This window comes from Triticum aestivum, chromosome 6B, assembly GCF_018294505.1.
Source record: "Triticum aestivum cultivar Chinese Spring chromosome 6B, IWGSC CS RefSeq v2.1, whole genome shotgun sequence".
Classification (NCBI taxonomy): domain Eukaryota; kingdom Viridiplantae; phylum Streptophyta; class Magnoliopsida; order Poales; family Poaceae; genus Triticum; species Triticum aestivum.
The window spans coordinates 696,073,805-696,145,893 of record NC_057810.1 but is presented as its reverse complement, the minus strand read 5'-3'; the positions used below and the strand labels follow the sequence as shown (position 1 = coordinate 696,145,893).

The 72,089-nt window shown below is 47.2% G+C and overlaps 1 protein-coding gene and 1 pseudogene across 4 annotated transcripts; one reads left to right on the top strand and one right to left on the bottom strand.

The window, feature by feature from the left end:
- Window positions 1-18,016: 18,016 nt before the first annotated feature.
- LOC123134935 (uncharacterized protein At1g10890-like) lies at window positions 18,017-24,068 on the bottom strand (annotated as a pseudogene).
- A 21,343-nt stretch (window positions 24,069-45,411) lies between these two features.
- LOC123139433 (S-(+)-linalool synthase, chloroplastic) lies at window positions 45,412-56,211 on the top strand. Of its 4 annotated transcripts, none has more exons than XM_044559238.1 (7): window positions 45,412-45,669; window positions 52,987-53,212; window positions 53,675-54,047; window positions 54,336-54,443; window positions 55,118-55,256; window positions 55,406-55,645; window positions 55,827-56,211. In XM_044559238.1, exons 1-7 carry the CDS (start codon window positions 45,505-45,507, stop codon window positions 56,100-56,102), a joined length of 1,527 nt encoding a protein of 508 aa, XP_044415173.1. In that variant the 5' UTR covers window positions 45,412-45,504; the 3' UTR covers window positions 56,103-56,211. The 4 variants fall into 4 exon arrangements, with proteins under 4 accessions (XP_044415173.1, XP_044415172.1, XP_044415175.1 ...); XM_044559237.1 differs by having other exon boundaries at window positions 54,336-54,554; XM_044559240.1 differs by having other exon boundaries at window positions 54,336-54,554; window positions 55,406-55,674.
- The last annotated feature ends 15,878 nt before the right edge of the window (window positions 56,212-72,089 follow it).

Sequence of the window (72,089 nt, the reverse complement as noted above, 5' to 3'; positions counted from 1 at the left end):
TTTTAACCTCAACCTATTTAACCGGATCATTTGATCAGAATTAAGCCATCTCCTAAAGGATAAATTCCATCCATTATCAGCCATCTACCTCACATTTTTTGTCTCTTCATTGCAAATTATGAACATACAAGCAAACTGATTCTTTAAGAGGAATATTACCAATCCAGGTATCATTCCAAAATCGGCATGCTTGCCACTCTTCACCACCATACTTCTATGCTTTGTATATACTCCCTCCGTTACTAAATATTTGTCTTTCTAGACATTCAAATGGACTACAACATACAGATGTATGTAGACATATTTTAGAATGTAGATTCACTCATTTTATTTCGTACATAGTCACTTGTTGAAATCTCTAGAAAGACAAATATTTAGGAACGGAGGGAGTAGTACTTAATCTTTTAGCAGGTCAGACCAACACGGGGAATCCCTGGCAATATGTTTAATATGATGTACACCATTTGATATTTGTAACCATGTATTTTTTTCTTGACTATTTCCCACAATTTATATAATAAGCTCACATTCAATCTTTCCAGGTGTTTGATAGCTAGTCATCCTTTCTTTTTAGGATTTCATATCAAAGGTCATCTGACCATGTGATATTTTTTTCCTTCACACTGCTTCCCCACCAAAGAATTTCCTGATGGCCTTCTCCAATCTCCCCAGATTTGTTTTTGGGAACCTGTACATGGAGAAGCAGTAAATTCACATTTTCGTTAAACATGCATTGATCCTTGTTACCCTAACACCCAGGGATAGGGTCCTAGCTTCCCAATCATCCAAGCCTCTATACATGCATTCTTCAGTTGGCATCTCCACATGCAATCTACTCCCATTGATCGTGACTCCTAGATATTTGATAGGTCAGACTCCAATTTGATAATTCAACATCTCAACATTTCTCTAACTTTTCTCATCATCATGTAGTACATAATTACCTCACTTTCCTGAAAATAATCTTCAGGCCATACATTTGTTCAAAAATATATAGCAATAGTTTCATATTCCTAACCATTTCGACGTCATCTTGCATAAACAAGATGGTATCATTAGGATAATGTAAAATAGTCACCCCTTTATCAATAAGATGGTGTATCAGACCCGCACCTGGTTCAAATCCTCACGGAATGAGCCTAGCTCAACTGGTTAGGGGAGTAGATGTACAAACTCAACACCTGGGTTCAAATCCACGCGGAGGCGAATTTAGGTTCCTATTTATTCTTTGAGGACCAGGTTAAAAATCCTAGTACTCATACTTAAAAGGTTGTATGCATCCCTAGTTGGTACAGAGGCCGGGGAAGTGAATTTCTCCCCCAATTTTTAAGGTTGTATATGGCGGAGGGGCTCAGAACAGGGCACAAGATCCCAAACCGGGACCCGCTAGCGTCGCCTCAAGGAAGTCGCCCCCCTTAGACTGGGTTCGGGTAATGATGGGGCTCCCCAAGGCTCTCATTTCTTCTAAGGTGCGGACTCCATATGCTAATATCATGGAGTTCGCATTTATTTTACTTTCGTGAGCAAGTTGCATTACATAGTTGTCATAGCCGAGCCTACATAATTTTATTATATATGGGAACCATATGTCAGTAACCACATACTTATTCTCCAATTGGAATAAAATTGCATGTTCGATTAACCAATAACGGTGGACCAATGGCCGGACGCATCAGAGTAATGCCGCGGCGACGAGGTCGAGGCCATTGGTCACAAACACTATGTGGAAGAGAAAGACCACGAGCACGCCGACAAAGGCGAGGTCGGTTTTGAAGATGATATTAAGACATCGGGATACCGATTCCGGCGGTGGAGATGATCAAAATTATATTAAGAATTAAGCTATACATCCACTGAAAATGCCTAGTATAATTTGGAGCAATGTGGACTATCCCGCTCCTGCCGCCTCTCATCCTTTTGTGCGACGGGGAGGAAAGTGGTGGTTGTGGGTGACGGTGAGGGAAGTTGAGGTGGTGTTGATGGGGATATGAGCTAGGCAAGACGTGGCGACCTTTTTATATATACGGCGGTGGGCAGCGGGAAAACAGTGCTGGTGGAGAGAATGGCCGCGGCTAGTTGGCACGCGATCAACCGCCATTAGTTGGCAAGCTTCCCGCTGCCGTAGGCATCTGGTCGTCTGTGCCATTGACGAGTAGATGGGGTGAGTCTCACTGGGAGGACGTCGAAGGAGGTGAAACTTCACTCACTCACGGGCGTTTGACCGATACAACGCCCTCCAAACCAATGCCTTACAGATCGCATGCTCGATTTGAAGCGTCCTCCATAACTTATGACAATCAAGGGCTGAATGGCGACCCTGCTAACAGTGGCGTTTTTATGTGTTGGCTGTGGGACAGCTGACCCCACAAGTATTGACAAAAACAGCCTAAAAGATACATTGCAAAGTCTTTTTTTTAAATAGCAAGACCCCCCGGATTTTTTAGGCTGGCTTCGCCACTGGCTACTGCTAGAGCAGTCTTTTTGATTAATAAAAGGGAAAAGTTTGGGGCCGGGGCGCCGGTCGAACCACTCGGCCGGTCGCGCGCGACCCGTGCGATCCCCTCCCATCGTATGGCCAGCCTTTCCGCGTGGATGGGACACGAGGCTGACGAGGCCCACCAATCGCTCGCTATTAAACGACCCACGCGGCTGCGCTGCTTCCTCTCTCTCTTTCATCTTACCGGTCCCTACCTCAGTTGGTCGTCCTCGTCACCGTTCGCCGTCCCCGCCGGCCGTCCTCATCGCCGGTGGCCACCCGCACCGGCCGTCCTCGTCGCCGTTCACCGTCCTCGCTCGCCGGCCTCGGCGAAAGCTGGAACCGCGTCGTTTCCTGCTGCAACCGGTGCCCAGGAGAGTTGCAATCATGGATGGCGAGCATGGTGACGGCGAGCTGCGAGGACGGCGGCGCTGTTCCAAGCAACACCGCAGACGTCGTGTTTTGTGCTACGTGCTACAACCAGTGTCACATTTTGCTACAACCGGCATCCCACTCAGCTACAATCGGCGTCGCGTTTTGCTACCACCGATGAAAAAAAAAGCTTCAACCAGCGATGGCTGGAGGTGGAAGAAGATGACAAAACGCTGCAGTTTTGCTACATGCTTCAACCGGCATAGATTTTGCTACAACCGGCATAGCATTTTGCTACGGCCGGCGTCACGTTTTGCTACAACACATAACTTTTCTCTTGTTGCAGTGTCAGGTTGGAGCTTTCTTTCTTAACGATTGAAACTTTTTCATACACGGTTGAAGCTTTTATGTAAACGATTGAAACTTTTTTGTTTTGAGCAGGCCTTGGTTAAAGCTCTCTCTATCATTTGGTTGAAACTTCTATCATCTAAGATTGAAGCATTTTGCGTCAGCGGTTGTATCTCCTCGTGAATCGCAGTGCCAGTTGAAGCTTTTCCATCTAGGGCTTGAAGCTTTTCCATCCAGGGGTTGAAGCTTTTTTAACAACGTTTGCAACACAGAGGGTGTGCGACGGTTCAAGACCTTGCCTCGGTTCAGATGTGAGCTCGTCTTCGAGGGCGCGCGTCCGATGATCTTCGCCGCCGCAGCTCCGACCGTCGCAGCAGAGTTGTGACCATCGCCGGGGGGCTGCAAACGGCGCACATGCTGCTGCATGCGCCGAGCCAGCATGAAACACAAGTGGCCATCGGCGGCGAGGGCGGCGACCGGTGGCGAGGGTGGTGACCGGCCCCGGGGGGTGGCCAAGCCCGGTGGTGCTTCGAGTCTGGGTGCCTTGCTCATCCATGACGGCTAGATGTGTACACCAGTGGAGGAAAGAGATAAGCTGCGTTGACTTGGTGAGGATTAGATCTGACGGTTAATACAGAGCTAAAAGGCTGCTGCGGTGCGACCGGCTGAAACTTTCGACCGGCGCACCGGCGCAGATTACTGGCCTTAATAAAATTGTCATAACAACGATTATTTTGCTGATAGGGCCGTTATTCCCATTTTTGCTAGAGCTCTCACCACTCCACTAGTTCTACCTCGCCAGAATTCGGTTAGGTGAGTGGGCATTTGATGCCCTTGCTCTCGTGACCCTCAGTCACTGTTTCTAATCCATGGTAGTAGTGCTAACCAACAGTGGTGGTGAGAGAAACATCCAGCATCCAAAAATAATGCCGCCATAACCAACCGTACCTCTAATAAAATTATTGGCGTGGGGCTGAAGACTCATAAATGGGTTGGCCCAAGGTCATTCTCCCATGCACCTTCCATGCGCATGCGGTCCATGGGTTTTGGCTCGCGCGGCGACCGCCGTTTTCACGAGGGGAAAGCTCGCCGTGACCGCAAATCTGGGCGATCGCCACTAGCAAAACTGCTAGACAAATGGCATGACAACATATTAACAACCAATCTGCTTGCGCCCCGCCTACTCCACCACGACGTGCAGAGTGCTCCAGTCCGTGGCATGCCGATCGTGGTGAACCGAACACACGGCAATGTGATGAACTACTACTATCCAGGAGCAATGCTGTGGCGAACCAAACACCAGCCAGCGGATAATGATGATTAGTGGATGTGGATCCACCGTTAACGCGTGAAAGAAGGCCACGGCACTTGTATGACCCTGACGCTGACACGCGAGCGAGCGAGCAAAAATCACGACGATGCCATGGGCCACAGGCGCGCCAAGGGAGACAAGGAGGAGGACGAGGCGGCGGCGCTGGTGCTGGTGCCGGCCGGGTCACGGGCCCGCGTCGGTGGTGCAAGGCGGCGTCGTCGTCTTCCGGGGGCGGCGGTCCACGCGGTTCCACTGGCTTCCCGGGTGGGCGGCGGCACGGCAGGCACTGCACGGACGGAATCACCACCGACACCCCTTGCATTTACGTACTCCAACTGACAGCAGGAGCAGAGGGGACTAGTCGGCGCTACCGTATGTATTTACGACCTGTAGAGGCTTGGCGTTTCTCATGTGCCGCTCTTGGTATAGCCGTATAGGACCGGCCATCCGTGATTCAGTGCCCGCTGTTCCTGTTACGACATGTGCAGGAGATGTGTCCCTGTTCTTCGGAAAAGCGAGTGGTTTCCAGGAAAATGCACTGGAGCTCCTGGGTGCTTCACCCTCTGTATGAAGTACAAAAATGCAAAAAAAAAAAACTGACATCTTGGGATATCAAACCTGGGTGCCTAATCTACTCTTGTTTGAAGTTTTGTGAGAAAATACCAAGCAACATATCCGTGAAGTAGAAAATACAGTTGTTCACACAAACAATTTTTTTACACATAGGAACTTTTTGTCCTTTTTACTGAGAGCACCACAAAATCTTTTCTTCGTGGAACTTCGCACGGGGATAGATTGGGCACACAGGTTTGATATGCCGAAATCCTAGTTTTTATAAAATTTAATGTTTATAGGGGGATGTGGCACCTAGGAGCCAAAAATCTGCGTCCGGGGTTTCCATACGTGATGGATGCTCATATATTCGTATAGCATGATGCAACAAGATCTCGAACGGATTATGGGAATGCGCATGAAACAGCTGATGGCTGAGACGACTCGCTATTCTCTCCTAAGGTGTAACTGGTTGGTCTTACCACCAAAGACATGTTTCCCGTCAGAGATGAAACATGTTCTCTTCAAATTTGTTTCAAGGGTAGTACAATTTGTTTCTTCATGAGCTGAAACTTTTCTTTTACGCGAACTGAAAATTGTTGTTTGCCTTTGACATCACACTTGAGCACACACTATTTATGTAGTAGTAGTATATAATTCACATGGATATTACACAAGACTTAGATAGTACATAATTCTCATGGATATTTGAATTATGACCATCCAAGAGTGCATTCACCTTTCTTGTTGTATTTGTTCTTGTCACGGGGTTCAAATAGATGGCGTGGCGGGTTGGACGGTCCGGGGGTGTCCTCGTCGTCATCGCTGTCGAGGATCACGACGCCATGCTCGTCCTCGCGCCCACGTTTGCGGGCTTCTATCTCCTCCAGGGCCCGACGCTGCCGGACCATCTCGTCGCGGAGGTAGTTGTCCCGCGCCCACTATAGGGCGTCCTCGTCGGAGAAGCCGCGCCGGGCTATCTCCTCGTACTCCGTGGGGAGGCCGGGCTCCGGCTTGGGCTCGACGAGGACGAAGCGGCCAGAGGGGGGGTGGAGTCGTCGATGCGGATGCCGGAGCTGCGGGTGCGCCCGCTGACAGGCGTGTCCTGGGGTTCCGGCTTGACAGGGCGGAGGCAGGGAGAGCCGGATGAGCGGCCGGATGCCCCGGGCCGCTCCATGCGCCTCGGCGTCCACGAGCTCCCACGTCGGCGAGAGAAGGACGGGGGAGCGTGGTACTCGAGGCGCGGCGTGTTGCCACCCTTGATGTACTCGAGGACGGCCTCCAGCGTGCGGCCGGGCACGCCCCACCACCGGCGCCGCCCCTCGGAGTTGAGCCTGTCGGAGGGCATGACGCCGTTCATCGCCTCGAGCTGTTCGGCGTGGCGGCGGTGGAAGTAGGGCTCCCAGAGTGGGCTGTAGGTGGTGTACCGCGGGCCTTCCCTTGCCGCCCGCGGTAGGGACGCGCGGATACATGCGATCTCCGCACGCCGCGCCGCCCCGGTGGGTGGTGGTGGCACCGGCACGCCGCCAGTGCTGATCCTCCATGCCCCGGGCACCCGCATGTCCGGCGGTACCGGGTACTCAGCCTTGAAAAGGAGGCGAGCCTCGTCCTCATAAAGATGGCGGCGGCCGAAGCCGTTCGCCGCCGCGCCATCGCCTGGGAAGCGCTCGGCTATTCTTTTGAACTGGAGACGGCGAGAGGAGGGGAGGGAAGAAGGGGAAGAAATGGCGCGTCGGTGGTTGAGGCTCTATGCGTGTCTCCGGCGCGCTGGGGTCGGCTTATATAGGCGGAGGCGTCGCGTAGTACGCGTGGACGCCGCGTTACGTGTGGCGAGCGAGGTGACGCGTGTCGCCCGGCCTTCACTGCGCCGCCCGCGAGGCATCAATGGAGGCTGACCGGCATGGCAGCACGCGCAGCTTTGGCATTGATTCGCCGCGGGAAACGAGGCGATGAGGACGACGAAGCGGTGAGAAGAGAGGCGATTCGCTGGCAAGGAGGGCCCATGGCTCTTTCGCGCCAAAAACAATTCGCCCGGCGCCCCCGAGCGCCCTCCAGCGCGCCGGGTTTGGGTTGGGTCTGACGGCACCAATTTCGGCCCGAGCCGGCGAAAACTAGGCGGGGCACGACTCGGCCGATTTTTTGGCGTCAGCGGCCAAAAAATTGTCTGGGGGGCCTTGTTGGAGGCGCGGCTGGAGATGCTCTTAGTGCCCTCCGAGTACGTTCATCGTACATGCTTGTTGGGTCTCCACACACTACTACAGCGATAGTTCATGCCCACAGGCCAGCCTCCTCTGCTCTACCCAACATTTTCATATTTAGACAGGATTTTTTTCACTACAACCAATCAACCACTTGCGTCGGAGCGGCAACATAACACAGCGCGAAAACAGGGCAGTTGGAAAATAGCATCGATCTTACAATAGCAGATGATAAAAACAACTTTTAACACAACACGGATGTTAGGGACGAGCTAGGGTAGGGATTGATCTAGTATTTCTCTCTGTGGCAATATAGTCAGGATACAATGTCGAGTACAAGAATGGATCGAACAAGGAAGAACTAGGGTTCGTGCCGCCGCCGTTCGTGATCCACTGGATGCGGAAGAGAGCAGGAAGCGATGCCTTAAGTAGTCGGGGCCACTGGGTCGGGCTGGTTGTGCCATTCTAGGCCAAAGTAGCATGGGTTGCCGTGTCGAGCACAGCTGGGCCGGGCCCGGGTCTTGTCAGCTGGTGGGGACGCGTTGTCAGGGGCGCTAACACCCCTCTTCCTTGACACGGGGCTTGTGCCCAAGCCTACGCATGAGGAATCCGAGCTTGGAGAGCTTGCCTGTTCTCCCAGGTGGTGTCGATCGCCGCACCCTCTGACCATTGAACTTGGACTTGCTCGATCATGGTCCCGTTCTTCTTGCGCCATCTTGACTGGAGGATCTTGATTGGTATCGCTGTGTCGCTTGTGTCTGCTGGTAGGGTTGGAGATGCCGTTGTGCCAGGGAGCAGCGCTTGATGCAGCTGTGACACATGGAAGACAGGATGCACCGTAGCTTGGGGAGGGAGTTGCAGCTTGTAGGAGACGTCGTTGATCTTGGCAATGATCTTGAACGGACCGTAGTACTTGTAGCTGAGCTTGTGATTCACACGGGGGGCCACCGACGATTGGATGTAAGGCTGCAGCTTGAGGTAGACTTGATCGTTAACCTGAAACTGCTGAAAGGAGCGCTTCTTGTTCACTTGGTCTTGCATGATCTGGCGCGCGTGATGGAGTTGCTATTGGATGAGGTCCTGCATGACTGCTCGTTCCTCTAGCCAGGTTTTTAGTGCCGACACTGAAGATGAAGAAGAAGCAGTGATCCCCCAGTGTCTTGGTTCCCTCCTGAACATGGCCTTGAAGGGTGTCATTCCGATGGCCGAGTGGTGCGATGAATTGTACCAGAATTGCGCCAGGGGGACCCAAAAGCTCCAGCGTTTCGGGCATGCCTGAACAAAGCAGCGTAGGTAAGTCTCAATGCACTGGTTCACCCTCTCTGTTTGGCCGTCAGTTTGTGGGTGGTTCTCCGTGCTCATTCTCAGCTCTGTGCCTGCATATTTGAACAGTTCTTGCTAAAAATGGCTGGTGAAAACAGGATCGCGGTCAGATACAATTGCCCCTGGGAATCCGTGGAGCTTGTACAGTTGTTGCATGTATAGGAGAGCCACTTTAGCTGCAGTATAGGGGTGAGCCAGGGGCAGGAAATGGGCAAACCGTGTTCTTTTGTCGACCACAACGAGCAGGCAGTTGTATTGTCCCGACTGTGGCAGTCCATCCATAAAGTCCATTGTGATCAGATCCCATGACTCTTTGGGTATTGGCAACGGCATCAACAGCCCCGGGGAAGCTGTGCGATCTAGTTTGGCCTGTTGACAGACCTAGAAGCACCGCACGTACTGCTGAACATGCGCCTTCATCTTGGGCCAAGCGAACAGCTTGCGAATGCGGTGATACGTCACCGGAAAGCCTGAGTGACCACCCATCGGGTTGTCGTGGAAGGCTGCGATGATGTGTTGTTGCATAGCTGTGCTTCCTCCCAGCCATATGCGGCCATGGAAATGAAGCAGTCCGTTCTGAAGCTGGAATCTACCTTTTGGATCCTCTCGCACAACCAGCTGCTCGAGGAGTTTTTGCGCTTGAGGGTTAGTGTTGTAGGTGATGACAATATCTTCGAGCCAAGCTGGTTGGCACACGCTGATGGTGTGCATCACCTCAGATGTTTTTGCTCTGGACAGGGCATCCGCGGCTGTGTTCTCTGCTCCCTTTTTGTACCTGATGATGTAGCGGAGCCCCAGAAGTTTAGTGAAAGCTTGTTGCTGCCATGGTGTGGAAAGCCTCTGTTCTGTCAGGTCTGTCAAGCTGCGTTGATCAGTGAGGATGGTGAATTCAGCATGTTGGAGGTAGGGGCGCCACTGGTCCACAGCTACAATAACTGCCAAGTATTACTTCTCGTAGGTCGAGAGGCCCTGGTACCGGGGGCTCAGGGCCTTGCACATATATGCAATCGGGTGGCCATCCTATTGCAGTATCGCCCCAATCCCTTTGTCACAAGCGTCAGTCTCAATTACAAATGGCTTGGATAAGTTTGAAAGTGCCAGGACCAGGGCTTCGATCAGATGTTGCTTGAGCAGTTGGAAGGCTGTTTCTGTAGCCGGTGTCCACACGAATGGCACCCCTTTCTTCAGCAGGTTAAATAGAGGGAGAGCGATGATCCCAAAGTTCTTGACGAATCGTCGGTAGTATCCGGCTAGCCCCAAGAAGCTGCGCACTGCCTTGACGTCGGCTGGTGTCGTCAAGTTGGATATGGCTCGTATCTTGGTTGGTTCTGTAGATACTCCCTGGTTGCTGATGACATGTCCCAGGTACGAGAGGCTGTGCTGGACGAACTCACACTAGGACATCTTCACGCGCCATTGATCTTGGCACAAAAGTTGTAACACTTGTCACAGATGATCGATGTGGTCACGCAGCGTCTTACTGAATACAAGTATGTCATCGAAGAAGAGGAGCACACACTTGCGGTTGATTGGTTTGAGAGTTGTCGTCAGTGCTCCGTTGAACGTGGCTGGTCCACCAGCTAGCCCGAAAGACACCACCAAGAATTCATAGTGGCCTGAGTGCATCTAGAACGTTGTCTTATGCTCTTCACCTTCTGCCAAGCGGATTTGGTGATAGCCTAAGCGAAGATCCAACTTGGAGAACCAGGCCGTGCCGTGCAACTCGTCCAGCAACTCTTTGATGATAGGCACAGGGTACTTACCGATGTAGGTGATGGCGTTGAGGTGTCTATAGTCGATGCAGAGTCTCCTTGTCTCGTCCTTCTTCTTGACATGGATGGCTGGGGAGCAAAAAGAGCTGCTGATTTTCTATATGATCCCTTTGCGAAGGAATTCTTCGACTTGAGCATCAATCTCCCTCTTGTGCTCTGGTTTGTGACGGTAGGGCCTGATGTTCACAGGTTGGGCTCCTGGGATGAGAGGGATCTTGTGGTCGCAGTCACGACGAGGCGGTAACCCCTCTGGCTCCTTGAACATGTCAGCAAATTCCTCCAGAACTGCTTGAATCTCTGGCGAGTTGGTGGTGGTGTTGCTGTCTTCGCTAGCAGTCACGTAGATCAGTGCCATGTGGGTGATGGCGTCGGTGTTGCACATGTGTTGGATCTGGAGGGCGTTGATGACCGTGCACGTCGAAGAAGTAGCTTCGTGCCCGCGGAGGTGAATCGGGCCCGCGGCCGACGGAATCTCGATGAGCTTCGCCCGCCAGTCCACAGTCATGGGACTGTGCTCCTCGAGTCAGTCCATGCCCAAGATTGCGTCGTACGTTCCGAGCGCCAGCACCTTCATATTCATCATGAATTGGTGCCCTTGAGTGCACCATTGGCACTGTGGCACACTTGAAGAGCAATCGAGTGCTCCCCCATCAGCCACTCACACTTGATACGCGCGTGGAAGAGGTTGAACGCCTTGGATGGCTGCTGCGAGCCGCTCGTTGATGAATGTAGTGGTGCTGCCGGAGTCGACGAGCATCAACACTTCGCGCCCTTGGATCCATGTGCGCGGCTGGAATGCCTTGTTCGACACACACCCCGTCAGGGCAGGCTTGGATATGGCCATGGCCACTTCATCTGGTGCAGCTTCGGACGGCATTGTCGCCGTTGTCGTGTCGATGCCGAAGAGCTCCAGCAGTTCTTCGACTACGTGGAGTTGGACCGACATAGGGCAGGCGTGGTCGGGTCCCCAGCGCTCGCCGCACTTGAAGCATAGCCCACGCGCACGCCGGTAGTCGCGTAGGGCCTTGAGCTTGGAGGAGTCGGCTCGTGCGGCGTCCGTGCCGCGGCGGTCCATGGCTGGTGCTGGTGGAGGTGCGCGCGCTGGCGGGGCTGGTAACGGCATCGGAATGCTGAGCCGCAATGACGCGTCGGGATGGCGCGTTGGAGTGGGGCGCTGCACCTCCGCGCGAGCATTGTCAGCCACCTCCTCTTGGAGCAGCGCTAACGCACATGCCGTGTCCAGATCGGGCGGTCATTGCACCATGACCACCGCTCGGATATCCGGTCGCAATCCTTCCACAAAACGGGTGAGAAAATAAAATGGATGAATCGAATCGGAATAAGAGCTCAAATGATTAATGACTAATTCAAAGTGCTCGATGAAATCAGCTATAGTGGATGTTTGCTTAATGGTGTAAAATTGCCGAATGAGCAGTTGGTGGCGATCGCGACCGAAACGTGTAGTTAACAGGGCAGAGAAGGATTCCCAATCGAAGCTATTGAGCTTCTTTTGGACTGATTGCAGCCAAATGGCAGCGGACCCTGAGAAATTAAGTGCGGCCATGGGAACCCAAAATGTTTTGTGAATACCAAACATGGAAAAGTATTGTTCACACATCGTTTTCCACATGTTCGGATTTTCGCCCCAAAATTGAGGAAACGAAATGGAGGGATGGGCTTGCCCCAATCCCGCCAGCATCTGACTAGCATGAGCAAAAGGGGAAGATGAGATCTCGATCTGACCGTTGGCCAGGAGTGGCGTCGGCGTTTGGAATAACACCCCCCCTCGCTGTATGTAGAAATCGTCGTGGTCCTTAGACCCTTGAGGGGCGTCCTCATCGCCTTCCGCCAGGCCCGATTTGTCGGTGGGCAGCGCGGGCGGAGGTGCCACAGAACATAGCGGCGGTGCGGCCCCGTTGTTGTGGGAGGTTGGGTTTGCCTGCGCCTGCTGCAGAGCGGTGATCGCGTTGCCCAGATCGGTGATGCGGCGCTCTAGATCCGGTCGCCATGCGACGAGATCATCGAGATGGGAGGTGACCGCGGTGAGGGCCGCGGTCTTGGCCTCCATCTCGCCGTGAGCTTGTCGAGGTAAGCCTTCGCCGCTGGATCCATGGCTTCGATGGTGTTGTGGTCATGGCGAATCCCTCTTGTCTCGATGAGGTGAGCCAAATCGGGCGGAGGGAAGTGTGGATTGCTGGCGACAAATACCAGATGTTAGGGACGAGCTAGGGTAGGGATCAATCTAGTATTTCTCTCAGTGGCAATACAGTCAGGATACAATGTCGAGTACAAGAATGGATCGAACAAGGAAGAACTAGGGTTCGTGCCGCCGCCGTTCATGATCCACTGAATGCGGAAGAGAGCAGGAAGCGATGCCTTAAGTAGTCGGGGCCACTGGGTCGGGCTGGTTGTGCCATTCTAGGCCAAAGTAGCATGGGTTGCCGTGTCAGGCACGGCTGGGCCGGGCCCGGGTCTTGTCAGCTGGTGGGGACGCGTTGTCAGGGGCGCTAACACCCCTCTTCCTTGACACGGGGCTTGTCCCCAAGCCTACGCATGAGGAATCCGAGCTTGGAGAGCTTGCCTGTTCTCCCAGGTGGTGTCGATCGCCGCACCCTCTGACCATTCAACTTGGACTTGCTCGATCATGGTCCCGTTCTTCTTGCGCCATCTTGACTGGAGGATCTTGATTGGTATCGCTGTGTCGCCTGTGTCTGCTGGTAGGGTTGGAGATGCCGTTGTGCCAGGGAGCAGCGCTTGATGCAGCTGTGACACATGGAAGACAGGATGCACCGTAGCTTGGGGAGGGAGTTGCAGCTTGTAGGAGACGTCGTTGATCTTGGCAATGATCTTGAACGGACCGTAGTACTTGTAGCTGAGCTTGTGATTCACACGGGGGGCCACCGACGATTGGATGTAAGGCTGCAGCTTGAGGTAGACTTGATCGTTAACCTAAAACTGCTGAAAGGAGCGCTTCTTGTTCACTTGGTCTTGCATGATCTGGCGCGCGTGATGGAGTTGCTGTTGGATGAGGTCCTGCATGACTGCTCGTTCCTCTAGCCAGGTTTTTAGTGCCGACACTGAAGATGAAGAAGAAGCAGTGATCCCCCAGTGTCTTGGTTCCCTCCCGAACATGGCCTTGAAGGGTGTCATTCCGATGGCCGAGTGGTGCGATGAATTGTACCAGAATTGCGCCAGGGGGACCCAAAAGCTCCAGCGTTTCGGGCATGCCTGAACAAAGCAACGTAGGTAAGTCTCAATGCACTGGTTCACCCTCTCTGTTTGGCCGTCAGTTTGTGGGTGGTTCTCCGTGCTCATTCTCAGCTCTGTGCCTGCATATTTGAACAGTTCTTGCTAAAAATGGCTGGTGAAAACAGGGTCGCGGTCAGATACAATTGCCCCTGGGAATCCGTGGAGCTTGTACAATTGCTGCATGTATAGGATAGCCACTTTAGCTGCAGTATAGGGATGAGCCAGGGGCAGGAAATGGGCAAACCGTGTTCTTTTGTCGACCACAACGAGCAGGCAGTTGTATTGTCCCGACTGTGGCAGTCCGTCCATAAAGTCCATTGTGATCAGATCCCATGACTCTTTGGGTATTGGCAACAGCATCAACAGCCCCGGGGAAGCTGTGCGATCTAGTTTGGCCTGTTGACAGACCTAGAAGCACCGCACGTACTGCTGAACATGCGCCTTCATCTTGGGCCAAGCGAACAGCTTGCGAATGCGGCGATACGTCACCGGAAAGCCTGAGTGACCACCCATCGGGTTGTCGTGGAAGGCTGCGATGATGTGTTGTTGCATAGCTGTGCTTCCTCCCAGCCATATGCGGCCATGGAAACGAAGCAGTCCGTTCTGAAGCTGGAATCTTCCTTTTGGATCCTCTCGCACAACCAGCTGCTCGAGGAGTTTTTGCGCTTGAGGGTTAGTGTTGTAGCTGATGACAATATCTTCGAGCCAAGCTGGTTGGCACACGCTGATGGTGTGCATCACCTCAGATGTTTTTGCTCTGGACAGGGCATCCACGGCTGTGTTCTCTGCTCCCTTTTTGTACCTGATGATGTAGCGGAGCCCCAGAAGTTTAGTGAAAGCTTGTTGCTGCCATGGTGTCGAAAGCCTCTGTTCTGTCAGGTGTGTCAAGCTGCGTTGATCAGTGAGGATGGTGAATTCAGCATGTTGGAGGTAGGGGCGCCACTGGTCCACAGCTACAATAACTGCCAAGTATTACTTCTCGTAGGTCGAGAGGCCCTGGTACCAGGGGCTCAGGGCCTTGCACATATATGCAATCGGGTGGCCATCCTATTGCAGTATCGCCCCAATCACTTTGTCACAAGCGCCAGTCTCAATTACAAATGGCTTGGAGAAGTTTGAAAGTGCCAGGACCAGGGCTTCGATCAGATGTTGCTTGAGCAGTTGGAAGGCTGTTTCTGTAGCCGGTGTCCACACGAATGGCACCCCTTTCTTCAGCAGGTTAAATAGAGGGAGAGCGATGATCCCAAAGTTCTTGACGAATCGTCGGTAGTATCCGGATAGCCCCAAGAAGCTGCGCACTGCCTTGACGTCGGCTGGTGTCGTCAAGTTGGATATGGCTCGTATCTTGGTTGGTTCTGTAGATACTCCCTGGTTGCTGATGACATGTCCCAGGTACGAGAGGCTGTGCTGGACGAACTCACACTAGGACATCTTCACGCGCCATTGATCGTGGCACAAAAGTTGTAACACTTGTCACAGATGATCGATGTGGTCGCGCAGCGTCTTACTGAATACAAGTATGTCATCGAAGAAGAGGAGCACACACTTGCGGTTGATTGGTTTGAGAGTTGTCGTCAGTGCTCCGTTGAACGTGGCTGGTCCACCAGCTAGCCCGAAAGACACCACCAAGAATTCATAGTGGCCTGAGTGCATCTAGAACATTGTCTTATGCTCTTCACCTTCTGCCAAGCGGATTTGGTGATAGCCTAAGCGAAGATCCAACTTGGAGAACCAGGCCGTGCCGTGCAACTCGTCCAGCAACTCTTTGATGATAGGCACAGGGTACTTACCGATGTAGGTGATGGCGTTGAGGTGTCTATAGTCGATGCAGAGTCTCCTTGTCTCGTCCTTCTTCTTGACAAGGATGGCTGGGGAGCAAGAAGAGCTGCTGATTTTCTGTATGATCCCTTTGCGAAGGAATTCTTCGACTTGAGCATCAATCTCCCTCTTGTGCTCTGGTTTGTGACGGTAGGGCCTGATGTTCACAGGTTGGGCTCCTGGGATGAGAGGGATCTTGTGGTCGCAGTCACGACGAGGCGGTAACCCCTCTGGCTCCTTGAACATGTCAGCAAATTCCTCTAGAACTGCTTGGATCTCTGGCGAGTTGGTGGTGGTGTTGCTGTCTTCGCTAGCAGTCACGTAGATCAGTGCCATGTGGGTGATGGCGTCGGTGTTGCACATGTGTTGGATCTGGAGGGCGTTGATGACCGTGCACGTCGAAGAAGTAGCTTCGTGCCCGCGGAGGTGAATCGGGCCCGCAGCCGACGGAATCTCGATGAGCTTCGCCCGCCAGTCCACAGTCATGGGACTGTGCTCCTCGAGTCAGTCCATGCCCAAGATTGCGTCGTACGTTCCGAGCGCCAGCACCTTCATATTCATCATGAATTGGTGCCCTTGAGTGCACCATTGGCACTGTGGCACACTTGAAGAGCAATCGAGTGCTCCCCCATCAGCCACTCACACTTGATACGCGCGTGGAAGAGGTTGAACGCCTTGGATGGCTGCTGCGAGCCGCTCGTTGATGAATGTAGTGGTGCTGCCAGAGTCGACGAGCATCAACACTTCGCGCCCTTGGATCCATGCGCGCGGCTGGAATGCCTTGTTCGACACACACCCCGTCAGGGCAGGCTTGGATATGGCCATGGCCACTTCATCTGGTGCAGCTTCGGACGACATTGTCGCCGTTGTCGTGTCGATGCCGAAGAGCTCCAGCAATTCTTCGACTACGTGGAGTTGGACCGACATAGGGCAGGCGTGGTCGGGTCCCCAGCGCTCGCCGCACTTGAAGCATAGCCCGCGCGCACGCCGGTAGTCGCGTAGGGACTTGAGCTTGGAGGAGTCGGCTCGTGCGGCGTCCGTGCCGCGGCGGTCCGCGGCTGGTGCTGGTGGAGGTGCGCGCGCTGGCGGGGCTGGTAACGGCATCGGAATGCTGAGCCGCAATGACGCGTCGGGATGGCGCGTTGGAGTGGGGCGCTGCACCTCCGCGCGAGCATTGTCAGCCACCTCCTCTTGGAGCAGCGCTAACGCGCATGCCGTGTCCAGATCGGGCGGTCATTGCACCATGACCACCGCTCGGATATCCGGTCGCAATCCTTCCACAAAACGGGTGAGAGAATAAAATGGATGAATCGGATCGGAATAAGAGCTCAAATGATTAATGACTAATTCAAAGTGCTCGATGAAATCAGCTATAGTGGATGTTTGCTTAATGGTGTAAAATTGCCGAATGAGCAGTTGGTGGCGATCGCGACCGAAACGTGTAGTTAACAGGGCAGAGAAGGATTCCCAATCGAAGCTATTGAGCTTCTTTTGGACTGATTGCAGCCAAATGGCAGCGAACCCTGAGAAATTAAGTGCGGCCATGGGAACCCAAAATGTTTTGTGAATACCAAACATGGAAAAGTATTGTTCACACATCGTTTTCCACATGTTCGGATTTTCGCCCCAAAATTGAGGAAACGAAATGGAGGGATGGGCTTGTCCCAATCCCGCCAGCATCTGACTAGCATGAGCAAAAGGGGAAGATGAGATCTCGATCTGACCGTTGGCCGGGAGTGGCGTCGGCGTTTGGAATAACACCCCCCCCCGCTGTATGTAGAAATCGTCGTGGTCCTTAGACCCTTGAGGGGCGTCCTCATCGCCTTCCGCCAGGCCCGATTTGTCGGTGGGCAGCGCGGGCGGAGGTGCCACAGAACACAGCGGCGGTGCGGCCCCGTTGTTGTCGGAGGTTGGGTTTGCCTGCGCCTGCTGCAGAGCGGTGATCGCGTTGCCCAGATCGGTGACGCGGCGCTCCAGATCCGGTCGCCATGCGACGAGATCATCGAGATGGGAGGTGACCGCGGTGAGGGCCGCGGTCTTGGCCTCCATCTCGCCGTGAGCTTGTCGAGGTAAGCCTTCGCCGCTGGATCCATGGCTTCGATGGTGTTGTGGTCATGGCGAATCCCTCTTGTCTCGATGAGGTGAGCCAAATCGGGCGGAGGGAAGTGTGGATTGCTGGCGACAAATACCAGATGTTAGGGACGAGCTAGGGTAGGGATCGATCTAGTATTTCTCTCGGTGGAAATACAGTCAGGATACAATGTCGAGTACAAGAATGGATCGAACAAGGAAGAACTAGGGTTCGTGCCGCCGCCGTTCGTGATCCACTGAATGCGGAAGAGAGAAGGAAGCGATGCCTTAAGTAGTCGGGGCCACTGGGCCGGGCTGGTTGTGCCATTCTGGGCCAAAGTAGCATGGGTTGCCGCGTCAGGCGCGGCTGGGCCCGGGCCCTGGTCTTGTCAACTAGTGGGGACGCGTTGTCAGGGGCGCTAACAACGAATCGTTTGCATGACTGACTTACCAGCAATCATCGGTTTCAGACAAATTGTTACAAATGCAAACTACGGCGCTAATTGCCCTTAGCCAATCGACTGATCTACTTCATCCCAAGAGAGAACGACAGCTTTGGTCGTGACTTGTTCTTTCCCAGCAGCTTGATCTGGTTCTGGTTCTGCTGCTGCTCCTCCATTTGCTTCTACTTCATGGCTTCCTCCCTCTCCTTCTGAAGCCTCTCCAGCTCCTGGTACCGCTCCAGCTCTTTCCGCTGCTGCTCCATGGCTACCTTCATCTGAGCCTTCTCTGCTTTCTTTCGCTCCTCTTCGAGCTTCTTCTCTAGCTCGTCTCGCTCTTTCTTCTCACGTTCCTGCGACAATGGCAAGCATAAGCTTTAGAATAAGCTTTCATGAGTTATGACAAACAGTACTACAACAAGAACCAAACAATCATGCCAAGGTGCACAATAAGAGCCAGCAGAAAACATAACAGCCGCAAAAGAGCTTAGGGCTTCTCCAATGTGGAAATAAGCCCGGCCATAAGGCCCTTGAGGTTGACCTTAGTGTATTAGGCATTGTGAGAGTAGACCTGAGGGAGTCCCGGATTAGGGGGTGTCCGGATAGCCGGACTATGACCTTTGGCCGGACTCCCGGATTATGAAGATACAAGATTGAAGACTTCCTCCCATGTCCGGGTAGGACTTTCCTTGGTGTGGAAGGCAAGCTTGGCGATACGATATGTAGATCTCCTCCAATTGTAACCGACTCTATGTAACCCTAGCCCTCTCCGGTGTCTATATAAACCGGAGAGTTTTAGTCCATAGGACGAACAACAATCATACCATAGGCTAGCTTCTAGGGTTTAGCCTCTCTGATCTCGTGGTAGATCCACTCTTGTACTACCCATATCATCAATATTAATCAAGCAGGAGTAGGGTTTTACCTCCATCGAGAGGGCCCGAACCTGGGTAAAAATATCGTGTCCCTTGTCTCCTGTTACCATCCGCCTAGACGCACAGTTCGGGACCCCCTACCCGAGATCCGCCGGTTTTGACACCGACATTGGTGCTTTCATTGAGAGTTCCTCTGTGTTGTCACCGTCAGGAAGAATGCCGCACCCCGTCTTTAAAGACGACGCAGTTGCTAAAGGAGCTTTGGCTATCGGCCAAACTCTCCGGCTAGGCAGGTTTTTGACGACCGCCTGTTCGGCCGCCGTGCCGACGATGACCTCTCGGGTCATCGCCACATCAGCTTGGAACTTGCCGAGCAGTTAGATCCGATGGAGCTCTCTTCCCTAAACGAGCTCTTGGATCACATCGCCGCCCTGGGACTCGCTACAGATTACAGCCAGATTGGGCTTAAACCCGATCAGAGAGAGATTGACTCTCCCCAGGTCACCCACCACGTCGAAGTGGCGGAGGAACAATGCGGCGAATCTTCGCCCATCCTAAGGACCAGATGTGTCCGGATTCCTGATCCCTCCAAGCTGGACATCCACGGAAGGGAGGACGTCACCCAAGCCCTGAACCTAAAGTTAGGCAGCAGGCCTGATTCATTGAATAACGTCCAAGAAAACAAGCTTCCGAGTTCGGAAATTTTTTGGCCCCTGAGTCCTAAGTCGGGCGAGGTTCCGGATTTAATTCCACCCGCCCACCCAAATATAAGGGATCTATCCCTAATTCGGCAAGAGCCCAGGAAATCAGTGCATCACTACTGGGCCAGATTCCTCCTGGTTATGAACAGGATACAGGACTGCCACGAGGGGGATGCAATTTCATTCTTCTGCAACAACTGCACGGACATCGAAATCCTTAACGCCATAAGTCGCCGCGAAATTACACGCTTCGCCGACTTGACATCCATAGTACGAAAGTACTGTGCGACAGAAAGCGTCCGGAAAACCGAAACAAAATTCTGGGACAAACCGACCCTGAATACAATACCAGTCCGAAACAAAAGGGCGCATTATCACCAGGCACCTAGGCCAAATAGCAAAAAACAAAAACCCTCTATAGGGTATGGAACCGTACTGGAGGGATGGCTCAATGGACCCTGTAAAATTCATAATACAGAGGGCATCACACCAACTCATAGCCTTAGAGCATGTTGGATACTCGGACAGGTGGCCAGAAGTGGCGAGGTGCTTCTAACTCCAGAATCCGCAGAGCACCACCCCACAAACGCCAGTACGGTGTCGACAGTCTTCAAGACTTTTGCATCAAACAATGCGAGGAAGCGAACGCTCCGCAGCCTTACCGAAGTCTACCAAGTAGCAACAATAAACCCATGGAGTGACATGGCTATCACCTTTAATGCCAGTGACGAACCTAAATTCCGGACAGCCCGAGTGCCAGCCGCACTGGTCCTCAGTCCGATAGTGGACGGCTTCTGGCTTACAAAGGTACTCATGGACGATGGCAGCGGACTAAACCTCATCTATGAGGAAACCCTGCGCAAAATGGAAATAGACTGGAGCCGCATTGAGCGAAGCAACACAACCTTCAGAGGAATAATCCCCAGTCATGAAGCGTGCTGTTCAGGAAAAATCACACTGGATGTGGTGTTCGGCACGCCGGATAATTACAGTTCCGAGGAGGTCACATTTCAAGTGGCCCCATTCAGCAGCGGATACCACGGTCTGTTAGGGCGAGAAGCATTCACAATTTTTTAAGCTATACCCCATTACGGGTACATGAAGCTCAAAATGCCCGGACCCAATGGAATAATCACTCTTGCCAGTGATCCGGACACAGCGCTCCGCGCCGAAAATAAGACAGCCGCACTAGCCCTCGAGGCATTATCCGAAGCCCTAGCGGCCGAGGAACTAACTATGTTGCGCTCCACGGTGGACAGGGATGACGTGATACTCGACAAAAGATCCAAATCCACCTCCTTCAAGCCGGCAGACGAAATAGTCAAGTTCCAAGTCCATCCAACGGACACTACAAAAACGGCCTCCATCGGGGCACAACTAAGCCCTGACGTAGACGCCGCACTAAGAGAATTCCTACGCGAAAATTGGGACATTTTTGCCTGGCACCCTTCAGACATGCCAGGAATCCCACGCAGGCTGGCCGAGCACAGCCTGAACATCTTAAAAGGGTTCAAACCCGTTAAGTAGACTCTTCGGCGTTTCTCCAAACCTAAGAGACAAGCCATGGGAGAGGAGCTAGCCAAACTACTAGAAGCCGAATTCATCAGAGATATAAAACATCCGGACTGGCTGGCAAACCTGGTAATGGTACCAAAGAAGGACAAATCCTGGCGCCTATGCGTCGATTTCAAAGACCTAAATAAGGCCTGCCCAAAGGATCCCTTCCCCCTCCCCCGCATTAATCAAATCATCGACGCCACTGCAGGACACGATTCATTGTGTTTCCTCGATGCATACTCTGGCTACCACCAAATCAAGATGGCAGAGTCAGACCAAGCCGCAACGGTATTCATCACCCCATACGGCTCATTCTGCTTCAACACAATGCCCTTCGGGCTCAAAAACACCGGCGCAACATATCAGCGCATGATTCAGACATGTCTGGCCAACCAGATCGGCAAAACAGTTGAAGCGTACGTGGATGACGTGGTCGTCAAAACCAAACACGTCGAAACTCTAATAGACGACTTGAGGCTCACGTTCGATAACCTCCGAACATATGACATTAGGCTTAACCCGGAAAAATGCGTTTTCGGTGTACCAGCCGGAAAGCTCCTGGGCTTCATTGTATCCGGTAGAGGAATTGAAGCAAACCCAGCCAAGATCCAAACTCTGTCACAATGGGATATTCCAAAAGATCTCAAGCAAATACAAAAATCGACTGGATGTGTGGCGGCTCTAAGCCGCTTCATCTCCTGCTTGGGGGAAAAGGCATTACCCCTTTACCGCCTCCTCCGGTGCATCAAACACTTCCAGTGGATGGATGCCGCCACAAACGGACTTGAAGAAATAAAAGCCATACTGGCAACAAACCCTGTCCTGGCCGCGCCGAACATCGGCGAACCTATGTTGTTATACATCACGGCAACTCACCAAGTTGTAAGCGCAGTCCTCATTATCGAACGAGAAACGGACGGACACAAATTCCCTGTCCAGAAACCAGTGTACTACGTGTCCACTGTCCTCACTCCATGCAAGTCCCGGTACCCGCATTACCAAAAAATAGCATACGCAGTGTTCATGGCGTCCCGGAAGCTACAACACTACTTTCAAGAGTGTTCGATAACAGTAGCCTCCGAAGTACCTCTTAACGATATCATAAACAACCGCGACGCAATGGGCCGGATTGCCAAATGGGCCATTGAGCTCCTTCCGTTCGACATAACATATAAGCTACAACGAGCCATCAAGTCGCAAGCCTTGGCCAACTTCGTCGCTGAATGGACTGAAGCCGAACTCCCTAAAGAGTACCGCACATATTCCAACTGGACCATGCACTTTGATGGCTCCAAAATGCTGCGGGTCTGGGGGCTGGCGTCGTCCTGACGTCCCCAACAGGAGATACAGTCCAATATGTACTCCAGATAATGTATACGGACTCCAACAATGCAGCCGAATACAAGGCCCTTCTACATGGCCTCCGGATGGCAGTCTCCATGGGCATTCAACGCCTAGAGGTGCGTGGGGATTCGAACCTCGCGATATCCCAAATAAACAAAGACTTTGACGCCAAAGATCCAAAAATGGCAGCCTATCGCAACGCCGTCCTAAATATGTCAGCCCGGTTCGAAGGGCTGGAATTCCACCATATAGCCCGGGAAAATAATCAGGCAGCAGACGTCCTGGCACGCATCGGCGCAAAGCGCGACGCAGTCCCCCCCAACATTTTCCTGGAAAGGCTATTCAAGCCATCCGTACAGTGGGAAGGGGAATCCGGAATTAATAATCCGGACCAGGCCGCATCACCTGACCCCGAACACCATGACACAACGGAAGACTCCGTCAATGAAGTCACACCCTCAGCCCACGTAATAATGGCAGTAATTGCCCCGTGGACAGAACCATTCTTAGCCTACTTAACTAGGCAGGAACTCCCCGAGGACCAAAATGAGGCACGCTGCATAGTGCGACGATCTAAAGCCTATAAAGTCCACGAAGGAGAGCTTTATAGGAAAAGCACCACCGGAGTCCTTCAAAGGTGTATCTCCGAAGAGGAAGGGCGGAACCTTCTGGCGGAAATTCACGCCGGACTCGGCGGGCACCAAGCTGCAGCCCGAGCCCTTGTGAGCAAGGCCTTCCGTACCGGATTTTATTGGCCGACGGCCCAGGCAGACGCTCAGGACTTAGTCCAGCGATGTGTCGGTTGCCAATTATTCGCTAATCAAAGCCACATGCCGCCTACCGCCCTACAAACCATACCCATCACCTGGCCTTTTGCGGTCTGGGGGCTTGACATGGTGGGACCCCTTAAAGGAGGAACCCACAAGCAAAAATATCTGCTGGTCATGGTGGATAAATTCACCAAATGGATAGAGGCCAAGCCAGTTCAGACGGCTGAATCCGGACCGGTGATAGACTTCATATCCGGGGTTGTACACCGTTACGGCGTCCCCCACAGCATCATTACTGACAACGGTACAAACTTTACATCTGATGAAGTTAAACTCTGGTGCAAAAACATGGGCATTAAGCTTGATTAAGCTTCAGTCTATCACCCACAAACTAACGGTCAAGTCGAGCGAGCCAACGGTCTAATCATGAGCGGCATCGAACCCAGATTAGTGCGATCCCTTAAGGAATCCAACACGCACTGGGTAGAGGAGCTTGACTCCGTACTCTGGGGCTGTGGACCACGCCGAATTGCACTACCGGATTCACACGATTTTTTATGGTATACGGCGCAGAGGCAGTCCTGTCCTGCAACATAATTCATGACTCACCTCGCGTGCACATGTACAAAGAAAGAGAAGCCGAGCTCGATCGGCAGGACAACTTGGACGCATTGGAAGAGGAGCGACGTGGCAAATGCCCGTTCCGCATTCTATCAACAGCAGGCTCGAAGATATCAAAGCAGAGAAGTACGGGCCAAAACTTACAATGTTGGCGAACTAGTTCTACGCCTGCCGGACAAGAAAAAGGACAAACTCAAGCCCAAATGGGAGGGTCCCTTCATAATCGACCAAGTCCTGACTGGTGGAGCGTACCGTCTGCGAAATGCATCGGACAACCGACTCAAGCCGAACCCATGGAACGCAGCACGCCTACGAAGATTCTACGCCTAGCGCCGGACTTTGTGTTCGTCTCCTTCCTCTATAACCTTCCTTTTTTCTTTTTTATTTTTTTAATTTAGCTGCCTAGTATTTTTCTCCTCCTTCCTCCCTTCTTTCTCCCCAGCCTTTAGGGGCTTGCTTGCGCGATTGTTCGCACATAATTGACGCGCCACCCGCGCTCATTATACCTGGGGGCTTCTTTATCAGAAGCTTATATACACGGGCTTCATGCCCAAAACATGTGTGACAATTCCGCATGAACCTTTTATGCACCATTATATGCATCGATATGACTTAAGTTTTGGCCAAGCTAGGTTGCCTGGCTCCTGTGCTTAACCCTATGTTCCCGTTGTTCGGCTAGGTGGTAAAGGGAGCACCTCTGCGATTGTTACTGCCGGGTCAGCCGGATGTGTACCTCAGACTGGGTGAAGCCGAAAGCTAGCGTTCTTAAGGGAATATTCGGTCGGTGAAATAAAAGATGACTTTTCACTTATTTATTTATCTGCCCCTAGATGCTTTTCTGCTTTTTTCGCAGTCCAGACATGCACTTTAGGGCATGCCTCCCAGGGAAAGGAACCCTTAACGGAACTATTCTCCCTGGAAGATGTTTCTTACTAACCATGTAATATAACATAACTAGTTGGGCACTTGTCTGCTAAAGCACTTATGACCCCTACGCCTGGTCTCCATGCATGCCCCGGTTCTTACATAACCGAGAGGGTATTCGGACACACTCCGGGCTATCGGGTCCAGAGGTCGAAGCGAAAAGGTCCGCAATGACAAACGATCTACAATCCGGCTAGAAGGCATTTTACATGTCATTTTAAATTACATAGTCAATTTGACTGGATATATTCTTCTTCAATACCATCCAACAGGTTGTCTAATTTACAGTCCTGTTGAGAATACTTGGCGGCTAGCTCTACCTGGCTGTACACTAAACTGACATGGATCTCTTTCCCGTCGGGCCCCACAGGGCCGACCTCGGCCATGTGGTTTTGGTCAGCCTTCGTGTACCGCGTCTTCACCATGGCCCAGGCCTCCCTGGCGCCTGACGACAGGCCGATATCTTCCATAATCGGAAGCGCTGCCGCACTCCCTTCAGCTTCTCAGCAAGCTCTCCAAGGCCTTCGGGCATGGAGAGGGATGGCCACAAAGCTTGTACGATGCCCTGCATCGCCTGCCGAACTTGTTCGTGCAGCTGCAATAGCTCGGGAAGAAGGTCCCCCGCAGAACCGGGCATTTCCTCACTCGGCCGACCTGTCAGCATACCTGCGGACATAGCCCTGTCAGTCGACTTCCTCGGCGAACTCTTTTTTGAAGATTCGTTTAAGCACTTACTAAAAATGTTGCAAGGAAGTCGCTGATTCTCCTTTACAAAATCAGACAGCTGAGCACGAACATCCTTTAGTTCCTCGCCCAGCTGGGTGTTGGCATCTTGAAGCTTGTTCTTCTCCTGCCTCACCCTCGTCAGCACGCTCTCGCCGGCCTTCAACTGGCGCAGGAGTTGTTGCTTGTCCGGATTCACTCCGGCCCTATCTGCACCGTTATTGTCAGAATTGCACACATGCCGCACGTCTCCGCAGAATTATCTTTCGAAGCATATATTACCTGAGGGCGTCCCCTTGGTACTCTCTGAAGCGGCCAGTGCGGCCTCAAGTTGGGCCTTGCACTCTTCCAGCTCCTGGGACAGTTACGTATTCTTTTTTTTGTAAGATCCTGCATTTCATATGATCCTTAAATCAGTTATCTTAACTGCTTCAAGTCTCGGGGGCTACTGGCATATATAACCATCAGATTTACTCACCCGTATGTCTTTCACATACTGCTCTGTGGCTCTGGCTAGACCATTTTGAGCGGCACGGAGGTACGCATCTCCCGTATTAAAGGCGTCCAACGCCTCTTGGGAAAAACATGCGTCACGAAGAACAGTCCGGCGACGCCTGTGGTTCATGGCACTCTCCACCTCAGAATTGGTGACAGATAGCCCGTTCGCATCCTTTGTCGGAGGAACATCCGGTGCGCGCCCCATGTTCGCCTCCGCTTCCGGATCCGGCCTTGAAGCCTGGCCGGTAGATATAGTCCGGCAGGCGCTCTTTTTCCTGAGGAGAGCATGAGCATTAGCGTGACTTGAGGGCATAAACCCTAGACGTTAAAATTGCGCGCCGTACCATTGCGTCGGAGTCTCGATCCGGTCCGCACTTCTTTTTATCCCGCCTGGCTTCGACGGCCCTTGTTGGCTACCCACCGCGGGCTCGGCCCTCCGCCGCAAGGATTTCCCCTGCAAAATGAAACACTATTGGTTTATGACAATCAAAATGAGCATGGATGGATCCTTTGAAGAGTACTGGGACTTCGATCTCGGTCACCTTTGAGGCTGGAAGTAGTCCGGGATAATCGGCCGTAATGGCCACTAAGGTGTTGTCCTTACTCAACTAATAAAACACCCCATCAATTAGCTCCACACATAGGTCCGGGTCCTCTTGGGAGTCCGGGTCAAGGGCCCATTCTGGGTCCTCGGATTATGGAGGGGGGTTGTTTATTTCCTTCACAGTCTGGCGCAGCTCCTGCGTTGCAATTGCTAGATTAAGTACTCAACCATGGGAATTTGAAAACAGGTAGGCAAGTGAAAGTGTTCGCTCACCCAGCTTGGAGGATTGTACATGGAGAATCCGCCCTCTGGGTTGACATGGAGGAATTCCTCTTCTTCTCCCTTGTACAAAGCGGATAAGATTCTCGTTAAAGTGGCAGCCGAATCTGGCCCCTTACAAACGCACCGGGTGGCATCGTCCTCCCCGTTGAAATCCCACATGGGGTGGCCTCTGTACTGAAGCGGCTGCACCCCCCGCGTAATGCATGTGGCCATGACCTTGATCATGGTTAGTCCGGAATGAGCCAACAACCTTATCCGGTTCATCAGGTAAAGGACGTCCCTGTCAGTTTCCCTCTGAGGGTTCGGCGGGCGCCAACTCAGGCGCTTCTTCAATGGAGCATTATTGAACTCAGGGAGGACGATCCGTACAGGGTCCGGCAGGGGGACATCATCTATATAAAACCACCCTGAAGGCCAGTCCTCGGACGTCCTCTTTGGGGTGCCGGATAGATATCCGGTCCCAGCGATGCTCCATAGTTCGGCTCCGCCCACTTGATAAATCGACCCCTCCTGAGAGCGGGGCACGAGGCAGAACAACTTCTTCCACAACGCGAAATGGGCCTCGATGCCCAAGAACAGCTCGCAGAGGGCCACGAAGCCTGCGATATGCAGTGTGGAGGCAGGTGTGAGGTTGTGTAGCTGGAGGCCGTAGAACTCCATTAGCCCTCGGAGAAACGGATGAATCGGAAATCCGAGTCCTCTTATTAAATAAGGGACTAGGCACACCCGCTCTCCTCGGGAGGGATTGGGGATGCTCCCGCCTGCTCTCCATCGCTATAGGTGGCAATCCCGGCTCTAACCGGGACCATATATGCTGGGGGAAGGAGCCCCTTGAACTGAAGCACTACTAGCTCGCTATGCGGGACGGAACACCGCCCCCAATCTCCGGGCCGAGGGCTGGAGAGGCGAGAGGTGGAGCTGCACCGACCGGCCATGGTGGAATGGATCCCTGTCGAAGGCGCTCTGATGAAGGATCGCGGAGGGAAGATGGTGTGGGCTGGATCTAAATCCCCGTCTCTTTTATGGGCAGCTCATTAACGCGGCTAGGGGGGTAAATGAAGAAACTCCCTGGCTTTTCGCATTCGTTTGACACGTGGAAGATGGTCATTATTGGGCACAGAAGTTGAGGAGTACAACATGCACCGGAAGCCGGACACTATTCGACGGGTACATGGGATTTGGAGAAGAACCCGCCTTGCAATGCCGAAGACAAATTTGCGCACCGGACTCATCGTCATTGAAGTCTGGTTCGGGGGCTATTGAGGGAGTCCCGGATTAGGGGGTGTCTGGATAGCCGGACTATGACCTTTGGCCGGACTTCCGCATTATGAAGATACAAGATTGAAGACTTCGTCCCGTGTCCGGATAGGACTTTCCTTGGCGTGGAAGGCAAGCTTGGCGATACGATATGTAGATCTCCTCCAATTGTAACCGACTCTATGTAACCCTAGCCCTCTCCGGTGTCTATATAAACCGGAGAGTTTTAGTCCATAGGACGAACAACAATCATACCATAGGCTAGCTTCTAGGGTTTAGTCTCTCTGATCTCGTGGTAGATCCACTCTTGTACTACCCATATCATCAATATTAATCAAGCAGGAGTAGGGTTTTACCTCCATCGAGAGGGCCCAAACCCGGGTAAAAACATCGTGTCCCTTGTCTTCTGTTACCATCCGCCTAGACGCACAGTTTGGGACCCCCTACCCGAGATCCGCCGGTTTTGACACCGACAAGACCTTAGTCAGAAAATTGCCGGGGACGCCCATAACGGGGTGACCCACCCACAAGCAATACAAAACCATATTCTCTCTCCTCTCTCTGTGATGCATAAAGTAATACAAATGGTTACAAATGCAAACTTACTCCGTTATATTTACAGGATCGGCTAGGCCCGGCCAAAACTTAGTGGTGTAAATATACTCCACTAAGAGTTTACTTCACTGAATACTCCACTATTTTTAGGGGATCGGTTAGAAATGCCCTGAGTGCATGAATTATTTCTAAAGGCCAATATCAGAGAGATGGTTGTATTTGTATACAGATTTCACAATAAACGTGCCATTTTTCCCTCCATACCATCCGGGCATATCCTCACCCTTCTAGGTCAGGGTGTTGTTCATCAGCATGATCCTCGGTCTATTTGATTAGATAATTGATCACACTTAAGCCATCTCCTAAAGGATAGATTCCATCCATTATCAGCCATCTCCTAAAGGCTAGATACCATCCATTATCAGTCATCCTCGGCATATTTAACTGGACCATGAGCACGAGGGCGAGGACGATCATGAGCATGCTGGCGAGGACAAGGACGATATCGACGACGACGATTAAGACGTCACGATACCGATTCCGGATGCGGCGAAAATGCTTAGTATAATTTGGAGCAATGTCGACGATCCCACTGCTCCTAGGCAATGAGGGTGGTTGCCTCTCCTCCTTTGAGAGTGACAGGGAGAAAAGCGGTAGTTGTGGGTGACGAGGAGGGAAGTTGAGCTTGTGGACGGCAAAGAGAAAAGTGAAGGTTGTGGGTGGTGCAGATATGAGCTAGGCAGGACGTTGTGTCCTTTTTATAGACACTGGCGGTGGAAACACAACGCGGGTGGCGGGAATGGTCGTGGACTGTTCGCACACGAGCAACCGCCATTGATTGCCACGCTTCCTAGTGCCATGGGCATTTGGTCGTCCATGTCCATTGGCGGGGAGAGGAAATGAGCCATGCGAAGGTGAAACTTCACTCCCTCGTAGGCGGTCGACGAATAGAACGCTCTCCAAACCAATGTCCCATGACTCAGCGAGCTTGATTTGAAGCACACTCCATCAATTATGGTGATTAGGGTCAGCTGCCGACTGTACTAGAGCAGCCTTTTTTTTGGGACCAAAATCATTATATCGACGGTTATTATGTTAAGGAACAAGTCCAAAACAAACCTTGAACTTGTAGACGAAAGCTAAATCAAACTCTAAACTTGTAATTCTGGAAGTTAGCACATCAAACTCTTTGATCCAGGTTTATTTTGAACCTTGTGGGCATTTAGCTGGTATTTGCTGATGTGGCAAGGATTGTTGACTGGTTGGCTAACATTAGGACGAATCGGGCCGGCCCATTAACGAAGTCGCTCGCGCTTGCTTTCTTTATTTTATTTTATTTTTCCTTATCATCTTGTTAGTTTTACATTTTCGTACGGATATTATTCTATATTTTCGTCATGAGAATTTTTTTTTAAAACAACCTAAACCCACTTGTCTTCTATTAGGAGCGGCAAAAGAATAGTTGAAGCTAACAGTGAGCTTGATAGTACTCGAACTCGAGGCCTCGCACACACAATGATTGCACCTACAGAATCGTCCTGAAGGCTACTACTGATTATATCTCACGTGTCGTATATAGGAACAAAAAGAGTGTTCATATATGAAAACATTTTTTAAAACTTTCAAAATATTTCTTGAAAACAAATGGGAACACTTTTGAAATACCAAATATATATTTTTAAACGATTTTTTTCGAAATTCCAAATATATATTTGAAAAATGTGACACGGTAACATTTTGCCAAATAGATGTTTTACAGTTTGTAAAACTCTGCTAATATTTTTACATTGTTGAAGCATTCAAAAAATTCAGGTTTAAATATTTGTTCCCATTTTTTATTTTTTACTTTTAAAATAGTGTTTGCTTTTCAAAATTAATTGTGTTTTAAAAAAAATGTTCGTATTTTAAAAAAAGTATTCAGATTTTCCAAAAAGTGTTTGCACTTTAAATTTTTTATGAGATTCCAAAAATTATTCGGGCCTGCACGTTTTCAATATTCATTTGCCACTAAAAAATATTTTCAAATCTCGATATGCGGCGCTCTGTGGTTAAATTGTTCGGGCCTCCCATTATTTCAGTAACACGTAATGCTCCTAGTGACCAGTGCGGGGATCCTATATATCGCGCATGTCGCCGCCTTAACACTGTAGCGCGTACCCCCCCCCCCCCCCCGTCTTTCCTTTCGTTATCGGCCCGGCCCAGTTCGCTCTTCTCTGGTTCTGCCGGTTTTGGGAAGGTTCTATAACATTTCCAGAACCGGTTTTTTTTGTTTTTTATGTTTTCTATAGTGATTTTTTTCGTTTTCCTGTTATTTTCATTTTCTTATTTCATTTTTCCTTTTTCCTTTTATTTTTATTTTTCGTTTTTTCCTTCCCTTTTTCTATTTTTCTTCTTCACTTTTTGACTATTTTTGGCCTTTTTTATTTCGAACATGTTAACAACTTTGTTTTCTTAATCGAATTCAGAAAATGTTCAACAATCCAAAAACTGTTCATCATATTCAATTTTTTGTTCATCGGATTTAAAAAATGTTCATAAAAATTCAAAAGTTTTTCATCAAACTAAAAACATGTTCATCGGTTTTCTTTTCTTCCATTGAATTTACTTGTTCATCAGATTCAAAAAATGTTGATCACATTCAAAATTTGTTCACTGAATTAAAAATTTGTTCATCAAATGCAAATTTTGTTCATAATTTTTTCCAATTTTTTTTCTCTAACACAAATTGTGTTATTCAAATTAAAAAAAACTGTTCATCAAATGCCAAATTTGTTCAACGATGGTCAAAATATGTTCATCAAATTCAGAAAAAAAGTTCATTCTTTGGAATCATGAACATTTTTTACAAATACATGAACATTTTTTTGAATTCTTGAACATTTTTTTGAACCATGACCATTAACTTAAATTTAAGACATTTTTTTGTAATCATTAACATTTTTTGCCAATTTGTGAACATTTCGCAAATGCATGAACTTTTTTTGAAATCATGAACTTTTTTAAAATTCGTGAACATTTTTAAAATTTGTGAACATTTTTTGTAATCATGAACATTTTTTGCAAATTCTTGAACATCTCGCTAATGCATGAACTCCTTTTGAAATCATGAACGTTTTTTAAAATTAGTGAACATTTTTTAGATTTGTGAACATTTTTTGACAAATTCATGAACATTTTTTGAATTCCTGAGCATATTTTTGAAATAATTATTTTTTGGAAATCAAGATTGTTTTTTTTTCAAAATTCTGAACTTTTACTGATTGTTAGAAGCTGTTTGATATCCTGAATTATTGAAAGAAAAACGCAAAGGAAAAGACGAAAAAAAACAGGAGCATGCCGGCCGCACATGGGCCGGCCCAGAAGGGCGCGAAGGGGGGAGCGGGGGTGTGCGCCCGCTGCGTTTTTAGCGCGTGGCGCGCCAGGAGCTCCGTGACCAGTGTAAGAGCATCTCCAACAGCCGCGCCAAACTAGCGCCGCGCCGCAAAAGTAGGCGTTTTAGCGCGCGTGCAACCGGTGTAGTTGCTCCAGCGGGCGCGCAAAAACAGAGCACGCGGCATATGCAGTTCAGCGCGCTGGCCGAAATGCAATCGCGCGCCGCTTATTTGCTGCGCTCGCTCCCGCGCGCTGGACTCTCGCGCGCTTGCTCTCCCACTTCCACCCCCCATCCAGCCGCGCCGCCGCCCTCGCCATCTGGCGACCGTTCTGGCGCTTCCCCCGCCTATCCCCGCGCCGCCGCGCTTCCGCCCCCCTTCCTAGTCCCGCCGGCCCTCGCCCGCGCCCGTCGTCCGAGGAACAGCACCCGAGCGCTCGCTGCCGCGCCGCGCCCGCAAGGTGTTCGACAAAACACCTACAAGGTATGTATTGCTCAAACTTCATGAATTTGGTGCATGTTTTGAATTGTAGTTTTTATAGTATAGTATTGAACATTGTAGATGAGTTCGTCGTATGATTTTTCCGAAGAAGAATTTGATATGGAAGAGGAGGAGGATCTTGCAATGATCATAGCTATGCATATTAATAAAAAAACCGAAGCACAGTGGTTCGGTTATGGGTCGGGAGAAAATTTGGAGAGATAGGATTGATGCCCATAACAGATTGATGAAGAACTATTTCGTGGAGAATCCCACATACCCGGGGTCGTATTTTCGTCGCCGGTTTAGGATTAGCACCGACTTGTTCAGGCGCATTGCGGAGAAACTAGCGAGCCATGACCGGTTTTTTCAGCAAAGGAGGAATGCCGCTGGGGAGCTCGGGCATAGCATCTTTCTGAAGGTGACAGCCGCTTTGCGTATGTTGGCATACGGTATCCCGGCTGATCTAGTTGATGATCACTTGGCTATGGGTGAGAGCCAAGCCATCATGTGTGTCAAGCGCTTTGCAGTGGGAATTGTGCAAGTGTTTGGCGAGGAGTATTTGAGATCTCCCAATGCTGAAGACGCCGCAAGGCTATTGGCGATGAACAAATCTCGCGGCTTTCCTGGCATGCTTGGCTCAATAGATTGCATGCATTGGAGTTGGAAGAATTGTTCAAAGGCATGGCATGGGAGACTCCACGGCCAAAAAAAGGGTTCCACTATAATCCTTGAAGCGGTGGCCGATCAGGAGACTTGGATTTGGCATGCATTCTTTGGAATGCCTGGATCTTTGAATGACATCAATGTTGTCAACCGGTCACCACTGATGAATAAGATTGTAAATGGTGAGTTGCCACCGGTGCAGTTTGTAGCGAATGACCGTACGTACAACTATGGCTATTATCTAGTGGATGGCATCTATTCAAAGTGGCAAACCTTCATAAAGCCGTTGAAAAAGCCAGAAGGTAAGAAAAATCTTGATTTTCACAATGCTCAGGCGGTGGCTAGAAAAGACGTGGAGAGAGCATTTGGGATTTTGCAAGCCCAATTTTCTATTGTGTGAGGACCGGCTAGATTTTGGGATCAAAAAATGCTTTTGTACATCATGCACGCTTGTGTGATCATGCATAACATGATCATCGAGAATGAGCGTGGCCAAGATTTAGACTACTCATAGTATGAGCTCTTGGGACATCCCGTGCGAGTGCGACGGAGGGCTGAAAGGGTAGCCCGTTTTGTTGCCTCCTATCATGCCATTCGGCGTCCCGCAACGCACAATGAACTTCAGAAGGATCTGATTGAAGAGTGGTGGGCATGGCATGGACGACAAAGAGCATGATTTCTGCATTCGACATTGTATTTCTGCATTCGACATTGTATCCCCGCGCCGCCGCGCTTCCGCCCCCCCTCCTAGTCCCGCCGGCCCTCGCGCGCGCCCGTCGTCCGAGGAACAGCACCCGAGCGCTCGCTGCCGCGCCGCGCCCGCAAGGTGTTCGACAAAACACCTACAAAGGTATGTATTGCTCAAACTTCATGAATTTGGTGCATGTTTTGAATTGTAGTTTTTATAGTATAGTATTGAACATTGTAGATGAGTTCGTCGTATGATTTTTCCGAAGAAGAATTTGATATGGAAGAGGAGGAGGATCTTGCAATGATCATAGCTATGCATATTAATAAAAAACCGAAGCACGGTGGTTCGGTTATGGGTCGGGAGAAAATTTGGAGAGATAGGATTGATGCCCATAACAGATTGATGAAGAACTATTTCGTGGAGAATCCCACATACCCGGGGTCGTATTTTCGTCGCCGGTTTAGGATTAGCACCGACTTGTTCAGGCGCATTGCGGAGAAACTAGCGAGCCATGACCGGTTTTTTCAGCAAAGGAGGAATGCCGCCGGGGAGCTCGGGCATAGCACCTTTCTGAAGGTGACAGCCGCTTTGCGTATGTTGGCATACGGTATCCCGGCTGATCTAGTTGATGATCACTTGGCTATGGGTGAGAGCCAAGCCATCATGTGTGTCAAGCGCTTTGCAGTGGGAATTGTGCAAGTGTTTGGCGAGGAGTATTTGAGATCTCCCAATGCTGAAGACGCCGCAAGGCTATTGGCGATGAACAAATCTCGCGGCTTTCCTGGCATGCTTGGCTCAATAGATTGCATGCATTGGAGTTGGAAGAATTGTCCAAAGGCATGGCATGGGAAACTCCACGGCCAAAAAAAGGGTCCCACTATAATCCTTGAAGCGGTGGCCGATCAGGAGACTTGGATTTGGCATGCATTCTTTGGAATGCCTGGATCTTTGAATGACATCAATGTTGTCAACCGGTCACCACTGATGAATAAGATTGCAAATGGTGAGTTGCCACCGGTGCAGTTTGTAGCGAATGACCGTACGTACAACTATGGCTATTATCTAGTGGATGGCATCTATTCAAAGTGGCAAACCTTCATAAAGCCGTTGAAAAAGCCAGAAGGTAAGAAAAATCTTGATTTTCACAATGCTCAGGCGGTGGCTAGAAAAGATGTGGAGAGAGCATTTGGGATTTTGCAAGCCCAATTTTCTATTGTGTGAGGACCGGCTAGATTTTGGGATCAAAAAATGCTTTGGTATATCATGCACGCTTGTGTGATCATGCATAACATGATCATCGAGAATGAGCGTGGCCAAGATTTAGACTACTCATAGTATGAGCTCTTGGGACATCCCGTGCGAGTGCGACGGAGGGCTGAAAGGGTAGCCCGTTTTGTTGCCTCCTATCATGCCATTCGGCGTCCCGCAACGCACAATGAACTTCAGAAGGATCTGATTCAAGAGTGGTGGGCATGACATGGACGACAAAGAACATGATTTCTGCATTCGACATTGTATTGTTCATGAACTATTTGTTGTGTTTATTGCATTATTTGTTGTACTGAACGATAAACTATTTGTTTGAGTTGTAATGATAACGAAATTGAACTATTTATTGTTGATTTATTTTGTTTGTTTGATCATTTTTGCTCCTCTTTTTGAAATGTATATGTGGTTTGTGCGTGTTGCGCGCGCTGTATTTTTGCATGCTGTTGGAGCGGCGCGCGCGCTGCATTATAGCGCGACCGTTGGAGCCAGCGCTGGCGGCCGCGCTAAACTAGCCGAAGCACGCGCGGCATACTAGTTTTTAGCGCGCGGCGCGAAGCGCGGCTATTGAAGATGCTCTAATGTATTCAGCAGTTCAGGGTCGCAAGTACGAATTCTCCCGATTTATTCTTTTTTTTTGTTTTTTTACTTTGCGTGCTAAAAAAATCGCTTCTCATCTATTGGGCCGGCCCAACAGCGACCAAAGTCAGCAATCTGGGGATTCGACCTGCCACGTCCACAATTCTTGTTTGGGAACACTCTCAAGAATTAAAATATACCGGGAACAAAGAGTTCAGTGTACTAATTTCCGGGATTACAAGTTCAAGATTTATTTTAGATTTTTTCTTGTGTCAATTGCTGCTAGAGTTGCTCTCGCTGCTCTACTAGTTGTACCTTGCCAAAATTAGGTTCGGTGAGGTGGCATTTGATGCACTTGCTCTCGTAAGCATTCGCCACTGTTTCTAATCCATGGCAGGAGTACTAACCAACAGTGGTGGCGAGAGAAACATCCAGCATCCAAAAATAATGCTGCCATAACCAACCGTATCTAAATTATTGACGTGGGGCTGAAGATTCATAAAATAGGTTGGCCCAAGGTCATCGTCCCCATGCACTGCATCCATGGGCATGCATGTCCGCAATGCGGTCCATGGGTTAACGCGTGAAAGCAGCCACGACACTTGCGTTGCCTGCCCCTGACCCTGACGCTGACACGCGAGCGAGCGATCAAAAAACATGACGACGCCATGCGTCCGGAATCGAGCGATGGGTCACAGGCGCGCCAATGGGACAAGAAGGCGGCGGCGGTGGTGCTGGCGGTGGGTCACGGGCGCGCGTCGGGGTACGAGGTGGCGGCGTCGTCTTCTGGGCTGCAAAATTAATAAATTTGACCTATGAACGAAATCAAATCACAGAATGAACTGTCCCTGAAACTATTTCACGCGGCTGACATTTTTGTGTGACGCCCGACACGAAGGCGCCACACTATACTGTGCAACGCCTCACAGATGGGCGCTACACGCCTGGCCAGCGTCGCACCCGTATGATCTGAAAATTACTAAGTCAGTGTGCAGCCCTTGAGAACTAGGCGCCACACTATACAGTTTAGCGCCTAGCTTCTAGGCGTTGCACTAGTGGTTGCTTTATTTTGTAGTGCAATCACTAGTGCAGCGCCTCAGAGCTAGGCGCCACACTATACAGTGCAACCCCTAACTCTTAGGCTCTGCACACTGACTTAGCAATTTTTAGGCAGTCTGGAGTGCAACACTAGCCAGGCGTGTAACGCCTATCTGTGAGGCGTTGCACAGTGTAGTGTGGCGTCTTTGTGTCGGACGTCACACAAAAAGGTCAGTCGCGTGAAATAGTTTCACGATCAGTTCATTCTGTGATTCGATTTCGTCCACAGGTCAAATTTGTTAAATTTGCCTTTGGTCGGGGCGGCACTCAGCGGCGGCGACACGGAAGGCACACTGCGCACACGGAATCACGACGGGGACTCCCTGCGTTTAGAGCATCTTCAGATGCACGCTAAAAAAATTACTTTCTCTGTTCACTTTTATAAGACGTTTCATACAGCCGACATTAAACTATTTTGGGTGATGTTTGAATTGTCTCCAACATTTTATAAAAATGAACAGAAAGAGTATACAACACCGAAATAGTGTTTTTTAGTGCGCTGGAGGGTGTTTGCTCAAACAGGCGCTGCAAAATATGGCGTGCCGCTATAGCTTCAGCAGGCACTGCAAAATCCAGCGCGCGCGAGCAGCCGTTATTATGATGCAAGACATATAAAAATAACACATTCATATCATAGTTCAAGCCCAACATCACAAGCTGGTCCATTCGATACACATAAATCTAGATAAAAACGATACTACGGTACAAATATAGTAGATAAAACGCGTCGATGATAAACTAGAACTACTCGTTGTCCTCCTCGGTGGTGTAGTCCGACGACAGTAACCGTCGACCCATCGAGGATCATTCTCGTCCCAGGTCGACGCAGGTCCCAGTTCGCACTGGGCTTCCGCCCGTGCCTTCCGCTCACGCCTGTCCGCCCGATCCGCGGCTCGCCCTCCTCTGCGCCCATAACTCGTTCTCGGCAGCGACGTCCTCTGGGAAGAGCTTGCACGCCGCCGCCATGGCCTGCTCATCCGCCTTGGCGATGAGGAGGCGGCGCTCCCACCTCCGCTAGATGCGGCGGTCCTCCGCGGGGGAGGCGCGAGGTCCTGCACTTGCTCGTGCGTTCGAGAAATTCATCTGCGCTCGTGCCCTCCCGAGGCGCCACGCCGCCGCGTCATACGCGTGCGCGGCCTCATGGGTAATCTCGGACGTTCGAGCCCGAGACGTGTATCACCGGAGCGTATCTCCGCATAATACATGCCGGAGGGGTGCTCCGGGTACGCGGCGGCATGGTAGGGGGGGGGGGAGACGCTGGAGGTGAGGAAGAAAAGCGCGGCGGCGGTGAGGCGTCGGCGGAAGCGAAGAGAGAGGTGACGAAGACGGCGGTTGACGGGTGCCCGCGCGCGGGTATTATAGAGTGTGCTTGACGCCGTGCGCGTTACCGCTTTTTCGCGCGCGTGCAGTATTTTTAGTGCACCGGACTTCTTGGAGCGCGCCAACTGGACGCGCCGCGTAAAAACCGCGTATTTTCTCGCGCGCGCAAAATCTAGTGCGTCCGTTGCAGATGCTGTACTCCAACCGACAGCTGGAGGGACTAGTCGGCGCTACCGTATATATGAGCTGTACCAACTTGGCGTTTCTCATGTGGCGTTCTTGGCATAGGACCAGCCATCCGTGATGTCCATACGTGACAACATGCGCAGGAGATGGACCTGGATGAACTCGTTTGGAGGCCATACGTGATGGATGCTCATATATTCGTATAGCATGACTCAACATGATCTGAAACGAATTATTGAAATATGCATTAAACACTTGATGGTTGAGATGGCTTGCTATTCTTTCGTACTCACTCTGTCCACTGAAAAGTGTACTGATAAATTTTTTAGGATAAATTATAGAGTGAAGTAAAAAATGGCATCGATTTGATGCAAGCCATCATCTCTTTTCTCTTTAATTACCCAATCATCAATAAGATAAGTGCATGTAAAATTAAGGAAACCATGTGTAGAATATTAATGGTCTTGATTACCATGTGATGAGAGAAAAATTATTTTTTCTACTTTAAGTGTATTGAAAAGATAGAAATACACTTTTTTGTAGAAAATTTTACAGCCAAAAGTATACTCTTCACCAGACGAAGGGAGTAAATTGTAACTGGTTGGTCTTATCACCAAAAACCCATGTTCTCCATCAGAGATGAAACATGTTCTTTTTAAATTTGTTTCGGCGTAGTGGAGTTTGTTTCTTCATGAGCTAAAAGTTGTTGTTTGTCTTTGACATCGCACTTGAGCACACAAGATTTAAGTACCCGGGCGGTCGACGGATAGAACGACCTCCAGACCAACGCCACACGACTCCTTGATTTGGAGCGCACTGCATCTATTGCGGCGATTAGAGCCAGTTGGCGACTCTACTACAGCGGCTTTTTTGACCAAAATAATTGTATCCACGGTTATTATGGCAATCACTGCTAGAGTTGCTCTCGCTACTCTACTAGTCGTAACTCGTCCAAAATCGGTTCGGTGAGTGGATTTGATGCACTTTCTCTTGTGACCCTCAGTCACTGTTTTTAAGACTAGCCACAATGTATAGTAATATACACTAGTAACATGCCCGTGTTAACAGGTTACTAGTCTATGTTACTACCTCTATAGTGAGAAGTAACATATGTGTGTTAACATGCAACACTTTATTTATTAAAATATAGGCACATCTTGTCTTGATATGTGTGATGTTACTCATATGACTATGTTATTATTATTATTTTCATTTATTGCTTGCCACATCATCTACTTTATCTAAATATGTGTTATGTTATTACCTTTGTTAGTACTCCCACTATGGATAGTCCAAGACCTCTTTCAATGTAAAGGTGCTTAGATGAGGTGCTAAGTACATTAAATACCTTAGCGACTCAACTCTTCAATACATAGGTGATTAACTTGTTGTTGCTAAGCACACTATATTTAACGAGTGAGCACCTAAAGTCTTTCATTCATTGGTCAAGTTGTTTCATTTAAGTGGTTTGCCTAGGTTCACGTGTTTGGCATTGGTTTTTTCTGGGGTCACCAAAATGCTCTCTCCTTCTTAATTGTTGTGACATGTCATTTTTTCGTTTATGTGGCATGCTTAGCACCTGTCCACCGTGAAGCACTGGAAAAGGCCTAATCCATGGTAGCAGTGCTAACTAACAGTGGTGGTGAGAGAAACATCTAGCATCCAAAAATAATGCCGCCATAACCAATCGTACCTCAAATAAAATTATTGACGTGGGGCTAAAGATTCATAAATGAGTTGGCCCGAGGTCATATTCCCATGCGGTCCATCGGTTTTGGCCCGCGCGGCCACCACCGTTTTCACGAGGTAAAAGCTCGCGCGACCGCAAATCTGGGCGATCGCCACTAGTAGTAGATAAATGGCATTGTAACATAACGATCAATTTGCTTGCTCCCCACCTAAGCACCTACTCCACTACGACGTGCAGAGTCCTCCGTGGCATGCTGATCATGGTGAACCGATCGAACACACTGCAATGTGATGAACTACTGTCTCGGAGCACTGCTATGGTGAACCAAACGGCAGCCACCGGATAATGATGATTAGTTTTTTTTTGAAAGTTAGCAGGAGAGCTGCTAAGATTCCATTGCAGAAGAAGAAGCCCGAAGGCTGAAACTGCTCGGTTTATTAAAGGAAAACCGGCGAAAACCTGTACAAAAGGACACATCACACCTAGCAAAACTAGGTCTAAGCACTACATGGCATACATAAGCGCCAAAGAGCCAAGCAAACACAATACAAACAGAATGTGCATCGGCAATAAAAGCGGCGTCATCGTATATCACCAACCGCGCTCACGGCCTGACGACTTCGACTTCGCTGCAACATCACACAAATACACAAAGCTGCCGGATCGATCATGGCGGCCACAAGCATGCCGAACAGCTTCGTCGACACCAGAGAGAGAAGACATATCCGAAAGAGGAGCAGACATGTGCCGCTCCGGCAGCAAGAGGACAGTCAACAAGACTTATCTGGCGCCGTCTGCATATCAAGAGTGCTCCAATGTCCAAAACACCGCTGGCCAATAGCCAAACCCCCACGGACACGCCACCGCAGACCCTATCCTATCATCACCCCGCCACCACCATCTCCGGACTGGACACCACACGCCAAACAATGTGCTCTCACCAAGAGGTCAAATCTCCATAGCGATGTTTCCAACAAAGAAACGGCGTCAATGACGCCGTCATCGCCGATCCAACAAGGCAGATCTAGGTATTCACCCGGAGACCGAACTCGAGGGAGAGAGAGGTGCAAGATCTCCTCGGTGAGGCCTTCAACAAGGAAACAACACCCATGGGCGCTGTCATCACCGGCAAAGAGCAGGACTTTCGTCCGGAGGAATTGCATACCTACGTCGGGGAAAGCACCCCGGGCGCACCCACAAGTAGATATGGAGCTGCCCCTTCCTCCCATCCAGACCGGAGCACGGCGAAGCACCGACGACTGCATCACGCGCTGCGGTCTGCACCACCACTCGCCCCGGCCACGAGCCAGGGAGGGCCCAGATCTGGCCGGCCCCGCCAGCAGCCACCGTCGCACACCCACCAGATGCACGACAGAGGAGCGTCGCTTCCAACTTCCACCACAACGCGTCGCAACCCGCGCGTCCTCCTCCTGCTCGGGCGGGCTCGGATCTAGCCGGCCCGAAGAAACCACCACCACGACCTTGCCTTGGCACATCACCATCTCGAGCAAGGTCGCCGCACCGAGCCCCCATGGGCGCTCCACGCACCGACGGCCTGCATCTCCGCCAGCACGTCGGTCTTGGCAGAAGCCAGCCTGAGATCTGGCCGCCATCGACGAACGAGGCTCGGCCTCTGGAAACCGTCGCAGATGCAGGAAGAACGCCTCGCCGCCGCCGTCCCCGAAGCTGGCCGGGCTTTGCCGGCGAGCCCCTCGGGCGGCAGTGAGGGGAGGGACGGGAGAGGGAGGGAGGCGGCGGCGGATTTAGGGTTTCCCCGAGCCGCGAGAGGAGGGCGACGCGGGGGTGGGAGTTCGCAAGTAATGATGATTAGTGAATCCACCGTAAACGCGTGAAAGCAGCCATGGCACTTGTATGACCCTGACGCTGACACGCGAGCGAGCGAGCAAAAATCATGACGACGCCATGCGTCAGGAATGGACAGGCGCGCGAGGGGACAAGGAGGAGGAGGCGCCGGTGCAGCTGGTGGTGGTGGGTCACGGGCGCGCGTCGGCGTGCAAGGTCACGCTGGAGCTTTGTTTCGGGCCTGGTCGTTGTAGGTTGTCGTTAGTTTGTCTATCGAATCGCTCGAGGCACACACACACAAAAAAAACTCACATGAGCCCCGTCAATCAAATAGTAAAATAACCTGAGAGCTGCTGATTCATGGCCGGGGACGCCAACCAGAAGCAGTCGTCCGTCTAGAGCCAGTGAATCACACCGATTAGTACATTACCTCATCAATCAAGTGTACCTAAGCCAAACCCCTATTTAATTTACTTCATCAATCAACCGAGTAGGTTTCTTTTTCCAGTTGAATACATTTATTCATTAGTATACATATTTATTTTGGCAAACACTATATTGAATACTAGTAGTAGTTTTCTTCTCATCTGTTCATTTTGTAAAGATGTATATTGAATGGTTATTATAATTATATTCTTTATCTTTTGTGTACATACGCATTGGTTCATGCATCGAGTTGATGTTTGCTCAAGTTGTCAGTTGTAACACATCCAAGATTCAAGATAGTTGATCATTTAAAATTCAAGCATTGATCTTCTTCAAGATAGCATGAAATAACAACCACACGTCCAAATTTTAGGGCCCCGCCCCATTTTGTGTTCCACACCGGGAGCCGAAATTCCTTGAGATGGCCCTAAGTATACCCCACGAGTTGCTGCGGGAATGATTGATGAAAATTAGGATTGATAACATGAGAATCAAAATTTAAAATCTATTTGAGTTACTATATTTGATTATGTATAGTTGTAACAATAGATATTAAATATAAGTACAGTAATTGAATGGAAAATATTTTTCCATGCATGGTTGAATGGTGTGGTGGGTCTTTTTCATGCATGATTGCATGTTGAGGTGGGCCTTAACGCATTCATAATTGTATGGTGAAATGGCATGTTTGCATGTTGAGATAAATAAGTTAGTGGGGATTATTCTCTTATGTATAATAGATGATACCCTGCACGTTGTTGCGTTGTTTGCAATATCTTTCGCTGATATTTGATGACACAAACATGAATTTTTGGATTAAATATAAAACAATTTAAAACTAAAAGTACATATTGTATAATCATAAAATATTATTGAATATAAGGAGCATAATCTAATTAAAATATTTGAGCCTTTTTGCATGCATGATTGTATTGTGGTGGATCTTTCTCCATACATAATTGCATGTTGAGGTGGCATAGTTGCATGTTAAGATAAATATGTAGTGGTGATCCACTACTGAGTTATATAAGATATATGAATATGTTTGTTCACAATAATTTAATCTTCCATGTACTACAATATTTTTAGTCACAAGAAGTCATGTTTATAAGCTTTGTTGAAGTTATAGTACTCCCTCCATTTACATATACAAGGTCACTATGATATATACATTTTGCATCTAAGGCTAGTCATAGTGGGGAGTAACTTAGACTAGTAACATGCATATGTTACTAGTCTATGTTACTATATTCATAATGGAAAGTAACATATAGTTGGTATCATGCAAGCCAGCACTTATTAAGATGTAGACTTATTTTGCCTTGGTATGTGTTATGTTACAGTAACATATTATGTTACTCCAACCATCTCTCCCCTCATTAACTACATGCCACGTAAGCAATTTTTTCTTGGGATGTGTTATGTTACTAGCTAAGTTACTCCCACTATGACCAGCCTAAACAAGGCCACCAACGGTAATGAAGGTAACAATTAATGATGTTTCCTCGTATTACCAACTTGTTTAATACTCTCATGCATGTAGTCATAATGACAGTCACCTACTTTTCCCACTCAGTTTTCTTGCATGTATGCGGTGTATTAATGATCCTAGTAAATGAAAAGAAAAGCTGGGTTGCAAAACATGTATTAAATTTTACCTTAGTACCTATAATTTGAGTTTATGGCATTGTATATAAAAACGGAGGGAGTATCAAAGTAGCAAATAAATCTTAGTCTTCCTCTAAAAAGGTATGTTGCCATAATATTTTTATCATAATTTTTACTTATTTTCTAATATTCAAACAAACTAAGGTGGCTGGATAACTTTAATTTGTTGATGGGACGTTTGACCTCAATGTAAGGTCGTACGATTACATGATCCATTGACGAGAAGGAGTTGGCGATGGCAACACTGTTGAAGAAGGCGGCTAAAGTTTGAAGTTGTGCACAATAGCACATGTGGTGTGAGTTAGCTTAGGGCATCTCCGACGTCGACCCTCAAACCGTCTGTATCCGTCCGGACCACGTTGTCCGGGCAGCTAAAGCCATCACACGCGGGCCTGTATCGATCCGCCGAGCGGCCAGAACGTGCTTGCTCCCGCAAATTGTATACAATGATGTGCATTTCTTCTGAAGAACAAGTATATTAATGGTAAGATAGACTCCGATTGGTGTGTGGGCAAAGAAGAGTGAACTCCGATAAAACTTATTGTCCACGTTGCAACGCACATCAATTACCTACTCTCTCTGGTTCAAATTAATTGATGCAACTTTAGTACTAAAACTGCATCAATTAATTCTGATTGAAGGGGTAAACATAAAAGACCTATTTATACCTATGCATAAATTGGGGCATTCGTCGGGCCGGGCTTTTGTCAAGCCCAACCTCAAAATCTCAAGGCCGAGCCTGGCCCGAAACACATGAACAATGTCATTTTTAATTAAAATAATTAATTTTGGGATATTTAAATGGTATATTATACCTATATTTGTAATAAAATAGTGATTTATGTCGCTTTCAGGCTTTCAGGCCAAGCTTCGGGCGGAAAAGCTGAGCCCGAGTCCGGCCAGGATGTCGGACTTTCGGGCCGGGTGGTCCATGCCCGAGTCTACCTATACCTATTAATAAAGGGATTGGTGCTCTTGCCCGCCCGTCACCTTCTTTTGCAAAAAAGTCCCTACTATTTCCTGAAATTAACCCATAGTCCAAGTTTAAGTCATCCAAAAAAATGTTCCCTTTTTTGCAGAAAACCACATGCGGTTACTAGAAATCAACTCACGGTACGAGTTTAAGTCATCCAAAAAAATCTTCCATTCTTTTTGTGCGAAGACCCCTGACATTTGAGTTAATCAACCCGCAATCCATATCAAATGCTTTCCAAAAAGAAAATATATTTTAAACCCTAACTTTGGCTAGGTCTCAATCGATTAGACTTAACCAAGTCTCAGCCAAATGATATAGTATAAGAAGAAAAAAATAGTGAAAAACGAAGTCTCAGTCGACTAAGACTTAGCAAAACTGAAATCGATATTACGTTTTGGGATGAGCAAAGCATATATAGCAAGGAAAGCAATTATTCATCCCAGTCATCCAGAGACGTACCGTAATGATTCAGCTCAAGGCTGACAATTTTATTTACGGAGCTGCTGCACCGAAATCCATATTGTTGCTTTTCGGCCGAAAACATAATCAGATTTATCTCCAGCGTATCCTTTGCCTCTCTCCGCGGACTATAAATGTTGGTAGGTAGCACACAAGAGAAGCTCGCTGCGTATGCCAGTGGCGACTTAACCAGAAATTAGCTAGCCATCGGTCCTGTGATTAGAAAGAAGATTACTTGCAACTGATGGACGCATACATCTTCTCCTCCGTCTCCGTCAAGCCATTGCTCCTTTCAGCCTTACCGGCGGTTACCGGAAATGGCGCTCGGAGAGATCGCCACCGTGGACTCTTCCGCCCTTGCCCGGCTACACAGGACTTCTATGCGCTGTCTGACGGCTTCAACTTCCAGGTACTTGCTCGTAGCAACCAATTATATAGCGCTAGAAAATGTGCTTTGTCTTAAGCCTAATGGTATTCAAACCAACTACCAAAGGGAAGCATTCCTTGCCTTGTCTTCAATTTTTTTTAATAATGTCTTCAAATTTTATGAGACACTTTAAAGGAAATTATTACGAGGGAACGTAATGTACTAGGAAGTGTTTTTTTTAGCGAACCATGCTATGCATGCAAAGTTTCATGTATGCATGTGATGATGTAACCAAGGTATATTATTTTTATTAAAAGATGTTCTATGGCCGGGTGCAATTTTATTAATTGCTCGGTGGCAACTTTTAAGATGATTTTCTCATTAAAACTTGGGGAATCTAGAAGCCGACGATAAAGACAGAGCGTAAATGTATGTTGTTTGGGAGTTGAAACATTTTTCAATTTTTGAAAAGAGCAATTTTATGATGATGATGATGATGATGTCATTACCTTTGGAAGCATACAAGAGGTTCCCCAGGGAGGCACTAGCTATTAAACGTTCGCTTAGGCCGAGATGATCTTCGTGCGACCTCTTCGGCCTCGTGAAGGCCAAAGAGTGCATGTGACACACACTATGGGGCTTGCCTCGCTGCAGCTGCACGTATGTTGGCTGGCTGGCTTGCTGTCATATGCACGCAGCAGCCTTTGCGTACGGACTCGATGGAATTGACCTGTCGTTTCTTCCACCAATCCATCGATCCCACATGGCATGTTGGCATGTTTGTACGTCCACCACATGCATGTGTCACAAGTCTCGACCAGTCCGTTCATCTGGGATGGAGATGGTCCCGCATGGGCATGTGTATGTACTATCAACCCTGCTATAGGTACGATGAATTCTCATCCCACACTCATACGATTAGAGACAGCCCGAAACAAGTGCTTTGCATGTGCATGTACTATCTACTATACTAGTACAAGTGCAGGATTGTTTTGCCAATTACTCCCTCCGTTCCTAAATACTTGTCTTTCTAGGCATTTCAACAAATGACTACATACGGAGCAAAATGAGTGAATCTACACTCTAAAATGTGTCTACATACATCCATATGTAGTAGTCATTTGAAATGTCTAGAAAGACAAGTATTTAGGAACGGAGGGAGTACGTGCAAGTGCATGGTCGGCAGTCGTAGTGTGTGTTATAGCCGCGTACTAGTGCACGTGCATTAGTACATGCTGGAGGTCGTGGTGGGGAGTTGCTGAGTTGGGAAGCCATCTAGGACATGTTTGGTTGTCATCTATCACTTGCATGAGGTTTGTGTATCAACTCAGTATGTTCCCGCTCAGGCTGTCCTCGTTCAGCCTGGTCAAGTACATGCAATAACCAAACGGGGAAAAATGTAACAACTCGTATGAAAGTAGGTGGGGGTTGATAGAGAGGGTGTTTGTTTCAAGGGACTTATTGGCTCAGGGACTTAAAAAAGTCCCTATAAGTCCCATCTAAACCAAACAGAAGGGACTTATAGGGACTTAAAATGGGCATTTGGGACTTATGAAATAAGACTCTGAAGGAGGGACTTATAGGGACTTATAGTTGTAATATGGTCTTGTAGGGACTTATAAGTCCCATGAACCAAACAGGTAGGGACTTTTTAGGGACTTGAGACTTATAAGTTGGGACTAAAAAAAGTCCTAGGACTTATGAACCAAACCGGGCCAAAGTTGCATGCACTGTGTTTGGTTGTGGCGGCGTGGTGCATGTGGTGTCAGAGAGTCATGCAAGTCTCAGGGAATATTTTTCGCCTCGTATTGCACGTGTGTCTGCATGGGGAGAAATGGCCGAGCATTCCTCTTGAGCCAAGTTTTGAGGTGATTTGAGCATCATGGTGGCCAGAACGTGGAGCCGTGTTTACTGCCAAACAAGTGTTTACTACCAAACAACTGAAAAAGTAAAAGATTCCTTTCTACCTGCTCCTACCAACTTTCATGTAAGCCCACCTACTTTTTACCACGCAACCAAACACGCCCCCAGTTCTTTTGCAAGATTCTCCCAGAATCTGGCCCCTCCCCAGCTTCTTCCAGATTCTTTGACCCCCAATTTATTTTACAGTCCTAGCTAATTAGACCCTAACTATCTGGGAGAAGCTGGGAGGGGTCAGATTTGGGAGAATCTTTCAAAAGAACTGGGCCTCAGACTCGAGAACCACGAAACTATTTCTCTCATCTTCTCCATCCTCTCGTCATCTCCACCCTCTAATTCTACCGTCTCCCTTTCCATCCTCAACCTCCAATCCGCCAACTCGATCCGGATGAGGTGGAGATCTCGCTAACAATGCAAAGGGGAGCAAAGAGGGATGTGAGTCGCACTGGAGAGAAATTGAGGGGATCGCACCACCACTCGGGTCTAAGGGGGAGTTATATCTGCCCACCTTCCTCCCTCATTCATGGTGGTTGCTCACCTCAGAATTCTCCCCATGCACCGCATCCTCTCTATCCAGCATGACACCAACATGCGCAATATCGCAGGGGAACCAAACCTCAGAGTGTAGAACGATCTCCTTCCCAGGCCGAATCGCTCGGCTATCCACCAATCGCTCCCCGACGTTGAGCAGGAGCAGCCGGCAAGTCGATTCCTGCCGGAGAAGGAAACTATCTAATAGCAGATGAGGCCTGCCGCCGGCAGCCCGACAATTTCAGTAGTTATGACTGAAGCGTGTTAGTAAGCGACTTTAACTGAAATAGAGATATATTTTGTCAGGAGCCCTCCCCTGACTGGTACGTGGGCTTGCCCTTGGGCCGATACATGGGCTTGGCCCATCAGGGGGACCATTGAGCGCTGCAGAATACAAGTACATGTAGAAGGCAACGTTCTACTCATCCAGTGGATCACGACACGAACCGACGATGGCTATTTCCCCTTTCCCATTCTGTTCCCCCAATTTGTGTATCTAGTGATTGTAACTCTAAATTGCCACTTGAATTTTAGAGATATTGCAATAGATCGAGTGAGTACTAGTTGGTTGCTAACATCTGGTATCAGAGCCAGTAAAAATCTCCCCCGATTTCCAAATTTCCACCATCCACAACACCATGTCCGATCCGGAGCAAGCTCCTTGTTCCCTCGTCTATCCACCGGAGTGGGACGCCATGGCCGCAGATGAGCAGATGCGGTGGTTTCTCACGCGGCTATCAGCGCAGCTGGATAGCATCAGGTCCGAGTTCAGATGACAATCAAGGGCGATCCTGCTGTGGCTACCTCGCATGTTGATCTGGTTGCCTTCCCAGCCGACTACACCGAGCTTGCCATCCACCATCAGTCCTCCCTCGACATCACCGACCATGCCAGCATCGTGACCACTCCGGAGGCGTCCGCCCACACGGGCAAGTACACCATGGTGGAGGCCACACCTGATCACACGCCGACTTGCGCCCATGATCCATCACCGCTGGGTCGTCCGCGGAGAGCGCTACCAAGGAGTCGGGAGCCACCCCCGACGACACCATACGCCTCCATCGACCCCCTTCATAGTTACCCTGGAGGTCGCTTCCCCGACAGTGTGCAACGCAGATCACTGCATCATCATCCTCAACGTCAATGTTTCTGCTCCGCCCTTGATTCCACTGGCCGCACATCCTGTTGAATCAGCGCCTCTGATGGTAGTATCCATCCTCTCGCTACAGCCGGATGTCATCCTGCCGTCAAACACACTGATGCACGTTAGGCGTTCGACAGAATGCCTCTTCCAGAACGATTGTTGGGTGCAGCCTATGCTTGCGCTGGGAAATCAACCTCTGACCTGGGCACCCCACAGTGCTATCTACCTCAACCCGGCAGGTCACCTACCAAGCCTGCAACCATCGCCGGAGAAAATCAATCCACAGCCATGGCTGCCCCCTATCCATGTGCAAATGGCAGATGATGTGGTTGTTCTGCTTCATGGCTATGTGTGGTGGCCACATGACCACCACCCAAAGATGAAAATCAAGTTCCAGAATGGCATCTTCCTACTCACCTAAAGACTTTGTTTGTCACTTTTGTTGAGTTGCAACCATGGCCTTCTAGGCAGCTCACTTTCTTGGGTTCCACTTCTCGTAGTGAGATGATCTCTGCTTGTGCTCATGCTAGAACAAATAGCAAGGAGTGCACCATCCAATATGCTCTGCACAACCCTTTTGAACAATTACAAAGGAGAGTTTCATGGACTGTCAGTTTTGTGAGGAAATCAAAGCCCTGCCTTATGCACAAGTTTCAGTTTCGGTTACTATCCAACACTTCTCGAGCAATACAGCTTTGGTCTGAACTACAAATTCTGGAATTTAGTGAGCATCAATTTATTATTCATGTGCATATCAGTGAGTTAGCTAGTCGCTTTTGTCTTTGAGAAATTGTGGAGCACTAGAGACTGGTCGCATCTCGTACCGGTGTCTGCTGCCGTTTGGGGAATTCCTATTAATGGAAAAATGCTGGGAACAGTATGGATTATGAGTATCTTGGTGCTTTGGCAATTTTATCGTCAAGAGGAATTTAAGAGGAGTGGACGATGCATGCCTGAACATTTATTTGGTTTTCCAAGATCAGGAATTCAACTTGTTGTAGTAATCATTTTGGAGTACAACTGCTTCAAGTTTTGACCAGATTGGAAACTATTGGTCAGCAACCTGTGCGAGAGAAAACATCAGAAGAACTACATGCCTCAAGTCAATTGCTGCTGCTATTCATGTGTATGGTACAGTCTTGTCTGGCCATGAGTCGATGAGGAATCCTATGCTATCCCTAGCGTGTAGTTCGTATTGTGGCCAAGAGCAAAAAAAGGCTTCTACCACCGTTGCGGGACAAAATCAATCAGCAACCATGGCCTTCCCCTATTCAAGTACAGATTGTAGTGAACATTGCTATTAGGGTCGTTGGCATACATGCGGGTGATCACTCTTGCTCTATTTGGTGGCCACCTGTGTGAGAGAAAACATCAGAAGAACTACAGGCCATAGAAGACCATACCTACACATGAATAGCAACAACAATTGACTTGAGGCATGTAGTTCTTCTGATGTTTTCTCTCGCATAGGTTTCCTGACCAAATGGAGCAAGAGTGATCACTCACATGTATGCCAACGACCTTAATAGCAATGTTCGCTACAATCTATACTTGAATAGGGGAAGGCCATGAGTCGGCGAGGAAGCCTATGCTATCCCTAGCGTGTAGTTCGTATTGTGGCCAAGAGCAAAAGCTTGCTTCTACCACCGTTGTGGGACAAAATCAATCAGCAACCATGGCCTTCCCCTATCCAAGTATAGATTGTAGTGAACATTGCTATTAAGGTCGTTGGCATACATGCGAGTGATCACTCTTGCTCTATTTGGTGGCCACCTGACCATCATCCAATGATGGGGAGCACATTGCAGCAATATCTACAGGGCACTCAGTTGCATGTTTTTCTAGAATCATCAGTGGAGCAAGTTATTCGGTTGGCTGGGTGCTTTGGTCTCAAATTGTGGAGCATTAGCGATATTGCGTATAAAGGCCTGGAGCGGAGGAAAAATTATGAGCATCAAGTAGTGGATTTGGAGTATGCTATTATTGGCAGCATTCCTCTTTCTGATAAATTGCAGGGAATATGTCATATTATCTCAGTGCACTGGAAATTTTTGAGCCAAGAAGAATTTCAAGGGAGTGGTCATGCTTCAATCATCTTTCACGCTCCCATTCCCTTGGAAATGGCATAAGGATCCTTCTAGGCCAGTTATTGTGCCGGTGGTCTTTGAGACATACAATGAAGATTCTTGTTTCACTAAGCAACCGTTACATGAAGGTGTGGTTGGTTGGCTTGTTTATCGAGTGCAACATCATTCTAATGAAAAGATAAATGAGCAATACAATGCTACCGAGGACCAACTTTCCCATGATGATAGAAGCATGTTGTAGGGGATGATGTACCCCATGAAGAAGAAGCGTGAAGTGATGGATCCACTAATGCAGATCAGATCGATGCAAGCAGCAATGGTTCCGATGGAGAGCAAGCTGAGAAAGAGGGGGCAGTGGTGTCTCAAGCTGACTCTAAGTTCCTTTTTGAAGATACCATGGCTGGAACAGGCGACGAGCATTCTGCTGAGTCTCTTCCAAATGAATCAGGCAACATACCAATAGTTCATAATGAAAATCCTAAAAAATGGTGTGAATGAGAATCAAGGCGACTATGGATCTTCCTGTACATCAGATGCGTATGGGCATAGCAACAGTGAGTCTGTCTGTGTAGAGATTGTATCTGAACCTGAAGGGACAAGAACATCATCTGGAACTACATCTGGTGATGTTGAGAAGGATAATTCTGTGGAGTCTAATCTTCAACCGGCGGTGGGTATGGTGTCCTCTACCTACTACAATCAAGGGCATTTTCAAGAAGGGAGGAGTGTCATCATTGTCGCCATTGTCTTCGCACGAGGCTCTATCGATCAGCAGTACCATCTTGGCTTTGACCACGACAGCATTGACAATTGCTTTGCCCTTGATGCCTTCTTCAGTGGGGCTTCCAGCAGCCACAACTACTGCTCCTACTAAGTTGAAGTCTACCCCGGCTTCGACTACCATTGTGACTACAATCAAGTCAAGCATCCGCAACTACAATGGGATCCAAGCGGTTCTGGGTGTTGTCGGCTTGGGGTCAAGCCGAATTCAAGAAGGAAGGGATGTCAGGAGCCCTCTCCTGACTGGTACGTGGGCTTGTCCCTGGGCCAATACATGGGCTTGGCCCATCGGGGGACCATTGAGTGCTGCAGAATACAACTACCAGGTAGAAGGCAACGTTCTGCTCATCCAGCGGATCACGACACGAACCGACGACGGCTATTTCCCCTTTCCCCTTCTGTTCCCCCAATTCATGTATCCAGTGATTATAACTCTAAATTGCCACTTTAATTCATGAGATATTGCAATAGATTGAGTGAGTACTAGTTGGTTGCTAACATATTTCCTATACAACTCTATGTAATCTTCCCTAGAAAGAACTCCATGTAAGATTCATATAGAAAATAAGTGACTAACTTCACAACTTTATAAACCCAGGAAAAAATAAAAATAAAAACCTCGACCAACAGACCTAGCACCCGTGGCATTTTATATAGAAGCAACTACCACTACCACCGGAGAGGCCAAGCTTCAAATCTGCATGAGCACATACGTCCACCTTTAGCCAACTGATTGATTCTCAGTTCTCTAGGGGGGAAATAAGCAGGGACAAGTTTTTTCTTTGATTAATACAGAAAAAATAGCCTCGCAAAGTGAACATCGGGGCTTATTAGATATGACATGTATTCTTTCTTTTTGCATTTTAAAATAGAACTATTTTCTCCATGGAACACCAGGAGGGCCTGGAGAGTGTTAAGGCAAGGCTGCATCAAAACCATAAGAACAAGCGGGAGGTGTTGACCACCATTGATCACCTCAAGCGCCTCTGCATGGACCACTATTTCCAAGACGAGATCGACAATGCCGTGGATTCATGCTTGGCTCTAGTCCATAGTGATGATCTACTAGAAGCAACGCTTTCACTCAGGCTGGCGAGAGAAGCTAAATATGATATTTCAGCAGGTAATTACTAAGTGCACATGTCATATATGCATTTCGGTTAAGATATCCATGGATGCAAGTCATTTTTGACTCTTATGCTTTTCAACTTTGATACAAGGTTTAGGCTTTAGTTTTCAAATATACTATGCTATATAAGATAAAAAGGAATACTCCATGTGGGGTGTGTTCTTGTCATGCCAGAAATCTTGGTGTGCCAGTTCATCTGCTGTGTGGAGACCAATTTCTCGTCTAGAAGGATGTGGAAACATGTGGATTTGTTGCGTACTCATGGGCTTCTGATTTGTGGTCGTGAGATTGTAAAGCAGGATGCTGTGGGGCTTTGGTTAGGGTTCAGAAGTTGTTCTAGCTACTTGCCTATACTCCAGTTGTGGAAATATTTTGATTTTTGCCTTTTTACCATTTTTTGGTTATTACAATCATGTATCACCTTGCTAAAAATCCCTTTATCCTCAATGTTGGCAGATGAGGTTCTTAGAAAGTTCACTGATGACAACGGTGACTTCAAGATTGACCATTGCAAAGATATCAGAGGGTTGGTCAGCTTGCAGGACATATCACACTTGAACATGGGAGAATCATCACTCTACAAGGCAAAGGAGTTCTCACGAAGACACCTCACATCTGCAATTAGACACTTGAACCCAAACCTTGCAAGATATGTGAGGCATTCATTGGACCATCCCTACCATGTGAGCCTAATGCAGTACAAGGCCAGGTACCACTTGAGTTACCTCCAGAGCTTGCCCACTAGGAACACTGCAATGGAGGAGCTGGCTGTTGCAGAGTTATATCTTAACAAGTTGCAGCATCAAAAGGAAATGCAAGAGGTTAAGAGGTACATGTATAAAAATAAATTAGCCATTAGATCCATGGAATTAACATCTCGCATTAATCTGGGTGAAGATTAAAGTTTCTCATGTGATTAATACCCTCCTTGGAAAATTAGTATTGATGAGACCAGCCAGTCTTTATGTTCATCCAAACATTGTCCATATACTCATCCTTTATCTAATTGAAATGCTAAAATATTCCCGCATTGACAAAAACTAATTTTTATTGCTCATGTATGGCCTACAAAAGAGGGGATGTTAACTGTGAAAAATCCATCGACTTTGTGACACAGGTGGTGGATGGATTTGGGATTGACTCGAGAAATACGAACTGCAAGGGACCAGGTTCTAAAATGGTACATGTGGGCAATGACTGTTGTCCAGGGTTTCTCCTTATCTAGGTACCGGATTGAGATCACAAAGATCATCTCGTTTGTCTATATTGTGGATGACATCTTTGATCTTATTGGCACCCAAGAGGAGCTTTCCCTCTTCAGCGAGGCGATCAAAAAGTGAGCATAAGTGTTCTCATGATAAACACATTTTATGAATTTTAGGATCGATTGTACGACATTCGTTCATAAATAGATGCTGTAATAGAAAACATGCAACCAAACTTCTCTTTCTTTGAATATAAAATGTGTTAAGATTAAGTCAAATGGAAATCATATTCTTGGACTTATTGTGGAAAATGTTTTCAAAATATCAATAATATTATTGTATTTAATAATTTACCGAAAAAGGCTTTCACCCCGCTTTATAAATAAAGCAACCACCATGCACAAAGTAACAAGGTAACAACTGAGCACACCACACACCAACACAACGCCACCGCAGGCACGGTCCAACACTCACACACACACACACACAAACAAACAGACCCAAGTTCAGTTGTGGGCACAGCACAACAAGCCCAACACAGACGCATGACGAAACAACACATAGGCGGTGGTGTCAGAGGTGTTCATGTGAAAAGTAATGGTTAATTTTGATGTTGGAGCACTAATTTATCAAGTGTTATCTTTCAGTTTATACCTGATATGGATTGACATTGACTGATAAAAGCATTTTACAGGTGGGATCTTGCAGCTGCTGGTTCACTCCCGGGCTATATGCTATCATGCTACAAGGCTCTTTACACTGTCACAAATGAGATTGTCGATATGGCAAAAAAAGAGCATGGATTGAACCCTATGGATCAACTCAGGAATGCTGTATACCTCTTTGAACGATAGCTCAATTTACTTTAAGTTGTGGAATCATTTAACTGTATTAATTCATTTATTGAAAGACTAAGTAATCAATTAACACTAGGGGGAAGCTTACCTTATTTTATTTCCTTTTTCCTTTATCTTTTTTCCAGTGGGAAACTTTGTTTGATGCATTCCTGGTTGAGAGAAAATGGCTATCTTCGAACCAGGTCCCTTCGCCGGAGGACTACCTAAGAAACGGCATTATCACATCAGGGGTACCACTTATATTCTTGCATCTTTTCTTCATGCTAGGGCATGATTCGATAGAGCTCGACGGCAACAACATTCCTCGGGTCATCTACTCCTCTGCGAAGATCGTGAGGCTCCGGGATGACATGGGTAGTGCTAAGGTGAGAACATGTCAAAAAACTCTACACATGTGTGTGTACATACATACGAGGAAAGATTTTCCTTCCCAAGAATTTCATAGTTCAATCAATATTTTGATCCATGCGCATCCACGTCAACGTTGAGTTGCTGGCCAAACTTATGTTCTGCCATGATCTCACTTTTTTTTCTCTGTCCTGGCAGGATGAAGTGCAAGAAGGGTTCGATGGTTCCTACAAGGAGATGTACCTGAGAGAGAATCCTCATGCCGATGTGGAGGAGCACATGCTGGAGATGATAACAAAAGAGTGGGAGGAGCTCAACAGGGAGTGTTTCTCTAGGACGAGGTCGTCTTGCTTGTCACCCAGTTTTCTCCTAGCGTCACTCAACTTGGCGAGGATGACCAACATCATTTATGGCTATGATAACGAGCAGAGGCTCCCCGTCCTGGAGGATTACATTGGGATGCTCCTCTTATGAATCATGCATGGCCAGAAGACTTGTCAATCTGCTATATTCTTTTAGTGCATTATCACACTCAGAAATTTATGCTAAAAAGACATAGTAATTATAAGTTTCTGTTGATTGATTCTGCTTGTAGTATGCTGAACTTTGGAACTTGTTTGATTTTTGATTTGGATTTTTAGTTACATTGGCCTTTCACTTTCAGTTATCTTCTAAAATATAGAAGGGTAAAACCTATCACATAATTAATATTACTCCCTCCGGTCCTTTTTAGTCTGCATATAAGTTTTGTCTGAAGTCAAAGCATCTCTAGTTCAACCAAACTTGTAGAAAAAAGTATCAACATTCACAATGTCAAATCAATATGGGTAGATTCATTATGACATGTAGTTTCATAATATATATATATATATATATATATATATATATATATATATTTGGTATTGTAGATGTTGATATTTTTCAATATAAATTTGGTCAAACTTTATAAAGTTTGACTAGACACAAATCTAATACGCAGAGTAAAAAGGACCGGAGGGACTATAAATAAAATGGGTAACCAAGTTTATATAATAAGGCTCATTTCTTTTGTCAGACCTATGTATAATAAAGGTCAATTCTTTTGAGCTTAAGCTTCTCGAGAAACAAGCTTATGGATTGCACTTTGGTGTGGAGAAGTTTAGGTTTTCTGCTCCGGGTGCACATGCATCAGGACGAACAGTAAGGGCGTGTTTGATTACCTGTATCTTTTTTTCTCATTGCATACTTGTCCTAGTTAGACCTGGTTGAGCAAATGCATGCATAAAACCATAATATGTACATCATTTAGTTCATGTAGACTGGCTGCATTACAGAAGCAATTTTTGCCTGATGTTTGGTTTCCTGTATTGGCTGGGCTTATACAACTACACAATTAGAAGGGACTAGGTGAAGAAAATTAAGGAGTGTCTTAAAACAGACCACATATATGCATATGTACAATCAACGAGGAAGATGTAGATATACTAATCTACGATTGTCGAAACAGAAAACGTGCAACATGAAAGTCATGTGAAACTGCGAGATGAAGTGGTCAAATGAAATTTCAATGATCGACCCTGCGCGACGAATTTGACAAAATTTGTCCAAAATAACTCAAACATGAACATGAAATTGCATATTTACAATGGACGAAACTACGAACTGGTCGTTTGAATGGAACCTCAACATCGATGTGCTTCTTTTTCGTGCAGACCTTATCTCAAATTGAAGCACCGCTATGTAGATTAGACGGGACTAATAAATGGACGAGATTAGGAGTTAAACGAACAAACTATGTACCGCCTCACTTACACCACGTATCAGACCGCAAGCAACACATGTGCGCTCTTTTGCATCGCTCGAGACTGCATCATTGGAAACAACTAAATTGAGCGTTCCCAACAGGCCTTGCTCGAAGGTTCTTTATGGTTCATGCTATGCACTTCAAACAGTGAAGGTAACCTACCAAATGGGCCATTTTCATCTGGGTCTAGTTGGGATGTATGCAGGCAACCAAACACGCCCTAAATAGCTAGAGAACACTAAATAAAATAAAAAAATTCCGAATACTTTTTGTAACATCGATGAATGTGACACGTGCGTGCAAAATTCCATGATGGAATGACATTTGTGGAGACCTAGGTGATAAAAATAAAACCGATGCTTTAAAAAGATTTTTAAGCATTTAGGAGCTTTGTTTTTCTCACACATCCATGAATATCATTTCATCACAAAAAATTTCAAGCAGACACAAACTAAGCAATGCTAGTTGCCGAGAAATTCAGTTTTTATTTTATTTTAATGTTTATAACGTGTGCATATGAGCTCAGGACTAGAATGACACTTTTGTTTGAGAAACGGTAATTCCTATTCTTTTGAACTAGGCGAGCCATCTGTACCTCCTTGAAATATGCTTTCATCCTACTTTTTATATATAAGCAACAACATCCAAACAAAGTACACGACCAAAAGATACAAGGTGTGGTTAGCCTCTGCTAAGCGCAATGCCGATCAACTGGTTGGGACAGGCCATCACAAATGAGGAGTAGAGAAGGCTATCAGATCAGAGAACTCTTACCAACGTGACAAGAGAGAGTATGCATGTAGGCTTTTTCTTTTAATGGTCAGGGCAACGGGGGAAGGGGGGTTGAAGACTCCCCACCTAAAATAAACTCATTAAAGGAGAAAGAAAGGGCCAATGCTGGGCTATGCCAAGTGGTGCCCACTGGTTGGCTACGGTGGGAATGATATTCTTTTTAGATGGAGGTTAGATTTTTTTTCTAAGAATTTTTAGATGGATATGTGGTTTTGTTTTCTTGAGATGGACGTGAGGACCCACACATTTGTTTAGATGGAAACGAGCGCACAACTTGCCATGTGGCACTTGTTGGTTGCGTGAGTGAGGAAGGGTCTTTTTTAGATGAAGGTGATGTTTCTTTTCTTTTCTTTTTCAGATGGAGGTGAGGAACCACATATTTTATTTGAGATGGAAATGGGCACACAACTTCATCTCAAGAGGCGCTACATGGTGGCACCCCAACTGATTGAGTCCTAGATTAGGGGGTGATCGGCACATCGGTTACCGCCTATCGGGTTGGGCCGAGGACCCCCCCCCCCCCCCAAAGCCCCTCAACTGGTAGGCATCATTCATCTGGTCTAAGAATACCAAGAAGAAATGACCCGAGGAGTTGGTGCATACTCCAAGGTTTAGAGACAACCCCTCACATGTTTACCCCTAGATACAACCGACTTGTGTATAACCCTAGGCACCCCGAGTTTGTGTATAAACCGAGTTGCCAGGGCTGTGGAGGGACAGATTCATTCATGCATGTACTTTCTACCCAATCACATCAATATAATCAACGAAGGACGTAGGGTATTACCTCCTTGAGATGGCCCGGACCTGGGTGCTCCCCAACAATGGTGCCAAAAATCTTTTGCTTACTCCTGTAGGAGTTGTTGGGATTCCCCAAAGAGGAAGGGTGAAGCGGGAAAGCAACAAAGTATTTCCTCAGTTAAGAACCAAGGTTATCAACCTAGTAGGAGTCTCCCAAGCTAGTAATGTGAGCAGCAACTGAGCACAAACAAATACAAACTTGCACCCAACGCTTTGATACATCTCAAAAATATCTATATTTTTTTATTGTTTCATGCTATTGTGTTACCACTTTTATATACCTTCCATAGCAATTTATATTATTTTTATGGACTAACCTATTAGTTTAGTGCCCACCGTCAGTTCCCGATGTCTGCTTGTTTTTGGTTTCGTAGGAAATCAAAATCTACGGAGGTCAAAGTACGTTGCTGTTTTTACACGAGTTTTTTGGGCAACAAGAAACACCGGAAGCTTCCCGAGGAGTCAAGAGCCACGAGGGGCCCACACAGACATGTGTTGTAGCTAGGGGGTGGCCTCGCCCTTTGTCCATGTGGGGCCCACAGATACTGCCTTGACCTGATTCCACCACCATAATTTCGTACTAATACCGAAACCATCCATCATGCCTCCAGAAGAATTGTTCCGGAGAGATCCCATCACCGTTGCAAGCCTCTTTTCCGAAGAGATCCCATCTAGAGCCCTTTTCTGGAGCCCTGCCTGAGGTCTCTTCATCAACCTTGTTGCCTCCATGACCATATGTGAGTAGTTCCTTTAGGACCTACGGGTCCATAGTGAAGGAAATATGCCCTAGAGGTAATAATAAAGTTGTTATTTTATATTTCCTTATTCATGATAAAGGTTTATTATTTTTGCTAGAATTGTATTGATCAGAAACCTTGATACATGTGTGAATACATAAACAAACACCATGTCCCTAGTGAGCCTCTACTAGACTAGCTCGTTGAGAAAAGATGGTTAAGGTTTCCTAACCATGGACATGAGTTGTCATTTGATAACGGGATCACATTATTAGGAGAATGATGTGATGGACAAGACCCATCCATTAGCTTAGTGATACATCTCCAACGTATCTATAATTTTTTTATTGTTCCATGTTGTTATATTATCATTCTTGGATATTTTACAATCATTTTATATCATTTTTGGTACTAACCTATTGACATGGTGCCTAGTGTCAGTTGTTGTTTGCTACTTGTTTTTTACATCGCGGGAAATCAATACCAAATGGAGTCCAAACGCAGCAAAACTTTTTTGGATTTTTTCTGGTCCAGAAGACACAAGTGGGCCGAAGAAGTACCATAGGGGTGCCCCGATGGCGGCACAACCCACCAGGGCGCGCCTGGGGGCCCAGGCGCGCCCAGGTGGGTTATGCCCACCTCGGTGGCCTCCCGCACCGCCTCTTTGCTATATAAATACCCCAATATTCCAAAAACCATAGAGGAGTCGACGAAAATCAATTCCGGACGTCGCAAGTTCCAGAAACACCATATCCAATCTAGACACCATCACAGAGGGGTTTATCATGTCCATTGGTGCCTCTCTAATGATGCATGAGTAGTTCTTTGTAGACCTACGAGTCCGTAGTTAGTAGCTAGTTGGCTTCCTCCCTCTCTCTCTCTCTCTCTTGATTCTCAATACAATGGTCTCTTGGAGATCCATATGATGTAAGTCTTTTTGCGGTGTGTTTGTTGGGATCCGATGAACTTTGAGTTTATGATCAGATCTATGTTTTTATCCATGAAAGTGATTTGAGTCTTCTTTGATCTCTTATATTCATGATTGATTATAGCCTCGTATTTCTTCTCCGATTTGGGTTTTGTTTGGCCAACTTGATCTATTTATCTTGCAATGGGAAGAGGTGCTTTGTGATGGGTTCGATCTTACGGTGCTTAATCCCAGTGACAGAAGGGGAAACGACACGTATGTATTGTTTCTATTAAGGATAACAAGATGGGGTCTATTTTTACATAAATAGATCTTGTCCACATCATGTCATCATTCTTATTGCATTACTCAATTTTTCCATGAACTTAATACACTAGATGCATGCTGGATAGCGGTCGATGTGTGGAGTAATAGTAGTAGATGCAGGAAGGAGTCGGTCTACTAATCTTGCACGTGATGCCTATATAATGATCATTGCCTAGATATCATCATGAGTATTTGACATTCTATCAACTGCCCAACAGTAATTGTTTTCCCACCAATTGCTATTTTTCTCGAGAGAAGCCACTAGTGAAACCTATGGCCCCGGGTCTCTTCTTTAATATATTTGCGTTCGCGATCTCTTTTTTATTTGCTTTTATTTTCAGATCTATTAAACCAAAAATACAAAAATATTTTGCTGCACTTTATTTTGTTTGCAATCTATTTATCCAATCTATTACAACTTTCTCCCATCTCCGTGCCAATTTCTGGTGCCGTTACCCGAAAGGGATTGACAACCCCTTTAACATGTTGGGTTTGCGAGTATTTGTTATTTGTGTGCATGAGCTGTTTATGTTGTGTTGGATGGTTCTCCTACTAGTTTGATAACCTTGGTCTCATCACTAAGGGAAATACGTACCGTTGCTGTGATGCATCATCCCTTCCTCTTTGGGGAAATACCGACGTAGTTCAAGCAAACATCAAAAGGAAAGTCTGGCGCCGTTGCCGGGGAGACATCATCAACATCAACCAGGTTCCTAATCACAAATCTCATCTCGTTTTAATTTACATTATTTGCCATTTTGCCTCTCGTTTTCCTCTCCCCCACTTCTCAAAAATTTGTCGTTTTATTCGCCCTCTTTTTCGTTTGTTGTTTTCTCATCAGATCTGTTTTTGAGTGGAATCTTGTTGCAAAGTCACCATGAGTGATTTTGGTATGGCAGAAACAGATGATGGCCTAACTCCTAAAATGGAGCGTATGGGTAATCTGGATGCCAAAACTTTTGTCTTGGAGCAAGGGAATTTTATAGGAAAAGAACATATCCAAGAATTTTTCAATTATGTTGGAAATTTAAGTCTTGATGATGCTCCTATACTTAAAAAGACTTAATCTTATGCATAAGTTATTTCGGCACTAGTTCTGAAACTTGAAACTAAATTTATTCGTACTCATCCTGCCTTGCAAAGATTGTTCTATGAGTTGCTCGTTATAAAGAATTCTAAAGCTAAAAAGTTAGCCACTCTTGTTCTGATGAATGAATTCGACTACATAATACGGGAAGCTAGGGAAATTTTTGATTTTTATGGTATGAATCATGAAAAACCCGTGATTGATGAAATTCTTTATAATAGTGATTATGCGTTGAGACATTTGCTCGGGGATAACCAAATCTTCGATGAGAATCTTAAAAGTAAAGTACCTTATTTAGACATGATCCAAGAAGTTTTCAATGATGTTAATCAACACTATTCTTCGATTGCTGCCAGAAATCAAAAGGCTTATGATAATAAGCAACTTGATAGTGCTAAGGTTTCCATGGATAATGTGTTTTTTGTTTTATTTGCAAAACCCCCTGACAAAAATACCCCCAAGGAAAATAAGGATAAAGATGACAAAACTTAGATCCTTCGTGTTATGCCTAGCTAGGGGCGTAAAACGATAGCGCTCGTTGGGAGGCAACCCAACTTTTTTGCTTTTTTGGTTTTCTTGCTGTTTTAAATAAAATACACAATTATGCCTCTGATTAAATGTGTTTTTGTGGTTTAAATTAGTGTTTGTGCCAAGAAAGGCCTTTGGGATGATTTGGGTGAGAGTTGATTTGATCTTGCTGAAAATCAGAAACTTTTGCACTCACAAAAATATTTTTCATTTTTAACAAAAGAGTAATTTTGAGTTGATTATTTTTGAAGAAGATTAATAAACAAATTATTTATGTCATCTTAATTTTTTAGAATTTTTGGAGTTGTAGAAGTATTCGAAGTAGTCAGATTGCTACAGACTGTTCTGTTTTTGACAGATTCTGTTTTCTTTGTGTTGTGTGCTTGTTTTGATGAATCTATGGTTTTCTTTGAAGAGTTTTTGCCATAGAAAAGTTGGAATACAGTAGATATAATGCAAAAATAAAACATTAATGGGTTTGCAACAGTACTTATAGTAGTGATTTGCTTTCTTATACTAACGGATCTCACGAAGATTTTGTTGAGTTTTGTGTGATTGAAGTTTTCAAGTTTTGAGTGATCTTACGATGGATGAAGGGATAAGGATTAGCAAAAGGCTAAGCTTGGGGATGCCCGAGGCACCCAAAGATAATATTCAAGAAGTGGAAAGCAACTAAGATTGGGGATGCCCCTAAGTGGCATCCCGTCTTTCTTCTAACAACCATCGGTATTTTACTTGGAGCTATATTTTTATTCGTCACATATTATGAGTTTTTCTTGGAGCGTCTTGTATGATATGAGTCTTTGCTTGTTTTGCTTTGTATTTTAAGTCTTGAATCCTTGCTGGACACACCTTTTTTAGAGAGCCAAAAATTATGCTATGCATGCTCCTTTGCTTCACTTCAAATTTTAGAGTCATGGAATTGCTCTTGTGCTTCACTTATATCTTTTTGAGCACGGTGTGCTTTGTTATTTTTGAAGAAATGCTATCATGCTTCACTTAGATTTATTTGGGAGTTAGTTATTTTTTTAAGAAATTCTCTCTTGCTTCACTTAGATTATTTTGAAAGAAATACTTTGCTCATGTTCTTCACTTAAATTTATTTGAGCTTAATAAAAGCAACATATGAAATTAGTCCCAAAGTGATATATATCCAAGGAAGATATAATAAAAACTTTCATGAAGATCACTGGACAAAATAAACTTGGTTCTTTGTAATGGTTTTGAGATATGACGATATGATATGTGAGTCATGTTGATGAGTGATTATGCTTTAGTAAGAATATTAGTGTTAAGGTTTCTGATTCCCTATGCAAGCACGAAAGTCAATGGTTATGCGATGAAATTACATCCTACTTGTGGTGCATTATTCGGTGTTACTTATTCTTGATGCTCACGTACGATATTTTTTGTTTCTTGGTTGGACGCTTCTCAATCTTTTTGATAGCCTTCATTTTGCACTAAGTATGATCACTACTGGTGCATCCAAAACCCTTTAAACCAGTTTTGCCATATGAGTCCACTATATCTACCTATGTGCGGTATTTCCGTGCCGTTCTAAGAAAATTTGTATGTGCCATCTCTAATTTTCAAAATAAATTTCTCTTTTGTGTGCCCGTACCGCTCGCGAGGCGGTCAGGGATGGCCGATGTTTTCCATGCTAGATGTGTTATTCTCACGATGAGTGTTTATTGACTTGTCATTGCATGAGGGTATGGCAAAGGTATTAGGGATGCCCAGTCCCGAAATGAAAAATGAATTTACTTTATGTTGTCGAATAATAAATTCCTTGGAAGTGTTAGTATGGAGGGAACCCGTGAATATGGTTAGACATGGAAAGTGAAAGTATGGTGGAAAAGGGAATAAACTTTATTCTCTGTTTGGGAACCGCCTATGATATATCTAGCATGGAAAGTGTTGGGAACTCTAAGTCATTTTCGTTGGTGGGAAAAGTATGCCTCCCAAAATGTTTTTATCTCTCAATTTTTGCTTTGAGCTCTGGCGCCTCTACAAATCCATACTTCCCTCCGCGAAGGGACTTTCTTTTACTTTATGCAATTTTTATTTTTAAACTTGAGTCTCCATCTTCTCTTATAAAACACCAACTAAGGGGCACTATGATCATATTTGAGCATTGGGTATAGCTAGTATTCGAGTGTGTTTCATGAATGGATCAATGATTGAGCATAATGGGCTAGGGATAACTTGCTTTAGCGTCGATATTTTGAAAGACATGGTTGCTTGTTGATATGCTTGAGTATTAAAGTCTTCATGTCAAAACTAGACTATTGCCTTGAACCATATAAAAGTCCAAATGTCCATGCTACAAATAAAAGAATATGTGATGAACATGTTAGGCAACATTCCACATCAAAAATTCTGTTTTTATCATTTACCTACTTGAGGACGAGTAGGAATTAAGCTTGGGGATGCTGATATGTCTCTAACGTATCTATAATTTTTGATTGTTCCATGCTGGTATATTATCATTCTTGGATGTTTTACAATCATTTTATAATCATTTCATATCATTTTTGGTACTAACCTATTGACATAGTGACCAGTGTCAGTTGTTGTTTTCTCGACCCACCATCGGAACTTTTTGTGGATTTTTTCTCGACCAGAAGACACAAGATGGGCCGAAGAAGTACCAAATGGGTGCCCCGAGGGGGGCAGAACTCACCAGGGAGGCGCGCCCAGGTGGGTTATGCCCACCTCGGTGGCCTCCCGCACCGCCTCTTTGCTCTATAAATACCACAATATTCCAGAAGCCCCAGGGGAGTCGACGAAAATCAATTACAGCCGCCGCAAGTTCCAGAAACACCAGATCCAATCTAGACACCATCTTGGAGGGGTTCATCATGTCCATTGGTGCCTCTCCGATGATGCGTGAGTAGTTCTTTGTAGACCTACGGGTCCATAGTTAGTAGCTAGATGGCTTCATCTCTCTCTCTCTTGATTCTCAATACAATGGTCTGTTGGAGATCCATATGATGTAAGTATTTTTGCGGTGTGTTTGTTGGGATCCGATGAACTTTAAGTTTATGATCAGATCTATGTTTTTATCCATGAAAGTTATTTGAGTCTTCTTTGATCTCTTATATGCATGATTGATTATAGCCTTGTATTTCTTCTCCGATATTTGGGTTTTGTTTGGCCAACTTGATCTATTTATCTTGCAATAGGAAGAGGTGCTTTGTGATGGTTCAATCTTACGGTGCTTGATCCCAGTGACAGAAGGGGAAACGACACGTATGTATCGTTGCTATTAAGGATAACAAGATGGGGTATATTTCTACATAAATAGATCATGTCTACATCATGTCATCGTTCTTATTGCATTACTCCTTTTTCCATGAACTAATACACTAGATGCATGCTGGATAGCGGTCGATGTGTGGAGTAATAGTAGTAGATGCAGGCAGGATTCGGTCTACTAAACTTGGACGTGATGCCTATATAATGATAATTGCCTGGATATCGTCATGAGTATTTGAAGTTCTATCAACTTCCCAACAATATTGCTTTCCCACTGATTGCTATTTTTCTCGAGAGAAGCCACTAGTGAAACCTACGGCCCCCGGGTCTCTTCTTCAATATATTTGCCTTCAAGATCTCTTTTTATTTGCTTTTATTTTAGATCTATTAAACCAAAAATACAAAAATAATTTGCTGCACTTTATTTAATTTGCGATCTATTTATCCAATCTATTACAACTTTCTCCTGTCTTCGTGCCAATTTCTGGCGCCATTACCCGAAAGGGACTGACAACCCCTTTAACGCGTCGGGTTGCGAGTATTTGTTATTTGTGCGCAGGAGCTGTTTACGTTATGTTGCATAGTTCTCCTACTGGTTCGATAACCTTGGTCTCATCACTGAGGGAAATACCTACTGTTGATGTGTTGCATCATCCCTTCATCTTCGGGGAAATACCAACATAGTTCAAGCAAACATCACTTAGCATAATGATCATTCAGTTTTATTGCTATCGCTTTCTTCATGTCAAATACATATTCCTTCGACTGTGAGATTATGCAACTCCCGGATACCGGAGGAATGCCTTGTGTGCTATCAAAAGTCACAACGTAACTGGGTGATTGTAAATATGCTCTACAGGTATCTCTGAATTTATCTGTTGAGTTGGTATAGATCAAGATTAGGATTTGTCACTTCGAGTATCAGAGATGTATATCTGGGCCCTCTCGGTAATACACATCATAAGCTTGCAAGCAAACAACTAAGGAGTTAGTCACGATATGATGTATTACGAAACGAGTAAAGAGACTTGCCAGTAACGAGATCGAACAAGGTATGAACATACGAACGATCGAATCTCGGGCAAGTAACATACCGATGGACAAAGGGAATTACCTATATTGTCATAACGGTTCGACTGATAAAGATCTTCATAGAATATGTAGGAGCCAATATGGGCATCCAGGTACCATTATTGGTTATTAACCGGAGAGGTGTCTCGGTCATGTCGACATAGTTCTCGAACCCGTACGGTCCACACGGTTAATGTTCGATGATGATATAGTATTATATGAGTTATGTGATTTGGTGACCGAATTTTGTTCGGAGTCCCGGATGAGATCACGAACATGACGAGGAGTCTCAAAATGGTCGAGAGGTAAAGATTGATATATAGGACGATAGTATTCGGACACCGAAAGTGTTCCGGAGGGTACCGGCTACATATCGGGTAACCGGAAGGGGTTCCGGGCACCCCCGGCAAAAGATATGGGCCTTATCAGCCAAGAGGGGAAACACACCAGCCACAAGGGGCTGGTGCGCCCCCATATGGGCCGTCCAAGGTGGAGAAGGAAAGGGGAAGGAGGAAAGGAACCTTTCCTCCTTCCTCCCCCCCTCTTTCCTCCCCCCTCCGATATATATGGCAGGGGGGGGGGGGCGTGGCTTGGGAGGAGCCCAAGAAGGAGTCGGTCCTACTTGGGGCGCCTCCTGGCCTCTCCCCTTCCCCTCCCAACTATATATATGTGGGGCGCCCCTAACAGAAACCAAACAATTGCCTAGTCGTGTGCGGTGCCCCCTCCACAGTTTACACCCCCGGTCATATTCTTACGGTGCTTAGGCGTAGCCCTACGAGGATCACTACACCATCACCGTCACCATGCCGTCATGCTGACGGAACTCATCTACTACCTCGACGTCTTGCTGGATCAAGAAGGCGAGGGACGTCACCGAGATGAACGTGTGCAGAAATTGGAGGTGTCGTACGTTCGGTACTTGATCGGTCGGAGCTAGAAGAAGTTCGACTACATCAACTGGGTTGTTAAACCCTTCCGCTTACGGTCTATGAGGGTACATAGGCACACTCTCCCCCTCATTGCTATGCATCTCCATGGTTAGATCATTGTGTGTGCGTAGAATTTTTTTTGTTTTCCATGCAACGATTCCCAACAGTGGCATCCGAGCTAGGTCTATGCTTAGATGATATGCACGAGTAGAACACAAAGAGTTGTGGCGGTGATAGTCATACTGCATACCACCAACATCTTATTTTTATTTGGCGGAATTGTAGGATGAAGCAGCCTGAACCAACCTTACATGTCCACGCGCATGAGACCGGTTCCACCGACAGACATGCAACTAGTTTTGCATAAAGGTGGCTAGCGGGTGTCTGTTTCTCCCACTTTAGTTGAATCAAATTTGACTACGACCAGTCCTTGAAGAAGGTTAAAACATCAAACTTGACGAAACACCATTGTGGTTTTGTGTGTAGGTAAGAATGGTTCTTGCTAGAAGCCTGTAGCAGCCATGTAAAACTTGCAACAACAAACTAGAGGAAGTCTAACTTGTTTTTGCAGGGCATGTTGTGATGTGATATGGTCAAGACATGATGTTATATACGTTATTGTATGAGATGATCATGTTTTGTAACAGTTATCGGCAACTGGCATGAGCCTTATGATTGTCTCTTTATTGTATTAAATGCAAACTCCATGTAATTGCTTTACTTTATCACTATGCATTAGCGATAGTTGTAGAAGCAATAGTTGGCGAGACGACCTCGACGCATTGATGGAGATCAAGGTGTTGAGCCGGTGACGTTGGAGATCATGACGATGCTTTGGAGATGGAGATCAAAAGCACAAGATGATGATGGCCATATCATGTCACATATTTTGATTGCATGTGATGTTTATCTTTTATGCATCTTATTTTTCTTAGTACGGCGGTAGCATTATAAGTTGATCCCTTAACTAAAATTTCAAGGTATAAGTGTTCTCCCTGAGTATGCCCCATTGCGACAGTTCGGTGTGTTGAGACACCACGTGATGATCAAGTGTGATAGACTGTACGTTCACATACAACGGGTGCAAGACTGTTTTGCACATGTGGAATACTCGGGTTAAACTTGATGATCCTAGCATGTACAGACATGGCCTCGGAACACTGGAGACCAAAAGGTCAAACATGAATCATATAGTAGATATGATCAACATGGAGATGTTCGCCATTCATGACTACCCCATCTCACGTGATGATCGGACATGGTTAGTTGATTTGGATCACGTATCATTTAGATGACTTGAGGGATGTCTATTTAAGTGGGAGTTCTTAAGTAATTTGATTAAGTGAACTTTATTTTATCATGAACTTAGTCCTAATAGTATTTGCAAATTATGTTGTAGATCAATAGCTCGCGTTGTAGCTGCCCTTTGTTTTGATATGTTCGTAGAGAAAACTAAATTGAAAGATGATAGTAGCAATAATGCGGACTGGGTCCGTGATCTGAGGATTATCCTCATTGTTGCACAGAAGAATTATCCCCTTGATGCACCGCTAGGTGACAGACCTATTGCAGGAGTAGATGCAGACATTATGAACGTTTGACAAGCTCGATATGATGACTACTTGATAGTTTAGTGAGCCATGCTTTACGGCTTAGAATTGGGACTTCAAAAATGTTTTGAACGCCACGAAGCATATGAGATGTTCCAAGATACCTGTTCCAGGGTATTTGATACATGTTCAGTTACTAAGATTAGTAACTCGAAATAGGAGTTGCAGAATAAACACAGACTAGTTAAGGGCAAGGTGACGATATGTGTTGGAATTAATTCCAAGGTTGATACGATCACCATGGCACACTCACTCTACCTTCGGGATTAGTGTTGAACCTAAATAAATGTTATTTGGTGTTTGCGTTGAGCATGAATATGATTAGATCATGTCTATTTCAATGGTTATTCATTTAAGTCAGAGAATAATTGTTGTTCTAATTACATGAATAAAACCTTCTATGGTAACTGAGGGAGTCCTGGATAAGGGGGTATCTAGACAACCAGACTATATACTTTGGCCGGACTGTTGGACTATGAAGATACAAGATAGAAGACTTCGTCCCGTGTCCGGATGGGACTCTCCTTGGCGTGGAAGGCAAGCTTGGCGATTCAGATGTAGTTTTCCTTCTCTATAAACCGACCCTGTGTAACCCTAGCCCCCTCCGGTGTCTATATAAACCGGAGGGTTTAGTCCGTAGGACACAACAACAATCATACCATAGGCTAGCTTCTAGGGTTTAGCCTCTCTGATCTCGTGGTAGATTAACTCTTGTAATACTCATATCATCAAGATCAATCAAGCAGGAAGTAGGGTATTACCTTCATCGAGAGGGCCTGAACCTGGGTAAACATCGTGTCCCCAGCCTCCTGTTACCATTAGCCTTAGACACACAGTTCGGGACCCCCTACCCGAGATCCGCCGGTTTTGACACCGACATTGGTGCTTTCATTGAGAGTTCCTCTGTGTCGTCGCTGTAAGGCTCGATGGCTTCTCCAACCTTCAACAACACCGTCCTGGGTGAGACTTTTCTCCCCGGACAGATCTTCATGTTCGGCGGCTTCACACCGCGGGCCAACTCGCTTGGCCATTTGGAGCAGATTGATAGCTACGCCCCTGGCCATCAGGTTAGGTTTGGAAACCTAAACTACATTGCCGACATCCATGGAGACTTGATCTTCGATGGATTTGGGCTCGTGTCAGGAGCGCCGAACGATCACGACGTGCATGACCTAGATCAGCAGTCGGACAGTATTTGGAACATCGCACCTGCTACAGCTCCGGACTGTTGGGGAACATAGTAATTTCAATATTTTCCTACGCACATGCAAGATCATGGTGGTGCATAGCAACAAGAGGGGAGAGTGTTGTCCACGTACCCTCGTAGACCAAAAGCGGAAGCGTTAGAACAACGCGGTTGATGTAGTCGTACGTCTTCACGGCCCGACCGATCAAGCACCGAAACTATGACACCTTCGAGTTTTAGCACACGTTCAGCTCGATGACGATCCCCATACTCCGATCCAGCGGAATGTCGGGGAAGAGTTCCGTCAGCACGACGGCATGGTGACGACCTTGATATTCAACCGTCACAGGGCTTCGCCTAAGCACCGCTACAATATTATCGAGGAAGACTATCGTGGAGGGGGGCACCGCACACGGCTAAGAGATCAAGAGATCAATTGTTGTGTCTAGAGGTGCCCCCCTGCCCCCATATATAAAGGAGCAAGGGGGAGGGGGTCGGTCGGCCAGGAGGGGCGTGCCAGGAGGAGTCCTACTCCCACCGGGAGAAGGACTCCCCCCCCCTTCCTTGTCCAAGTAGGAGAGGGGGAAGGAAGGGAGAGAGGGGAGGAAGGAAAGGGGGGGGGGGCGCCGCCCCCCCTCCTTGTCCAATTTGGACTAGAGGGGGAGGGGGCGTGCAGCCTGCCTTGGCCGCCCCTCCTCTTCTCCACTTTGGGCCCAAGTGGCCCATTACCCCCCCCCCTCCCGGGGGTTCCGGTAACCCCCCGGTACTCCGGTATATATCCGATAACCACCGAAACTTATTCCGGTGTCCGAATATAGTCGTCCAATATACCAATCTTCATGTCTCGGCCATTTCGAGACTCCTCGTCATGTCCGTAATCACATTTGGGACTCCGAACAAACTTTGGTACATCAAAACTCATAAACTCATAATATAACTGTCATTGAAACCTTAAGCGTGCGGACCCTACGGGTTCGAGAACTATGTAGACATGACCGAGAACCGTTTCCGGTCAATAACCAATAGCGGAACCTGGATACTCATATTGGCCCCTACATATTCTACGAAGATCTTTATCGGTCAAACCGCATAACAACATACGTTGTTCCCTTTGTAATCGGTATGTTACTTGCCCGAGATTTGATCGTCGGTATCTCAATACCTAGTTCAATCTCGTTACCGGCAAGTCTCTTTACTCGTTACGTAATGCATCATTCCGTAACTAAATCATTAGCTACATTGCTTGCAAGGCTTATAGTGATGTGCATTACCGAGAGGGCCCAGAGATACCTCTCTGACAATCAGAGTGACAAATCCAAATCTCAAAATACACCAACCCAACATGTACCTTCGGAGACACCTGTAGAGCTCCTTTATAATCACCCAGTTACGCTGTGACGTTTGGTAGCACACAAAGTGTTCCTCCGGTAAATGGTAGTTGCATA

What these genes read in the sequence shown, in the direction of transcription:
- LOC123139433 (XM_044559237.1), top strand. Translation starts at nt 45,505, where the DNA reads ATGGACGCATACATCTTCTCCTCCGTCTCCGTCAAGCCATTGCTCCTT. An exon ending in CTGACGGCTTCAACTTCCAG is followed by an intron (nt 45,670 to 52,986) that starts GTACTTGCTCGT and finishes ATGGAACACCAG; the next exon opens with GAGGGCCTGGAGAGTGTTAA. An exon ending in TAAATATGATATTTCAGCAG is followed by an intron (nt 53,213 to 53,674) that starts GTAATTACTAAG and finishes CAATGTTGGCAG; the next exon opens with ATGAGGTTCTTAGAAAGTTC.